Raw genomic sequence first — 72,089 nt, 5'->3', positions numbered from 1 at the left:
CAAATTTTATAATTAAGTCACGAGGTTAAAACACTGGGCAGAAAGGAAACGTGACCCAGCTTTGGTAACTGCAATAACTGATAAACAGCAAGTAAGACAGAACATGGACCAGTGATAGCTTACAACTCAGTGAGAGAGAGCTTTTCAGACTCCCAAAGTAACACCTGGTAACAGTTATTAAAAAATTACAAAAGGAGATTTATTTCATTTGGTACCCATACCAAAAAATGTAATGCAATTTAGTCCAATTGTTTATTTTTTTTGGCTATAAGTAAATATCACACAGATAATGAACGTTTCACAAATAAATTGAAGGAGAAGACAAAGAAATTCTGTTAGGTCCCATCTACAAGAGCAGAAGGGAGATTATCCAGCATTACTATTTCACAAAAGTTATTCTGGAACTTTTAATCCACTTCTCAAGGCAGTTAACAAATCTAGACCCTGATCAGTTTTTATTGCAGAGCGGTGCCTCTGGATGGGAGAGCATCTTGCAAGAACTGCTTCACTGTTGCTTAGTCTGCAACAGGCTGGCCAGCCTGCTCTTCATGGAGGTAAAGCGCTGGACGGAAAAGAGAGATGTACGATTGGTATGAGTTAAATCATTTTAACATCACAGGCACCACTTCTAATTGCAAAATATCGCCTTCACAGGAGTACTTCAGTGCAGAAAGAAGTCTCACCAGCATCAATGCCCTGGTACTGTCAGGAAGCAAAAGCTCTACAGGACTTCCTTACACAACATGGCTATGGAGGGCAACACAACGTCATTTTTCAACTTTATAACAATACACACAAAATATGTTAGAGCTTATCTCCACTCCAGACCTCCAACAAAACTTATTCTATAGTAAGAAGAGATTTTGGAAGTTTTAGGAAAAAACCCCAACTCTTTGCTCCAGTTTAATTCACATTTTTCTCCACAATACTTGTCACCATGCAGACAGGCCATAGTTCTCCTGAATTAAAGCCCTTCACCGTCACCTACCTTCACTCTTACCTGCTGGCTGCTGGATAATACAGAGCTTAGACTAAATTAGATTCACAGTTGAGGAAATCAAAACTAGAGGTCTCTTTCCTCAAGAAAATGAGGAAAAAAATATTGGGATGCAGCCCGTGATCTTGCCAATATCAGTCTCCCCTTGTAAAATGTTTCATTAGCTTATTAAAAAAACCTTACAAAACATGATCTCATTACAGCTGAGTAATCTTAAATCTTCTTCAAATAGTTTTTCTGCATATACAGATGGCCATAATCCTTAAAAGCCCTCTATTAATTACCTCAATTAGATGTGCAAAACATAATAGATGATTGAGAAGTTCATGGAAGGAGAGAGTGGCTCACAGGCGCAGAAACAGTCAGTTTTTGATGTGCGGAACCCTTCACCTTTGTATCACCCGTTCAAAGCTGACCAGTATCAAAGGATAGAGAGGTACCACCATCTAACAGCAATTACATGAAATAGTATGAAATTACTGGGTGTTTCCATCCCGGACGGAAAGAGAGTGCCCTCCTCAAATCCAAAATCTCGCAGCTGTAAGGTGTAGTACAAGGTTTCTGTTCCCAGTAAGCAAAGAGCCTGCTACCCTCCCATTGTATTTGTGATTTTCACCATGTTAAAGGACTTGCTGCTCGTTTCACCATCCTGCTTAGGCGGTGAGCTCTGCTGTAGGCACAGGTCTGCCTCCTGCAACCAGGCATCCCAGGACCACCCCGCAGCCACAGGCTCCCATGATGGTTTTGCTGGGATCGACACCACCAAAATGGCTTAGCTGCACAGACATCTCCAGGGGGTTTTATGAATGAAAAACTTCCAAATTAGAAAAAGTAAATAAAATAACTGTTATGATAATCCCATCATTCCAGCAGCAGCAGAAAAAGAGCTTTATGACTGATTTTTCAGCAGCAGTTTTACCTGGTATAACCTGAAGAGACGAAACCAAAAGCAGTTACCCGTGCACAACCCTGGCATTAGAGTGCTGTTAATGGCTGTTTCCAGTTCCAAAGTTAACTGAAGAATCAAAATCTCCTTTCCCTCTAAAGAAGTATCAGTTAAATTTTGAGAACTTGGATCCATTTTGAATACATCACCAACACAGCTAACAGGCTTCATCATTTTATTACTTTGCTATAAAGTCCAAGCAATATTGGTATTATTGAGACCTACCCTGCTAGAGTATGAGAGAAACAGAGCTACTTTACTGAGGGTACAAGCAGGAGCCTCAAAGCCTAAATTCTGTTTTTTTCCTAATGTTTCATAATAAAGGAAAAAGTGTAGCATAATTAAATACATTAAAAATGAGCTTTCTATCAAGGGTAAACAAAATGAACCTAAAATATTATCATAATTACAGCTGATCTGCATTCATTTCAGATGTGGAATCTGCAGGGTTACTAAGTAGCAGCATTAAAAAGCTGCAAAACTAAAAAGTTATTACAGAATTCAGTCACTTACAGAGGCAGCACAATTTTCACATATAAATATGAATCATGTCCTCTCAACCACAGCCTACTTTTTAATACAGAAAGCACAGCTGAAAGCCTATTTTTTTCAGAAAATATAACAGATTTTTCTTATGAATGAGGACATTTCAAAGGCTATTAGAGTTTTCAAAAGGACTTAATGCCATCAGCCTGTGGATTTAAAATGTTTACCTGCAAGGGGAATGTGCTAGAAAGTGCTGTTTCACTTTCTTATTAAATATGATTTCTGGGTAAATAAAAAAGTGAGCTGGATAGCCACAGACACCTCCTAAATGCTCCTCTGACCAGCAATGCTAGGTCCTCATCCGCTGGATGTGATAAACCCAGGTAAGCTGAAAGACAAGCTTCCTCCTCTCCTGTTTGATACATGCCTGTACTTGGCTGTAAAATGAGAGCATGACATTAGAAATAAGTGTAATAAACACAAGCAGCTTTATAGGAGTACCATAGTCTGATTCCACAGTGTCCTGACAGTTCTCCAGCAGTCTTCAGTATTATAGTGATGGGAGGTTTCTGCCTCTCTTACAGCCCTCTTGTCTTCCAGATATCGTCAGTAATAGCATCTTGGTATTTTCTACTCTGGAAAAATCTTCCCTTTGCAATCTGATTTGACAAGGCATAAGCAAGAGATAAAAGCCTTCCGCTGGGGCAGTACGAGCTGTGGAGCTGCACAGGGTGCACATTTCCTGGCGTGAAAAAGCAAACTAACATGGTGTGGTTTGATTTTTAGCTAGAAGCCACCTCCATATCAGGGGGCATCATCAGCACCCACAGCAACGCTGATATGGTGATGCTGGAGTAGCCATGACATTTAAAAAGGACAAATGTAGAATTAAAAGGTCATGAGATGAAAATTTAAAGTCACTAATGTCTCTCTTAATTTCTTGACTGCTGCCAGTAAGTAAGCAAGAAGCTCCTCTAAAAGGCCTGGCCTACAGCAGAGAAGGTTAACGAACCCTCACAGGACAGATACAGCTTACACAGCAAGACTGTGCTGACACAGCTTATTACTACTGCCACAAATGAAATAACCTATATTGACTTGTTTGTCAAAATGAGTTGCATTTGCACTAGGTATTTGCTCTGCTGGTATAAAAATGCTGATTGTTTAATTTTTTACCCCACAACCCTCACAGACATCACTAGACTTGAAAAAGCTCTTTGCACCGATCTGTCCCAATGCCTTTTCCTCTCCTTTCTCTATTGTCTGCATTTCAAAAACTATTGTTCGTAAGGTTGATGGGTAGCCATATTTCTGTATAAGTCCTTAAGCATTTGTTGTTTACTGCCCTTAACAATGCTTTCTTAGGAAGCATTTTTTAGGGGCAGAGGTGAGGGAGGAGCGTTATTTTTTATTTTTAATTAATGAGACCTCAGAAATTAATTTTGGAGTGTAATTCTCAGGAACAGGCTCCCAGTGCAAAATTTTGGTGGTACAATTTGGCACATGCACAATTCCCAAAAGACATGTAGGAATATTTAGACAGGTTGCCGTGGACTTGGGAGAATATTTCTTCCCCCCCGCTGCCTGTCTAGTCCAAAATCTAGTGCTCATAGATTAAAACTTCTGATAACCAGCATGATCAAGGATGACTATCCAGAAGCTTCTTCTATTATTTCATTGCCTCCAGTGTTTTTCTGCTCCCTCTTAATCTATATTAAGGATATTGCAAAGACAAATAACTTTGCAGATGTAGGAATGGTAACCAGTCTAAGGAAAACTGTATTTGCTGGAAAAGGAGAAGCAAGCTATGGAGAAGCACATGTCAAAGGACAGATAAGACTGAATTCATTTATTTTAGCACACAGTTGCTCTGCATTCCCTTGCAAGCTTCATAGCACAGGCTGCAAGCAGCAACTGCCAGAGAAAAAAGAATTGAGCATGTCTTTTCCGTTCCTTTTTAATACATAGGCAAAGACCAAGACTTGTGCTATACTTTGGAAATGCAAATTCTACCCATCTGATCAAAATTTTGGGGGACAACTGGAAATGCAGTAACTGGGATAAAATTGAAGGGTTTTTAACAACTATTGAAAATTAAGCTTAATAAGCATTATGAACAGATGGTTCTTCTGAAAGTCCAAGTCCCCTGCACATTATTCCCTCTGATACAAAAAACAACTATCTTCTTATTTAAGGGAAAAGACCATTCTGGTTTTGAAGAACACTTTTGTGTCTCCTTAGAGATCAGGGAAGCATTAGACAGTGCAAATACATTTATCAAAACAGAAACTTAGCATAACCATATGTCAAGCTCAGCACTTTCTTTACTCCCTTCTGTAAACTGGCTCCAAGCATATTTTTAAACACTAGCTTTGAAAATGCAATATCTGATGTCACCAACCTTCCCAAGGTCTTCACAGCTATAGTGCTAACTGCCTGATGATGGAAGATGTAATTGTTCACATACACTCTCTCCTCACCCCCAGTTAAATTAAGTTCCATAACAAATCATTTGTCAGATTGAATTAAATCGACCAGCAAGAGGTTTTTTCCAAACTTGCAGTTTCTTATGACAATTTAAAGACAAAGCTACAATAATTAAAGAATAGTAATCTCTATGTTCTATGGTCTTCTTCGTCCTTTATTCATGAATCTGTACTTCCCACATTTTAAGCTTTTCTTGACGGAACATCACCACCTAGTGACTGTGAGTGCTTGTAGGAGCTTTCAGAAACCAGATTAGCAGACCTTGAAAAGAGAAGGCTGATAGGAAGAAAAAAGAAAATGAGAGTGGTGAACAATCCTTTTTATTATTTACATTGGAAAAATTTCCTAAGCAAGCTGAAAGAAGACATTCTAATGAAATGCAGGAAGATTTTTACAGGTTGATTAAACGATTAACAGTTAATTAACAATTTATCATCTTAGATAAGAAAAGCTAGGCTTTTAGCTCACATTATCTCAGACCAGTTTAGCTTAGGAATAACAGATATAATTAGAATTAAACTAAAATGTAAAATATTAAGAAGGAGGCAATTCAGACAATGTCAGGAAAGCCTTCCCAGCAGCAAGACCTATTCACTGGAGATACAGTGTCTTGGTTCCGTGTCATATTTTAAAACTAGGCTCTACGTACTGTGGAATTCAAGCTCATATTTACCACCACTGCATAGAGTCCAATGGATATTTTCTTTCTCAGATTTTCTTTGGCTCTGAGATATCTAAGAATCAAGATAGAGATCTCATTTGTGGGTAAGGTTCTCACAGATAAATTGCATATTATTGCAACCATTATTAACACGTTCCTTTCTGCGAGACCATACCACCAGTCCAGTTATACTCTGTTCACCTTCAGAGTAATTTTACAAGACAGAAATATGAAATAAAGGCTAACTCAATAAGTATTTTACCTTTTCCAAATATTAAAAAAAAACCAAAAAAAAAAAACAAAGAAACAAACTAGGTTTTTGAAGATGTGTACATAGGCCTGCAAAATTAAATGTCATTGTAACCTTATGCTGAACATAAGCAGAAGATAACACACATTTAAAAGCAGGTCAAATTATGTTGTTCCCAAAATCATTTCCCCAAAGTGGACATAACTGGAGTTTATAGCTTGATCAGACACTGAACACAGCTATACCTAACGCTGAGCAGTCTCACGAGTCTCTGCCAAAAGTAAGGGAGTAGTCAGACAATTAAATTACCGCACAATCAGTTTAACTTGGGAATAATGACCTCGACAGCAAGGGCTCTTTCAGGGAAGTTCACTCCAGCATATTGGTAAAGTGCTTTGGCTCTTAAAATGCTTGCTAAAGCATTTTCTCCCCAATTCTTTCATTGCTTAGAAGTACATTGAAAGGATCATATTTATGTCTTTCTTGCCAATAAAGTTCAGTTCCTGGCCCTGTTCCGAAGCTTTGTGAATGATTTTTCCCACAGCTGCCAGGGGGAATCCTTTAAGGGAGAATTGCACATGTCTCACTGTGATTAAAAATAATGGCAGCAGAAGTTAACAAGAAACAAAGCAGGGTAAGAAATAAAGGTGCCATTTGAATGCTCTATGAAGAAAGTTGAATTAAAAAACCTGAGTACAGGCCCATTGAACCAACAATTGTTTTGCTATAGATGTCAGTTAAAACAGGGTCAAATCTAAGTTACGATACCTGGCTTTATGCTTGTCTTTCTTAACTTCTTAAAGATGATATTCATTCAAATAAATCTCTGTTTTCTTATTGTTTGCAAGAGTACAATCTTTCCACCATGAATTTGACCTAGACCAGTAACTCAATTTTGTATATTTGAGAGGCATCACTAATAATAATTAAGTTGCTGTCAAGCAATATTAGCTACAAAGTAAAACAAACCAAAACGAAAGTAAAATGTACACATATCATACTGTACTTTTTAAAGAAAGCAGGTAAGACAACTTAGCATGCATCATTGCCAGGCTCCATCAAAAATATTCTTGAAGCTATTGAGTACACCCTGGTTCTAAGCCTACAAATAAATACACTCCTACTAAAAATTATTTTCCTCAAAAAGCAGTAGCTGGAAATTGCGAAGAGGTGGTCCAGTAACAGGCTACAGGCTAGTTTTATTTTAACACTAAGATAAGGTGTCACAGTCTTACCCTGCAATGATATTGTATTTTTCAGTGGTCAAGCAAAATATGGACCTTATTCACTAAAACTAAATTGCCCAGTGATGTTCTAATTCACTTACTACAGTGAATTATTTCTTTTGGCTTCCCCTGCCCTGAGCATCAGCTTTCAAGTCAGACTTCTGGAGTTAATGATCATAAATGAATCCAAAAGTAATCTGAACTGCCTTTTCCAGAACAAATCCTATTCAACAGCCTTATTAATTTGAAATTAGCCTCCAATGTTTATTATTTTTGTTTATCATCATAACTTTTACAGTTTCTCTTGTGCAAAAGAAATGCTACTTCTCACACCTCCAAAGCAGAGACTGTTACTCTTCTAAGCTTTACAGGAAATTATTTAAGGCTGAATTAGGCAGTAAGAGGGAATTTTTTCCCATCTAAAAAAAAAACCAAAACTTCCTAAGTTATCTATTATTTTTAGAAATTGGTTCATGTTACGGAAGTTAATAGAAAACTTTTGCTTACTCATCTTCCAAACAGGGCCACTGTAGCAAATTCAAACATTGCTCCTCTCCCTGACTAAGGCTGGCTACTCCCTTTCTCCAGCCCACAGACTGCCCATTGAGGAAGCATTACTCAATCACACCAAACATTTCAAAACCCAATAACATGTTATCTTGAAACATACAGTATTTTGTGCCTGGTGTAGCATATATCTGGATATTTAACACATTAAAAAGAAATCAGCTATTAAGCCTCCATTTTATCATTATCCTGGCTCTCTAAATGTATCACAAACCTCATTACATTTCTAGAGGTCATGTCATCCTGTACATCTGTTAGCATCTGGGAATCTACAAGAAAGGAAGCACAAAGTCCTCGAGTCTCTTTCATTTGATTATAGACTAACAGACTGACGTCAAGGTTAGTAACTGCAGGGACCCTGGTAACATTCATTCTTCCTCTTTACAAATGGCAGCAGAGCCCCAGAGCAAAATAACCACAGCCAAGCTTTAAAAAGAAATGCAACCAGCTATGCATTTTGGAGTGAACATACACCCAAAAAAAGGGGGGACAAATCCTGCTTCTGGACAGAAGCATAACATGTCATTCATTCCCTTTGAAGTTTAAAAAGTTTTCATGCAGTGCCAAACGGCCAGGAATTTCTTCAAGAGGCAGGTCTCCATCCTGGTGTTCTTAAAGCAGCCCTTGAGAAAAACAGTATCAACCTGTTCTGGAGACACATGACAAGAGAAATGCTTCTATTTTAAAGCACGCTGCATTCCTGGTTGTTTCCCAGACGATTTGCTGAGTTCTTGATGTATGTCATGGCATACGCAAGCAGAAATCTAGTTGCAAAAGACTGAGGTTGCGGACACAATTATTACTACTACATCACACTGCAGGCCAAAACATTGATAACAGTCACAGCTCTTTGTGCTAGGCATTGTATTTCAATATGCATGTACTACTAGGAGTTTGTGATTTAAAGGAAAACAGGCTGCAGTAAGTGAGAAGAGCAAGACAGCTATAGGAGATTAAATAAGAAGCATACTAATTAAGAACAGAGCACAGTTACATAGGCTGGGTTTATAAGTTATCAGTTTCAGTTCAGGTGTTTCCAGAACAGAAGAATAAATACACAAGAAATTAATCCGAGGTGAAGATGGGCCTTTTTGGCTTCCTGACCACAATACCATTGGAAACATTCTCTATTACACCTCTTCACAATAGCCCATTACACCTCTGCTGTGGCTTCATATCACTTTCATAGTACAAATTTAATTCTAGTCCAATGTCTATGGCCAATGTGAATTATAAAATTACCACTATTACATTATACTTACAAAGACTTAAAATTGTGATCTAGCCTGGGCATATTGGGTCTTGTATGGTGGTAGATAAACTTGGAGTGTGAGTACAGGAAAATATGGAAAACTAGAAACTAGATTGGATTAAACAAGTCATATTTGGTAGGGAAAGAGAAAGGAAGAAGAAAAGTTTCATTTCAAATCAACCTAAAATACAATGATTTCTCTAGGGTCTTCTTAAGTTTCTTGTTTGTTCTCTGGGATCAACTTCCAAACAAAGCCACCATTTTCAACTAAAAGAATAAAGCTTTAGTTTTCAAAATTTCTGACCCAAAACTTCTGTTGGCTAAATACAAACCGACTCTGCCATACTTCTTGGTCCAGAACTACTAAGTTTACTCTTAGACATTAGCATATTGCTTACCTATAGTTAAAATAAACCGTTAGAACAAACGTAGCTATTTTCTTCTCAATAATGATACAGTCGTTTTAATATATAGTGAGAAAGTTCAGCAGCCCCTTTATGAGTGTTCTTAGATGTCTGTAAACCATAAACCAGGAGGACAGTGAAGGGACAGAGGCAAGGAACTGATTGTCTACCACAAGAGACACCCTGTAGTAACCAGGTCCCCTTTTGCCACTGCAAGCCTGGTTCAGAGCTGTCTGAGCAATTACTGCATCTGCAGAAAGACAGCCCTGCCTCCCATAGTGCCCAGTGCTGCCCGCTGCATACCACAGGCTGAAGGGGCAGGGGGAAGGGGCATTTTTCTCTATCATCTTTTGCCTGAAACTAAAAAAATCCGAAAATTTACTCCAACTTCCAAACCACAGTCCTTATGGAAAGAAGCCTATTACTGGAGTCTGGAGGAAACACAACTACTATCTCTACCAGCATGATAAGCCTTCAGGTACAAGGTAGGTTTATGCACATCTTCTATGCTAGGTCAGACTTAATGGTCTATGTTGTACAGGAGGTGAAACTATACAATTTAATGGCTTTTTCTGTCTTTAAAGATTGCATAAAGTCTGGGAACATCCTGAGCAGAATAAACTGGCAGTCTCCCACAGGAAATAGCAGAGAGAAAGCAGCCCTGTGAAGAACCAGGAGTTATTTAAGCCTCAGCTGAAATCCAGAGAAAGGAGGAGGGTCAGGTAGAGGCAGTAATGCATGACTTCCTCTCCTTTCCCTACCTCAACACTTTTTTCACTAGGCTTAAAAATTCTGCCCACTCACCTTGCTCAAGATGTGCATGATCAGACATTATTTAATTGGGTTTTGAAGTCTTTGGATTATGGTAAGAGCATGCGATATTTCTCACTAGCAGAACAAACAAAACAGAAGCTAGAAGCTTCTGGCAATGAGGAAAAAAAATCACTTCTTTGCAATACAGAAAAAACAAAGTACAAGATTTATAACCAAACATTCAAGTAAAATATGTGGAAAACAAAACAATCCTGGCAAGCAACAACCAGGACCTAACTATTTGGACTAACTTCTAGATGTCATTCCCCAACTGTATCTTGGCATCTGCACCCTTTTCTTCCCCTGGCACAAGCCCAGGGAACTTCAACCAGTTATTCTCTAAGCTTTCACTACACTTCTCTAGGAAGGTCTATTTGTTATTCCTGTCACAATAGACTTTTTCCCACATTACACTTCAATTAGGTCTAGGATCACCACCAAAGGAGCCAGGTTAGGCAGCCGCTTTTTTCCTCTGATTTTGGCACCTTCAGAGGCAGTGCATCAGCCTGATTCATCCCTGCCTGTATTTGGTACTAACTATTTGCAATCCAGCCAAACAGGATTCCCCTGCAAAGTACGAAAGAAGCCCAGCTGCAGCACGATTCACAGTCTATGCGTAAGTAAAGGAAAGACAGAGGGATCTATTTTAATGAACACAGCAAAGCAGAAAGCACTATGAAACTCCCCACCTCTCCAGCATGGAGTTGGAGCTTAGCTCCATGCTGTACTTGTCTTCACCTTTCCTTAAAGCAAGTGTAGGTGATGGGGAGCCTTCTGGTGTTGCCTCCAAATTCAGAGATACTATTTTGTTCTACCTCTGCTACTCAGCACCTTCTCTCCATCAGTAAATGCAAACCAAACCCAAACTTTTATGGTTCCCTTAAACAGTAAATAGGTACATCCTAGTTGCCCCACAAACCACTGAGACAATGCTCCAGGACACTGCAGAACAATTCACTGCAGAGCCGCTTCAGGTCAGATCAATACAAAAGCTTTTATCTATTGTTTCATTACACAATGCTTCATACAGCTTCCACTTTGACAGCACAAAGACAAAAAAAAAAAAAAAAAAAAAAAAGGCTGGAGGCTAGAGAAAGACACCGGTCCACAAAATCTGCAGTTTATGCCAGGTACAGAGTACACTGTGCAATGGGAACACTCAGAGGCTGAAAACTTAGTACAAATTTTCTCTCTCCCTTCAATATGTCAGCCAGTTTCAGACCTAGGAAGAAAAGGCACATTCCACCTTCTACTCTTACAAAGCAAGAAATTTATTTCTTAGGGCATAGGGGTCATTGTAAGTAGACTTCCTCTAAATGCCATGTTAATGAACAGGAATGACCACTTTGATCACACGGAGGGAAAGGGTTGCAGTCAGACGGAACATGACTAGCACCTTAATTTTTCACAACCAAAATTACATGTCCAGCATAAACTCAAGTCTCCTGGCTTACAGTGTATAAAGCGCACGTTTGTAAGAAAGATACCAATTCTTTCCTCCTATTTCAATATGAGAGCTGATGTATTTCAGCAAAATCGTAGGAAAAAGTTACCACCCTTAGTCCCCACTTCAGGGGGAAGATCCCCCTCACCACATTCCTGCAGTCAGATCCAGATAAAATCACAAGTTACCCAAGATAACGAAGTGATGGAGACAAATCACGTATTAGCACAAATGACAGTAACAGCACAGCCTTTTTCAAAATAAATGCCACAAAACATTCTCTGTATAATGAGCTGCTGTTTCTCTCCCAATCCCAACTGAGGGAATCAGAAGGCTTTTGAAATGCCAGTCAGAAACAGTTCCAGTGCCTCCCCTCCATTCCAATACCTAGTATGGTTTTTCTTAATTACTGTTCTGCAGATGTCATTTTGTGGTATTCCCTGATGATAGGGATCATTATTCAACTTTCCTTTAAAAAAAGAGAGGAGGAAATCTTTGGAGGGTCAAACTGCTTCTGCCCTCAGAGATGACAGGGTGACAGATGGTATCACTTTGAATATTCATCAAAAGCCAAAAGTGATTGCATTTCCAGTGAAGTGGCAAAAAGAGTGATGGAGGTCAAAGCTTCTGAGGCTTCAGAAGCAGCTGGGGAAGAGGGCAAATCAGGAGTCCTCAACGGAGACGTTCAGTTGTCATTTCCCTTCATCGTGTAGTAGCTGTTTTCTTCACCTGCAGAGAAAGACTTGAATACTAGAAACTGTGTGCTTTGTGAACACATCCACACCCCAAGTGCAGCAACAGAGAAAGGCTGAGCTTTCACAACTCATGGCAACATTCTACACTTGGAAAACAAAACTTCTAATAATTCCATAAAATACACACTGTCAGGTGTCCTCTATGGCTCACATTAAACACAGTTCCAGCGTGAGTCAAAATAATGAGGAGGTTATGAGCAGTCCTGGCAAGACTACAGCAGTGGAGAACCCATATGTCTTCATTTGTGCACGAAGTTCAGAAATATTTCATATAAATAGGTTCAGTTGATTTCCTGTAATTTTTTTTAATAAATTAATCACAAAGTTTCTTTTGCACTCTCACTTATGCTAAAAACTAATAAAAAGTTTTATATACTTAGCACTTACTGCAAAATTTGAGGGCAGAATAGCAGGTCAGGTACCTAACTTGGCTAATTTGTTTTTATTTTTCTTACATTGTGTACATATCCAATTAAAACTTTTTTTTTTTAGCCTGCTGTGTTGGAGTTTTCTACTAAGTAAATGCATTCTTTTTCCCTTCTTGATCTGGGGGCTCTTTTGTTCATTTCTCATTCACATTAGATATTCCCCATTTTTTACTTCCAGCATTCTCAACAACTAACTCGCATAAAACCCTCTGTTAAATAAAACTGACAAAAGATACTCCCACTGAAAGAGCCAGTTTTCCTATGGTTGATTTTGAGAGAGAACAGTTGCAGTGCAGCTAAAAACTGCCTTTGACTTTCCAGCTGTCTGCTGCCTCAACCAGACAGTGGATTCAAGCAGAACCTGCAGGGCACGGCTTCTTCTTGGGAAGGCCTGCTCCTGGAAGGATTGCACCTTGATTGGCAGAGAGAAGTAGTAACATGCCAAGCATTTGATTGTTGTCCAAGTAGAGGGTTCTTGTAGGCCATCTTCACCGTTTTTATATAAATTAAATAGAGTGCTACAGCAGTAATAAATCTATCCCAAGGAAAAAAAAAATAGGAGACAAGGACTGATTTTAAACTACTTGGTGCAAATGAGTATCCAGTTCTGGATTCAAGATTAAAATATGTACAATTTTTTTAAAAACTTTTTTTTTTTCTTTAAAGCTTAAAGCTTCCTTTTCTTTTAAATCTTTAGATATCTTTTTCCTCTCCTTCTTTCTGATCCAGTGAGCCATTCATATCCCTGGTAACCTTTTTAGTGGCTGCACCAGGTCCTGCAGTAGCCTGTTTTAGGTCTAACCTAACTTTCTAATCACACTGTGCCAGAGTTAAGGCCCAAAAAGTTAAGGCCCTAAACATCCAGTGGCATCGGTCTGGAGCCTTTAGAGTTGTGCACTTTACTTTTTTTGTTGTTCTTGTTTTAACATTACTGCAAATAGCACAAGTGCATATTATAGCAACGTCTCAAGCAAGTACAAGACTGCTGAACCTTCTCATCTCTCTTCTGCGTGTTCACAGCAGTCACTGAGAGCAGAAATGCAGATACCTTTCCAACGTACATGGAATTGATCTTACCTCTTCTTGAAAATCTTACAGAAGTAGCACAAAAAAAGGAAGAGAGAAAACCACAGAATAACAGAATATCGCAAGTTCGAAGGAACCCATAAGGATCATCGAGTACAGCTCCCTGCTCCTCACAGGACTGCCTAAAACTGAACCATATGACTAAAGGCACCATTCAGACGCTCCTTGAACTCTGACAGGCTTGGTGCTGTGACCACTTCCCTAAGGAGCCTGTTCCAGGGACCAACCACCTTCTCAGCGAAGAACCTTTTCCTAATGTCCAATCTGAACTTCCCCTGACACAGCTTCATTCCATTTCCTCGTGTCCTGTCGCTGGTCACCAGAGAGAGGAGATCAGCACCTCCCTGTCCGCTGCCCCCCTTAAGGCACGTGTAGACTGCCATGAGGGCACTCCTCAGCCTTCTCTTCTCCAAGCTGAACAACCCAAGTGACCTCAGCCGCTCCTCCTAAGTCTTGCCCTTGAGGTCTTTCACCATCTTGGTCGCCCTCCTCTGGACACACTCCAATAGTTTGATGTCCTTCTGATATTTAGGCGCCCAAAACTGCACACAGGACTCGAGGTGGGGCCGCACCAGTGCAGTGTAGAGTGGGACAATCACCTCCCTTGACCGGCTAGCTCTGCTGTGCTTGATGCAGCCCAGGATGCAGTTGGCCCTTTTGGCTGCCAGGGCACACTGTTGACTCATGTTCAACTCGCCATCAACCCAAACCCCCAGATGTCTTCCCATGCTGCTGCTCTCCAGCCTCTCATCCCCCAATTTGTACATATAACCAGGATTACCCCATCCCAGGTGGAGAATCTGGCACTTGCTCCTGTTAACTTTCATACGGTTGGTGATTGCCCAGCTCTCTAGTCTACCCACATCTCTCTGCAGGGCTTCTCTACCCTCGATGGAGTCTACAGCTCCTCCTAGTTTAGTATCGTCAGCAACCTTACTTAATGTACATTCGATTCCTGCATCCAGATCATTTATAAAGACATTAAAGAGCACTGGCCCTAAAATTGAGCCCTGCGGAACCCCACTGGTGACTGGCCGCCAGCCTGATGTCACCCCATCTACTGTAACACTTTGAGCCTGACCCATCAGCCAATTGCTCACCCATCGTATAATGGACTTGTCTAGCTACGTGCTGGACGTTTTGTCCAGAAGGATACTGTAAGGGACAGTGTCATAAGCTTTGCTAAAACAAAAAAATCTACTGGCTTCCCTTGGTCATCTAGATTGGTGACCTTGTCATAAAAGGAAATTAAGCTGGTTAAGCAGGACTTTTCCACTCGTGAACTTGTGCTGGCTATGACCCATAGCTGTGCTGTCTCTCAAGTGTTTTTCAGTACCTCCCAGAATAACCTTCTCCATAATTTTACCAGGCACTGCAGTGAGACTGATAGGCCTGTAATTACCAAGGTCTTCCTTCTTACCCTTCTTGAAAATTTGGACAACATTTGCCAGCTTCCATTCAACTGGGACCTCTGCAGACTCCCAAGACTGTTGAAAAATAATTGAGAGAGGTCCCATGATAGCATTGGCCAGCTCTTTCAGTACCCTGGGATGAATCCCATTGGGCCGCATAGATTTATGCACATCCAGCTGGAGCAGCAAGTCTCAAATAAATTCAGGGTTGGCTGGGAGTTTATCATTCCTCCAGCTGTGGTCTTCCAACACAATGCTCCAGGAGTCCCAGGGCCCATCATCGGTGTTACAGATAGAGGTGAAGAAGGCATTAAATGTCTCTGCTTTGTCTACGTCCCTACCTGTGAGGTGACCCACCTCCTCAAGCAACAGACCAACGTTACCTCTGATCCTCCTTTTGCTGCTAACATATTTTAAAAATTCCTTTTTGCTGTCTTTCACAGTGCTGGCCAGCTTGAACTCTAATCAAGCTTTGGCCACAGGAATTTTCTTCTTACAGTGACAAACAGCATCTCTGTAGTCCTCCCACGCTGCCTGGCCTTGCTTCCAACATTCATACACTTTCCTTTTCCGACGAAGTTCCAGAAGATCCCTGCTCAGCCCAGCTGGCCTTCTGCCCCGTTTGCTTGACTTCTGACACTTTGGAATTGCCTGCTCCTGCACTCTGAAGAGATGGCTCTTAAGCTTACAGCTCAAGCAGAGTAAAACAAAATCGTTCTAGAAAAATTCTGTTGCTAGCCATCTAGGACAACAGAAACAGCAAGGAGCAGAGCTCAGACTGTTACAGAGAAGCCTAATGATGTCTGCACTTCAGCTGGGCGAGGAGCCACATTTTCCATGTGCTGAGGGACCAAGAGCTAATAAACAATCTGTAAATCATTTTTATACACAGTATGTCAGTAAGAGGCACTTCACAAGCATTGCCTAGAAAGCTCCTGACAAGCAATGCAGACAAACACCTCACTAAGAGGCTGGGAAGTTATAAGCAAGTTAAACACTTTATCAAGTTATAAAAGATCATGGAGAGAAGGCACACCAGGGCTGGGAGCTGGATCCTGAACCCTGTCCTGACCTGACCTTTTTACTGAGAAAAACCATCCTCATGTCCATCATTTCTTGCAGGTAAGTAGTGTTCCACAGAAGTAATGTTTACACAAGAAAAGTATTATTTAAAGCCTCTAATAACTAACATATCCTTATTGCCCTGGTCTCATACTGTCTGCTTTCCACAGCAGGGGGAAATGAACCTTAAAAAACAACTTTTAAGACATATCTTTTAATATCTACCTGAAGCCTAGTACCTCTTGTCCTTCTCCTCTTTAGAGAAGCAAAAACTCATGGATGAGAATGTCAGATATAAAGCAACAGGCTACCATAGAAATTCCTCTCCACAATTCACTGCTGTTCCTGGGGAGAGGCCATTTCATTTGCACCTGGTAATAAATCTAGGTTTTGTTTTCAAACAGTCCCCAGCAGACAAGAGCTCATATGCTAGCCAACGGCACCACCTAGCTTTGCTCTGAAGGATCTTCAGAGTCCTATTTTTCAAGACACCAGTGTTTATGTTCCTTCAAGGTGAATGCTTCTTCCAGTATCACCCCTACTCATCTGGTGTCTCACCACTGATATTGCAAACAATTCAACAGCTTTGGCATATTCAGAGCTCAAGAATCTTCTCACCTAAAAAAAAAAAAAAAATAGTACTGGTGTTCATAGGAGTGTTACATAGCTACTTTATTTACCCTTCCATTCTTCTACCGTCTGCAAACTGGTGTGACCTTTCAGCCCACAGATACTTCCTGTAACTCTTGTGTCCACATTTACCAAAGCCTGACAGCATCTGTTGTTGGTTTGATTCGTTACTGAGTGGAGCACCATCGATTAAAACAAACCTCAGTACCTATGAACTCCAGCACTTAACTGATTCTGTGTCTGGGAAATTAAAGGCTCCCTTGGTCCCATTTCCAGCAATATTTCCTTTTCTAGGAGTGTTAAAACAGGGTGCCTGTGATCTCTGACTCCAATCAAAATTGTCCTGAATGAAAAACGGTACATTCCCACTAAGTTTCAATTCTGACAAAAGCACGTTTTCTGCAGCTTTCAAACTTGAGTACTGGGAAACAAAATAGCAGATTCTGTATACCTCCCTCGGGTAAATGCACCATGGCACAGTTTTTAATTACTTTCTGACCTCATCCAGCTTCAATGCTCTGAAGAGGAATGAAGGCAGAACAAAGTAGCTAAGCTATACCTCAACATCAGATTAAAAAGCAATATAAATATGGCTACTGCAGTCTTCTAATCTCCAAGCTCAGCCACTGTCCTTTGTAACATATTGGCTCAGTGCCTCTGAAGACAGAAGACCCAGAGAAATTCACACGTGAAATCTACACCACATATACCTCACTTTAATCAGTTCAATTCAATCAACATAAAATAAGCTAGAGCATTAGTTCATGAGTCTCTTGGAAGCTTCACAGCCTGTTTGTAAGGTGTCCTGTGGCCCTTCTTTTCTCTTTTCTCTCCCTCCTAGATTGGTACTTCTTATCAAGTCCTGAGGCTTGTCCTAGAATAAAAGGTATTCGTATACTCTTTCGTATAAAAGCTGTGGACTGAGCACAGTGATTACACCTCATTTAATAAGGTTTTAGGGCATGTAAAAACCAAGTTGCAAGACAGATTTCTTCATTACTAACTGCATTTAAACTAATACAAAAAGCATGAATACAAAAGAGTTCCTTAATCTGAACAGAGCCATGAAAACAATCAAAAAAGGAAGGTTTCTGCTCTTATTTTGACAGGACACACTATAAGCTAAGTCACAGCAAGCTTGTCAGCCCACCAAAGGCTGGTACCCTTTTCTGCACAGCTTGCTTTTAAAAAAATTATTAAGATGTTTTACAAGGGCAGAAGATATTAAATCTATTTCACATGTGTCACACAATTTCACTGTCAGTTTCTGCCAGTGTCCAGAACATCCTCATACAGGAGCAATTTTGGCAATTGTGTTTTGTTCCTTAATCTTATTTGATTGCTGCTAGGCTTCACCAGATATTTGCTATAGATGGAACAAAGCAGTAAATAATTTAAGAGCCTCGGGCTACAACCTTTGCTCATACCTCAATAGTACTAAATGCAACATGCCCACTCACGCAGCCAAAGTTACAAGATCAGGCTGTGAATCTCAGAGCTGTGCATTATACAGCATAATGCAAAAAACAGTAATTTCACACCCACATGGTATGGAATTAGCTTTAAAACTCCTTCTGGGCTTGACACGAATAAAAACACACCCTCCTTTCTGAATTGCCTCATTCAATTATGTGCCATGCTTTTTAGTATTTTCAGGACTCTAACTTTTTGTTCTCTAATGGGATGCAAGGTATTCCCTCAGTCAGCTTTCCTGAGAACTGATTTGTCTTTAAACCCAGACTCATACTTTCGTTTTAGGTGACACCCTTTCAACATCTGCCAAAAGAATCAAAACAACAAGTAAAGCTTTTAATCCAGAGCAGCATCACTCACTTTCTGCGCTGTGGTACCTGTTAGAAGATGCAACAAAGATAGTGGCAAGATAGCAGCAATGATGGCTGAAAGTAACACAGCATAATCCACAGGGAAGGAAACTGTACAGCTAAGTGTGAGTAGAAAGATGTAGAGCAACAGGAGACAAACTGCTAATACTATTCAGAGAGTAAAAGCAGTGACTGAATACATCTAGAAATCGGTTGCTCTGGAACAATCACTTCAGCCCCATATGAAAAAAAAAAAAAGAAAAGAAAAGAAAAAGAAATTGAGTAGCTGCAGAAACGACTCTAATTCACTTTACAGACAAAGCACCTAGGGATAACTATGAACTGATCCAAGCACAACCCAGAGAAATTGGCCTGCCAGGTGTGAGCTATGATTTCATTTTGACAACAGCCAGTATCAGGCATTTAAAATGGAAGCTGCAAAAAATGCCACAGTAAAAATTTAACTCACAAGCACCAGAGGAAATGTCTTTGTAGATGTTGTGATGATGCAGCAGAAATTATACCAGTTCAATAGTGGCAAAAAAATGCAAAAAAGCAAATATTGAAACAGTTGCAACAGATAAGCAATTTTAGCCAACAAAATATTTAACAAACAAAATATTTAACAAAAAAAAATTTAAAAAACTTTCTATAGTTCCTCGAGAAAGGAACTAAATTCTGTATGTGGCAAAACAGCTTGCCACCTTTACCTTATTTTCAGACATATATTCCTGAGGAGGCAGCACACTTCTGCCTTTTCTCACATGAGCCACATGTGGCTCATGTCTTGAGGAACATGACTGGAGTTGTCCTGAATCAGTACTGCTCAGATAAGCTTTGCTCATGTATGAAGAAACTCTGCAAACCTGTGGCTGTCATCCATAACGCTATTTCTGTTCCCTTCCTCCTCACTCTAGTGTTTATGGACAACTGTCTAGCTTCAAGAACTTCACTTACTCTAAAGCAGAGTAAACCAATTCCTGGCTGACAGCCTCCAAGCTGGGATTTTTACTGTTGCACAGAAGATGGTGATGAGCCATTTGTCCCATTTGTCATCACAGATACAAGGATTCTCTGAATTGCATGCTGTTGCTGCCCTGGTATTTTTCAGATTCATCTCCTTGCTCTTCATGATGCTTTGTTTTCACTTCAGGTCTAATCACATTCAGTCATTATCAGGCAGAATCCTGGTACAGAGCTGCAGTGCTGGAGTTCTTCCACAGACTGATAATACTGCTGGTATCATCACACACATGGCTACCAAGATAACTCTGGAGACCAGGGTGATACAAAGAGCAGAGTGAAAACAAAGAATGTCAATACGCAGGGTCAGGAAACCGGAATGTGCTTGATGGCTCAAAAGAGCGCTTTTCCAAAACAGTCAACGTGGTGGTTTTACAGACGTAACATGAAACCAAAGCAGAGGATTCTGCAGAAAGAACTATCCGACAATTCACTGCTGCACAGTGAAGTAACTGTAGAGACATTTTGCATGGATTCAGCTGAAGTAATGTCTGGCCATAAAGACACCATTATTTCCACTGGATGAAACCTAGCAAAATTTGTATGGATGACAATGCAGAAAATAAAAGGAATTTACCTGAGAAAACAAGGTCACTTTCCTCTGAGTTTCAAGAGTGGAATATTTTACTGTAGACATTCAGCCAGACTCACTCAAAAATAATTTATGCTGATTTATTGAAAGTTACAATTCAGAAACGTGTATTACTACGGTATTACCAAGAAACAGTTGTTCATTTCAGATTAAAAAGGGAATGTCAGCACATTGAAAAAGGGATGACAGCACATATATTTTTATTTAGAAATAAAATATTTCTGCAAATGAATTTGCACAGCAAAACAAGATTGCTATGCATCACATTGTTCGGTGTTCATTCATTCAAAATAACCTCTTCTAGTAATTTAGTTCAATTATGAAAACACTTATATCTACTTTAGATATAAAATATACCATATGACGCTCCCTGCAGACTGTGGCATAGACCACTTGCAGTATTGCTGTTTACGGAAAAAGCATTTACCTTCAGTTTTACAGACCATCTGTTACTGTTGCTGAATGACCGAAGTCCACAGGAGGAGCAGCTGCAACTACTGGTTGACTCTGTCTTGTAAAGGTGGTCCCAGAAGTCACTAGGAAGCGCTGATACACTGTGGCACTGAGCGTACAATTACAGAAGAGAAGAGTCCCCTAGATCTGTTCTCTAGATACTACTCATCTCTGATACGGTCTTTCCTGAGTTCAGATGCTAACAGCAATCCTGAATGCATATCCATGAAGTTATGTGCAACTTCATGGGAAAAGGAGAGAAAGCAGAAAATACGAACAGGAAAGCAAGACAGAGTACAACTGAACAATGAATTTTCAGCTTATTAGAACCAAAAAGATCACATTAACTGTCCACACCATCAGCATGGATTTACCCTAGTTTTGTCAGCATTAAAATCAAAGACACGTGAAACGAGCAACATCACGTGAACCTTGTTTTACAATACTTGCTAAAATGAAACCAACTGTATGAAGTCTGATTGCCATGAAAACGTTTACAAATCCTGGAAGAAGAGGAAAGTAGTTTCAAGTATACTTTAAAGCGTCTCAATACATAATTAGCTCCTGTGCACTCCTCTTCTTTGCAGATGCTTAGGGGCATTTTTAACTACCTGCATATGAGGGATACGAATGGGCATGGCAGAAACTACCTTTTGTAAGAGCTGGGCCCCCACGGGGCTGGGTGCTGTGCCTGTAAGACCAGTGCCTATTGACTTTAAATGGGCTCTGAGTAGACCAGGACCCATTTTGATTAGTGGGCGCCAGTGGGACACATGGGACAATGCCCATATAGGTCTTCCTCTGTCACAGGGGCTGCTTCTGAAGTGTGACTGATAACCAGCCTAGCGATGCTCAATTCCCAATCTGTGGGCTTGGCCCAGGGAATAGCCAGGGGTCTTCAGTCATCTCAGTGTACTTCTCTGAGTATATGCTAGTGCTGCCTGGAAGACAGTGTCTACACTTCTTGCAGGAAGCTGTAGTTGGATCCTAGACCCCAAAGTCAGTCTCCAGGCTTTCCAGTCTGAAATTCAGATTGTGTCCCCCCCTGCCACGTAACATACTTGCAAGACAGGTTAAATAATCCACAGGAACAGATTTGTGGTAGCACTCGCCTAGTTTGGCTAGGTCTGTGTTCATGAAAGAGCATGTAGAGGCACCTGTCATACCTCCAGTAGCATCATACTCTGTTTTAACAACTGGTCGGATTAGTAAGTCTTCAGGAAGGGAGGGATTTGACACAGCATTGTCTGAAGCTGAATCAGATTAAGTATCATCCCTGTCTTCCAGGTCTCCACATAAAGGAACTCGCTTTTCCACAGCTTCCAGATGATGGGCAAGTTTTTCCCTGACCGGTACTGCTACATGGAGGACCATGTGTTGCTCTAGTTTCTCCACATTAGCCTGACAGCTTTTAACACAGGCAGGAGCTAGGGTCTTCTCCTCTACTGCAGCCCCAGTGTCCTGCTGGGTGTGGGCCAGTTCTTTTCGTAGGTAGCCAACTTGGGCTTGGGCTGCTTTCAAACGCTACTCGGTATCTCTACAGCAATGAGCTAACAGATATAAGCAGGGGAACTCTCCCTTTGTGTTTCTGTCTTTCTGACTTTCTCTAATCAAAGTAGAACCTGACATCCACGGGCAGGGCAAGGTCCCAAAATAATCGACTAAGGCACCCACTACAAGGTCAGGGCTAGTCATGACGCAGTGTATCGTATCCCACTTCTGACACCAGAGGGCTTAAGGCAGTTCTGCCAAGTTATAGGTTCAGGATATGGTAAGAGACACCAGACCCGACAGCTTCAGGGATAAAACAGTTTATCTCTAAATAATAGTACATGAAAAAATACAGATCAGTAGTACAATTACCTGGGTCATAACAACAGCAAGTCAAGTAATTCACCACGACTGGACTAGACCTAACATCCGGGCATGCAAAGACTTACATGACCATGGCTGTCAGGCAGGCAGCAGGGCACCACCTCTTCTCCAGAGAAGTGACCCGGACCAGCCAACAGCCTTGGGGAATGCAAATTCCTTGGCTGGACTGTCCTTTTTATCACTGAGCCACAGAAGCACTATTTGGGCTTGTTAACCAAACGTTACACCCCACTTCTGCTCCCGCTTTGTGCCAGCTCTGTCCCTGGTGTGCATGGGGCCCGGGAATCCCGTACACGGCAATACCGCCCCACATTCCTTTGTGGGCACGGGCCTGGAAGTATCGTGTAAGGCAACGCGAGCCTCACAGCTCCCTTGCATGCACTGTCTCCAGAAATACCGTATGAGGCACTACTAGCCTTATAAGGATCCAGTTAGTCTTGCAAAGGCAAAACCAACTGTTTACGTATGGAAGTCACCACACAGATTGCAAGAATGAACACACAGGGTACTCTGAACTGTGCAAATATTCTTAGCAGACATGAAAAACTTCAGCACAGGCTCAGAAAGCAGAAAAAGCTCTTGGTTTAATCTAAGAATGACCACAAACGTAGTACTGACAGTGAGCAGACTGAATTTATACCAGCCTTATAGAACAGTTTCTTAATGACCAAGAAGAAGTCCAATAAAACAAAACAACAGTAGTATAGAAGAAGAAAGAAATTGAAAGAAGAGGTGTAGAAAGCAAGCATGAAGACTACATTGAAAGATGAAGGAAGCTGTACTGGTAATTTTTTTTGTTTTTTTGAAAGAAATAAAAATCTTCTAATAATGCCCAAGTTGGTGAACTATTAGAGTACCATTTGGCAGCAGGCCTCTGAAAGACTGTTTCAGTTTGCCGAAGTCTGAGTACTTTCTAAAGGTGAAAAATAACTGAAACTGGAAACACTGCTGGACCAATCCACTCTCAAAAGTCTCATGTTCCTTTCACTTATGTATTTAAATTAAAATTTTACATTCTCCAGCTGCCCAGTTGTTCATGTGAATGTATCCTGCTCTCCCACACCGTGCTTATAGAAGTTCAACAAATACTTACGGAATCTTCCAACACATTTGGAGACATCTATTTTCAATTTATTTATTTTATGCAAACTGCAAGACTGATTAATTACTATTACACTGGTTTCTCTCATACATTTTACTGTGTTGAGAAAGCTTTAAATGTAAACTGTATATTTAAACTGTCTGCTGTGCTATTTTAAACCCACAAACAACTTATATGTGGTCCACTGTTTCAAACTTAGTTTTGAACTTAACCATGTTTTTAAATATCAACTGCACACTACTGTAAAAAAATAATTCAGTCAAAAACAGGCTGGTGAATAATGTTATGACATTTCTTAAGACAAGGACATACTGAAACCAACATAATTCCCTCTTATTTTTCCACTGCTAGCTGCACAGCATGACTACCAACTGCAGGAGCTGCTTGTGCTGCCTTCTTCCACATCTTTATATTGTAGGCACGCTGCTGGTTCTAGTGGTTATAGCTGATGTTTCAACAACCACAGCTAAAAAAAAAAAAAAAAAATCAAAAGGAAAAGAATATTTAGTACTACGTGTACCTGTTCTTCCACAAACTACAAAGGAAAGACAGTACTGTAATGATACATTGCATATAGATAGCTTTTCCTCTATCATAAAAACAGCAAGTAATGCATGAAATAACTACCTCTATCACATTACTTGACACGCTCAGTCACTTGAGTTTTTTCCCGCCGAAGGAATACGGTCCCAAAGCTGTAGCAACTGCTCTCCTACTTGTGGTTCCAGCTCCTAGAAATGAGCAGGAAATTAGAGAAGTTATTTGTACTGCTACTATTGAACATATAGAAACTATTTAAAACAAAATTGTTAGATGAAGTTACTGGTGATTGCTTTCAGTCTTTCTGAAAGAACTTTTCCTTTTGCTATTGGGACATATATGAGAACTCCCTGCACAGGAATTTTTTTTCACCAGGGCTCAAGAGAAGGTAAAAACTTTCATAAGCAACCCTGGCCTACGCGTTGTTGGGGGCTTCCTTCCTTCACAGTTAAGACGTCAGTTCTTAAGAGGAGAATTCTGAGCAAACACACCACTACCATATACAAGAACATATGCACCGTATACTTTGTACCTTCCACAGGTCACTTACTTATTAACTAAAGATCATTATTCTCCACATTTTTAATTTTAATTCCATCAAGTGTGGTGGACAATGTGGAAAGGCAGGTCACAGGTAATACAGTGGCTCTTGGTGGAATCATAGACATTAATATAATGTTGTTTTTAAGATCATTAAAGACTCTTTAGGTCTTAAGAGCCACTTACAACAGAAGCACTGTTAACTCCATCACATGTTACGTTCCTTTCCTCGTTCTTACAGTATGTTCCTCTTCTCACTCTTACAACCGGAGAGGTTTTGGGGAAGTAGTGAGAAGATGATACAAAAAGTTTAGCTCTAGAATCTCCTATCAAGGAGATATTTTGGGAGGGGACTAGGGAGAGTGCAGAAACTGCCACAGAGAACTCTTATGCCAATTCTCTTCCACCTTTTAGTAGTTGCATTTAGCTTTAACAGATCAGAGATCTGTCCTAAGCTTTATTCTACCTCCAATCTCAAGATTCTTTTCAGTCTTTACATGAAACTCAAAGCTATAATTATGAATAGTTATTTGGGCGGGACAGACTAGCTCAGGAAACAAATTTGAACGACACAGAGAACAAATCTCCAGAACCAAAATTACAAATTCCGAAAAGCTTTTATTTTTGGAAGCATCCAGCTTTAAATCTTTTTTTAAATGGATACTAAGCAAGAAACTGCTTTGATTTTATCAAAAAGCCTCCATCACTTCAACAGTAATGCATTAGCAGAATGTACAATGTGCATCAATGAACTGTGATTCAGATTAACAGATATATGAGGACAGTTGAGATAAATTTCAAGGCTAAACAAGGTAATAAACAATACACAGTTCTATTAAATAAAGAAAACTTTAGAAGAGAATAACATTACCTGGCCATCTCTGCTTATTTGTACTTTCTTATTGTCATTCCAAGGGTTGAGCAAATGGTGTGCAAACTGAAAAGGAATGCTTTCTTTTTGGATCCACTCCACCTTAAATACACCTCCGAAACCAGCAGATCCCCAGTCTTGACTCTTCTCAGACCCTATCTCTGAAGCCATTCTAGCAAAACCCTGGAGCAAAAATTGAAATATGAAAGGAAAGACATAATTAGAGTGTATCTGCTTACGTTGGAATTAAATAAATGACTGGACTTAATACAAAACCTTCAAATTAGTTTCCAAGTGATTCATACGCTCTCCCCCATGAAGCTGGATCTTTTAAAATGTTTACATCTAGAAAGATAAAAGACGTATCATTTGTTTTTCCACTTCAAATATGCCTTCTAGAGTTCGACCACAGAGTACGTCTCTCAATTAATCTCTCACAATTACCATTAAAAGTTTTTTTAAGATTTGTAACAGAGGTTGAAAACCTGCAAAACCATTTGAAGCATAAGGAAACAAGATGAATGTTCTACTATATAATAGTCCATTAGCTATTCCTTGTTAGTTGTAGATATTTTTTGCAGAAATCCATTCCTCCCTTGCCATGTTCCCCCTACGTTAACAACTTTCACACAGAATTAAGAGAGTGTAGCTGTTCTTCAAAGAAAGAAGTCAAAGTTGCTTTTATTTCCTTCCTCAATGAAGCAGGAAGAAATTCCAACAAGGTAAGCATTCAGACAGAAAATGAAAGAAACCCCAAATGCAAGATTGCTTCGAACTTATTTAAGGACACCCCTACTTTGCCACACACCAAACAAAACAAAACCAAACCTACCGCACACCCAACTTATCAACTATTCAGGAAAATTTATGCCAGTTATGACTTAGGAGTCCAAGAGATGCAGTGCACTGCATAAGTCAGCACTACACAGTACTGTTTTAAGACATGCGGTCCCAGATAGCTCAAGCCAGATTTAAATGGAAATTAATAAAAGGAACAGAGGAAAAATAAAGGTGGAAAGTAAAGAGATACTTGGTACAAGAGAATACTAATAGGAATGTTAATCTCACATTCCCATGAATGTCCAGTGCATTGTTAAAACTGGAAGGGCAAGGCAACATCAACCACCTACGCTCTGGACTGCAGCACGTCTTCCCCTCCTAGCTTCCTCGTCTAAGACCACCAATACAACAGCCCATTTTCAGTATCAACTGGCATGCTGGAAATTACTTTCTAATATTACATCTCATTTGCCAAATCATCATATGTATATCTCACTGTAATCCCTCAGTGGTATCACCAAGACAGTTGTATTTGGACTAGTTCATTAGATTTTAAGCTTAGCTGACTTTTATGAATACTTTATATATAAAGAGGTAAGTTGTACCCTCTTTACCTGGAACAACTTTGTTCAGCCCTCTCTACAACACAGCTAACATGCAACTTTGCACTACCAGGTCAAGTCTAACTTCAAATTGGCTACAAATTTGTCACCAAATTGTTGACAAATACCTTGCTAAACCTGAAGTCAAGACACAGCTCTGGAAGAATCATGGCCATGACTTTCCATCTTCCTAACTTTTAGAAACTACAGTTCAGGCAAAACAGATTTTATTAAAATTTGCTATAAAGACAGCTACGAGTTTCCTGGCTTTAGAAAGCTGTGACTTGATTATAACTGCTTGTTCACTTACAATATTTATTTTGGCATGCAGAGAGAAAAGTAGCAATCCCTTGCTTTGTTTGGATTTGTTTGTTTGTTTGTTTTGTTGTTGTTGTTGTTTTAAAGGATTAATGTAGGGTATAAACATTATTCTGACTCAAGATGTTTGGAGGCCTTCGAGTGACAAACTGAGTTAGCTAAAAGGGCATATTTCAGAGAAGAATGAAGTACTCTTTCCTCAGCAACCAGACATATTTGCTTGCTACTCTACTTATTAGAATGTCAAAAGTCATAAACAAAACCCTCCATACTACACATAGTCATTTGCTGCACTCTCCTAAACCATCAACCAAAGCTAATATTTAGTATTAACTAAGGACTCACCTGAAAGTGTCCAGACCCTTGAACAGAAAAGATTAAGTAAACCGTACTGCTCTCCCAAAAGGCTCTATTTAATTTTCGTTCATTACTTGGTGTAGTAGACCATATACCCTTCTGCTGAGAAGTATCAATGTTTTGCAAGTTGCTACTTTTCATTATAAAGTACCGAACTGGCATATTTGTTCTTGGTGAAGGAGATTTGGAACCCTGGAAAAATTAAATTAAATTAAGCTGCAATAAAATAAACCAGGCTTTAGTTCTAAAGTTTTACACACATGAAGACAGAAATCCCGTGTCTGTGCTCCGACCCTCCTCCCCCAGATTCTACCAGTTGATACTGTCTGAATTGGTTTTAAAATGCATTTCACATCTATTTTACATTTTTTAAGCACCTTCCAAAATAATAATTCATTCATGAGAAGCAGCAAACAAGTATAGCAGAACAGGCCTAAATAATGTAGTAATTAATTACAATTCTTTGAAGTCTGACATACCTTCAGATGACACAAAATTAATCATTCTAGACTGTAGCCTGAAGCATACTACTCACATTTCCACCTTCAGGAAACATAAGTTTTCTCCCTTTTACATTAGCTGAATTTAAAAACTGAAAGACTTAAGAGGAATTATTAAATCCTGCAATGAGTCCATGCCTAGAGGAACAATGGATCTTCCTCTCAGTGATCTGTTTAATATTACTGCAGTTTACTATTCAAGTACACAGGGAGAATTATGCCAGTAACCTCATTAAAAATGTGTGCTTTGTTAAAATAACCATCATAAAAAAGCAAGCACTCATAATAAGGCAGATAACACAAAACTTAAAGAGAATCAGTATCAATGTATGCTATTACAGAAACAGAGGAAAGAAGAATCCAAAGAATTCCGAAGTGCGTGTACTGTATACTAATTTAGAACAAAAACTAATACACCTTCACTAGTTATTATATCAAGTTTAAAAAAAAATTCTGATTTTTTTTCTACTTTGAATAGCTTTACCTCATCAGTCTGCAAAGAATAATATTTTTACTGTATTAAACTAACGTAACAAGGATATTTAGTCTAGATTTTAAGTTCCAGAAAGAAGTAAGTATTATGCTATGCAGTTGTTAAAAATGAAAATCTAAGTTAGGTTCTTAATTTAGCAACATAATACATGATAGTTGCTGAAAGAGATCAGCAAATTTATTTCTGAAATTCTATTAATTTTGAAGAGTGGGGTAATTTGTTTACGAGAACTCTACCTTTCCAGATATTGGAGAAGAAGGACTAGCACAGGGGCTAGGATAGCTACTGCTGTCTGTAGACTTCACTGATGATTGATCTGACCTGTCATCTGAAGTTCGTTTGGAGTGCAGAATGTTTTTTTCTTTGTACTTCTTTGGCTGGTGAAGTGCAGGAGGCGTAGATTTCATTAAAACTCTAAAAAGTAAAGGTAGATAGAGGACACACCAGAGTTTCATAAGCAGTCACAGAACAATTTATATCTTCATATCAGTCTATTGCATGACTAAATATATTACAGTAATTCCAAAACATACTAGACACTAACTAAAAAAATGCTGATCATGCATTGTTTTTGAGTGCTTAGGGTTAAACTACTTCTGCCACTTCTTCCTAGAGACCACAATTCATGGACAATATTCCTGACTGCTCTCTCAAACAGCAGGCACCCATATGAAATATTTCTCAATGAAATCACAACTACAACGGAGCATAGGACAGTATCAATTCTTTCAACTGTATTTCTATTGTTTCTTCTTTCCTTTTTATTACTAGCAGAAATACAAGTGATGCTTTCATAGCCAAATAAATTACAACCTACAGTCTTTAGAAGATCTCAAAAGCTTACTTTTCAGCATTAGAGGAGTCATCAGAGAATTCAGTTTCTGCTGAGCTTTTTCTACTGTTGGTTGACCTCCACGTAGATGCTAAAGGAAGTTCTTCAGAAGTCATTGGTCTTGGTCTCTGACCAATTCCTGAAGGCTGCTGTAAACCTGCAGACTGTTCTTCAGTACTTAAAACAGCTACAATTGCTCTTACAGTTGTTTCATCCACTTGAGACCACGGTTTAGAAGGAGCTCGCATACGACGCAGAAATAAGCTGTGCCATTTCTGTCTGAGTTGCAACAGCAAACCAGCAGCCTGTAATGAATTTCAATTCTGTTAAAGACTGATAAAAATTAGATCAGATAGGTAAGGGTACCCTACATCTTTCCTGCCAGGCAGTATCTGGCATTCTAAAATGAACAGGACCAAACTGACAGGCAAGACTAAAGTGCTGGGGAGGGGGAGAAAACCCCACATTTAAACTAAGCTGTTAAGTTATCTTTTCTTTCCTCAGGTGTAAGATCATTTTTAAAACATTTTATTTCATTTAGCTCTGCGCCATAATTAAAATTATATTGTAAACCCACAGGATTTTTTATTTTTCACTCTAAATTTTTATCTTTAAAAAACCCCCATCTTTTCATGCTTTATGCCCTTCTTCTCAATTCAGTCTGTATTTATGCACTCTTCATTCATACCTGAGGGAAAAGACCTCAAAGTGACATATTTTTCTTATGCAGGCTTCTGCTCAAATGAGATGACTGAATTTAGAAGACTATAGTCTAATCCCCACATTATCAGAAATGTTTTCATTTTTAAAAAAAATCACACCTTTGAACATCTCTAGAAGAGACCGTGTTATTATTAGATCTGGTAAGTCCAAGTGTTTCATAACCCATAAACTACTCTACCACAGCCAGAGCTTCTCAATGACCTGAAGACTTCTATCTTCAAAAGGGTTTTTTTTTCCCCTTTTTCTAAAATTGGACAGCAACTTTCTTTCAGCAACTCCAACTTCAAATGCTTCATTTTGATCCAACTTTAGTCATCCTTTCAGAGAAGGAAATACATAATATGCCATTGTGACTGCTCACTTAACTCCTGCTCAGGTTTTGGCTAACCCAGCTCATGCTAAGGCTTGATGTGTGCTGGGAGCAGTGTCATTAGGTCAGAGCAAGAGCAACACACAGGCAGGAGAGGGGAAGAGAAAGAGCTGAAGGGCCATTATGCAGCCACTATCACCTGCAGTTTGCTGTCTCCTGCAGCCATTATCTTTTGTCTGGTAGTTTCGTCACAATCTGCTAACTTACGGAAATGGACCAAACCTCCAAGCTGGAAGGTATAAAACACAGCTTACCCAAAAAGCTTTTGAAGCAGATCCAACAGCAGCTGGACTGCTGAGGCTTTCCTGCTTCCTGGTGTAATACAGGGGACACCTGCACCGTGACGGAGGAAGAAACATGAGCACTCTCACCGTCGGCTAGGGAACTAATTCTTTTTCTCTTTTTGCTCATAGGTGCATGACTCGAGAGTTACAGGTTGTAACTTATGAAACGTCTTACGACTTGAATGGTGAATAAGTGAATTCACATGAGAGACTAGCCTGGGCAAAAGCGGACTGAGCCCGTTTGTCTGTTGTATTTCTTAATGAGCTCATGAAATAAAGGTTAAATCAGACCACATTGTCCTGTAAATTTGAGAGAGCCAAACGGACCACAACAGCCATTCTTACAGAAAATTCTTTGTTACTCAAATGTTTCAGAAATCTTTTTAGGAAGATAAAACATAAATATCCCACAAGAAACAAGCACTGAAGTGATACATTACTTACTTCAGGGTCCAGTTTGAGATGGAGCCATTCATCTAGCTTCAGTAATGCCAAATTAGCAGTTGTTTTGTCCTCCATCTCACTATCACTGTTATCGTTAGATACCCCATCCCCTGAATTAAATATAAAAGGTGCATTAACATTTCTATATAATTTCCACTTACATACAAAAAAATGAACACTACTGTATTACCAGCAATAAACTCATTTTCCTTCTAAATTTTATTTTAAAATGTAAACATTTGTAAAACCACTTTTTGTTTTCTGCAAATACATCTCAGTGAACAGTCTTTGCTTCAGTTAGCAGAACTCAACTATCCGGACCTGCTGAGGACCCTGCTATATAAGCACCTGTATTGATGTGATCTGACTCACTCATGTACCTTCATCAATATTAACAAGCCATTACCAAACTTTTGCCGGACACTATCTGCAAAACCACACCTTGCTCTACGCTTTATTTCCTAGTAAAACAGCAGATTACAAGACCCATTAAGAAAAAAATAAATAATATATATATATATATGGCTACTAAGTAAGATTCTATTTTTTTTTTTTAAAGTGCAATGCAGTCAGTATAAACACTATTTTAAAGGTAACAGTTTAAGAGCAAGACAGGAAAGCTTCAAAAATAACTTGGACTCTTACTTTGATTCAAACTAATATTTCTAGAGAACTGGGAGCAGAATGGACTATTTTTGCTTCTATTCCTACAGCACTCCATTTAAATAAAAAAAAAAGAAAATTTCTATATATTCTCTGTTACTTCTAATTAATAGTATAGCTAATTGTCATTAAAAGTTATCAGTAGAAAATAATCTTTAAAACGCATCTTTCAGCTGGAAGCAATATGTGTATTTGCCATATTGACAGTTTCTAAATTATTATTCAGTTTGAATAATCTAGTTCAACGTATCAAATAAACTAGTCTGTAGAAAAAACATACATACTACACTTTCCAGCATTAGTATTGTCATTAGACTTTTTTTTTGCATTTTTTATTTCATCACAAGCTACACTGTAATTTCTGAGACTTCAGAACTACGTAAGTGTAATTTATGGATATGAATCTATAAGGATTCACAAAACCGAGACATTTATTACAGAGCCTATAAACTATTCTTGAACAGCTACAGGAACTATAGCTCTGTCATTTTAAGAATTAGCCAATATAAGTATTAAATATTCTTGAAAAATAAGCCTCCCGTATCACATACTAGTATATACCAATGGAAACATTCCAAATCCAAACCCCACTATACCTCGAAAGGACGAAGGTTCCTGCAAAGCATTACTCGGTAACCTAGCTGGTCCACAGAAGAGTGACACAGTGACAGGTGTTACAACAGAACAGCATCTGATATTTGCTATCCTGTGAGCTCTTGTCATTTCATCATATATAAGCCAGTCTGTAGGGAGTGCCTGAATGGCTGCAGCTTGCCCATTTGCTGGGGGAATCTGTGCAAGAGCAAATAAGACTGGCTATTTTACCCTGTTATTTGTAATTAAAATAATTTTAACATGTTCCTTATTTTATATATGTAGAAATAAATACATGAACTTATACACACAAATAAAAAAGCAAGAGATAATTCAACGAGACTCACAAATTATCTTACCACCTTGAAACAAAATATTTCGCTTTAAAAAAGCATCTAAAAAAAAAAAATCAGTTTCAGAGCAGAACTCCTTCCTGCTATTATGAGCAGGGATTGTTACATCTTTAAAACAGTTTCATAACTATTTTTTTTTTTTTTTACCATTTTGTCTCATTCCATCTAGAAGAAGCACTAACTGAACTAAGTTTTGATGAAATAATATTGGAAAAACAAACTTCGATTCTTTATTTTTATCAACTCCCAGGAAAAATACTTTCTAAAAATGTAGTGTTCAATGCACATGCTGCTTTTAAAGTACTGAGAGCTATGAAGAGACATTTCTGATAGAGTATAGTGCTCTTTTTTGTGAACTATAAATTCAAAGTGATTTTACCTTTTTATACTGAGGTTGACTAAGAACAGAGGTAGGATGAAATCGCACTTTCTTCTCCTTTGGTCCAGTCAAAACCAGGCCTTCTCTGTCTACATGCACTAGATTGGGATACATCCCAGCCACTAAGGCCGCTTTAACTACAGCCCAGTTTTCAGAGTTAGTATTAACATCTCTAATATCGGCTCCTCCTCTGGCTCTAACAAAACCTGAAGAAAGAAGAGGACAAAAACGTGTTATATTCGCTTGTATTTAAGATCTACTTTTTTGCTTCTCAAAAGGAATTTGAAGGAAAAAAAAAAAAGTGAAATAAACTACAAATTTATTGCATTTTTCACCACTGCCAACCTTAACAGCACCAAGAAAAAAACATTATACTGAAAACCTTCCTGATAAGGGGTTTTATACTAACATAGAATAGAATTACTTTTTACAACACAAAGACATTTCCTATGGAAATAATTTATTAGAACGTAAAAATCCAAGGAAACGTATCTCACACTGAAAGCCAGTGGCATGTGGAACAATCAGGGCACTTTCAGTTAGATCAGCTGTTCCCCAGCCACACTTCCTCACTCTAGCATCTGCACCATGCCCAGCATGAACGCATACTGGTCTTTTTCAAATTAAGGAAGGAAAATTACACCAGTGAGCGCTATTCTTGTTACAATTTGTATACACTTGTACTAGGTATACACTTGACTCCAAAACTATGTCAAAAATTTTTCTAAGCTATTTACCCGAGGCTCTAAGCTGGCCAAGCAACTGTGTTCTCATTCCTACAATGATTTCCATCGTGGCTTGAGACAGGAAGTTCCTTTCACAGAAGGGTCTCTCCCAGCCATCACTGCGCGCCTTCTGCCATGCCTGTAAAGAATATTTTTCACATTTGCCTATTAATTTGATTAGCTAAAATTAAAAAATGCACTTTTTTAAAAAAATTACATTTACATCAATAAAACAAAGGCAAAAACCATTCTGAAAGAAAGGAAATGTATCAAACCAGATTTTTTTTTTCTGGCTAAGTACTAGATTCTCTTTACCCATTCCCTAAATTAATATAATGACCATTATGTTATTATAAGATCATTGTATTAAGTTATTATAAAGATCATTATGTTAAGATAATTATTTTAAGTTATCAGTGTATCTTTATAAAGTGGCACCTTGTTGGACCATTCAGAATTTAACCAGGTTTGAAAATATAAACAAAAAATCTGACAAGAAGTGTTCCCTCAGAAATTTATGAGTCCAATATACAGGAAAGCCCCTAGGCAAAAATAAAGTTTCTTCTCTAAGGACTTAATCATAGTCCATCATTCTACATCCAACTTGATTGGTACATCATTTACTTTGATATGTGATCTGTTGCAATTAGTACTCTTTCTGAAGATGAAATAATACCTGGAAAGCCCTGAGAAGCGCCATATGGTCACTAAATGTTCCTGCAGTAAAACGTTTTCTGCACAGCATGGCTGCACGCTTTTGAGAGGCCAGTGTAGGTAGGACAAAAGGGTCTCGATACGCAAGAGTGCAAGCAATAGTAAGAATAGGATCCAGGCACTTCAAAACAACAGCACACAACACCATTTTACCAAGGTGTGGCTCTACTGGTAATTCAGTGAGATGATAACCAAGTTCAGTGAGATCTTCCCAAGGGTCCATGGCATCTATTGTCTGTTTTAAAAAAAAAAAAAAAAAAAAAAAAAGGAAAAAAAGTGATGGGAGAAATAGGCAAAATTCATTTACAATAGAAGCAGAAAGGATGTGAATACTGGGCATTAACTAGACTTGTTCCCAAACACTAAGAAAGCAAGTCAAATTCTTAACAGTTTGAGATGAGATTTTTAAGCACTCTTTTCCCTTAACATCGAAAAATACATCCACACACACAAAATGAAAATAGACAACACACAAAAACTCAAAGCATCCTTAAGTAACCAAACAGTCTCAGTACAGACAACACTCAGTAAGATACGTTGCCACGCCACAAGTATAGAATCAAATACAATTCCCATCTAAATGTATTCGTCTGCTGACCTTAAGCATTTGCACAGCATTTCTCACAATTAAAGCTGGTGGAGGATCAGGAGCTTTCATCAGAAAGTCAACAATGGAACAATTAATTGGAGCAAGAAGTTTTGTGTGTAAACAAAGCTCCTGCAAGTTAAAAAAGCAGAAAAAGATTGTTAAGATTGCAAAAAAACCCAATCACCCACCACCAAACACTTTTTGGAGTTCATAGTACGGTTTGACGGTAATACATTTTTTAAAACTTATAATTTGTAACTGAACATGCACCTGCAGTGGCATTCTTAGAAGTTCTGGAGTCTGAAATTCCAGCATATTCTGAAATCGGAGCCTGCTGAAGAGACGAAAACAGACTCCAGGCTGACAGCGCCCAGCCCTTGAAAATAAAATACAGGAAGTCATTGAAAATTAGAATTTCTTTTAAATAAATAAACAAACAAACAAACCAACACACACACACAAACTTAGAATGGAAATGTAGAAGCAGGTCTAAGAAAAGGGTAATTTTATCATTAAGTGTAAGTCCCATACATAAGGTGAGTTTTCCAGTACATGGATTATTTTTGATAGTATGGAAATGTGTTATTATAATTTTATGCCAACACTGAAAGATCTGGAAAAACAAAAATAAGGCCTATCTAAAAACAAAGTGATGTGGGTTTTCTGCTAACCCAAGATCAATCCAAATCTCAGCTGTCCTTTGCTGTAAGGAATATAAGTCATAAACTTCATTTCTTGCTTTTCACATCCCCCAAACAGCTGGAAGTTACTCTGGGAGTAAAAGGTAGAATGAAGAGCAAACAACTTGTGAGTGAGGGGACAGAGACAGCAAACGCTCACATTCACACTCAAATTCCTGCAAGTTAATGCCAATATCCTATCATCAAACATAGGCATTTTTTGTTACGTATCCTCGTAGCCCTCACTCAGTGTTGGGAAGAACATGATAAAGGTCTGCTAAGTCATGAATAGTTTGGAGAAGGTGAATAAGGAATCACTGCTCAACATCTCTTCTAATATAGGGATGAAGGGGCATCAATTAAAAACTAGCAATAGGCAGCCCTTTGCCCACAGGTAAGTTGTGAAACACCTTATTGGACACTGTGGCTCCTGGTGCTACGTGGGAGAAAGAGGAAGGAGAACAAGTTCATGGGGGGAAAACAACCTAGACCTAATGTAAGCTTTGGGACATTCCTCAGTGTCACTTTTCTACACCTCGGGAAATGACTCCAAGGAAATACATGCTGACCCTTACTCTTCTGTAGAGAATTAGCATTGGCTATTGTCCAACACGATACTGGACTAGGCTAGTAGCATTACCCAGTGTGGCTGCTATTACGTTGTGTACTTTATCCTTAACATACAGGACGGTGGATATCTGCAAAATAAAATTCAGTATGAAGCTTTTATTACCTGCCTTTTCTCTGGATAGCACTGGCTTTTGAAATCCACACCATTTTTAGCATTGTAACACAACTCAGTGCATCAAAAGACTTCTATAAAAGCAAAGCAAGGAACATAAAAACAAGATTGAATAAGGTACATGAAATAAAAGTTAGTAATAATTTAGATCATAAACAGAAGTTCTCTAAAAAAAAAAAAAAAAAAAAAAAGCACCAGCACCTTCTGGCACAAAGGTATGTTCTACAGTACTTAGTTGCAAGAGAATTTATGCTACCTCCTTCACAGTATCTTTGTGTTACACAGTTTTCTAAATTAAAGTTTTCTAGTCAATAGGTAATTGTTAAGTCAATAAAAGACATAGATTGTGTTTTGTGGTTTCACAAACCAAGCGAAAATATGTTACGATATCGAATAACGTTTTCCTCTTCGTCTCATTTGGAAATTACATCCTTATTTTCCTACATTTGATGCAAAATTACAAAAAAAATTGTATTACCATGACAACTTCAGAAATTTGGTGTGCCTATGAAATCCAATTTATTTTCTAAGCCATATACTAGGTCTTAAACTGCCTCATTATGGTATCTCACTTTTCTTGAGCAAGTAATTAGGGAATGGGCATTCAAGACATCAAACCCAATGCTTAAAAACTTCTGGATTAGACTTGGGCTAGATACAATAGTAGGACAAAGAGAACTCCCAGTGTTCTCTAAGTCTCAGGAAGATGGCAGTCTAAACTGATGGAATTGTTTTAAAAATCAAACAAAAATACTAAATTTAACAGAAAGAGATACAGATACATCAATGTATCAACCTGCAATAGCCTTTACAGGGCTTTTAAACAGCTAGCTATTTACAGTATTTGTCATAAAACAAATGGATGCCAAAACTTCTCAGTGAGTTTTGTTGCTTGACATGCACTAGCTCTCAGCCTACTATAAAAAAAAATAGTTCTCCAAAATTTACGTATTTTGTATTTTAAAATAACACTAGGAAGTTTACTTCCCAAAGAAAGTTTAAGCCAATCATACCTCTTTCATCTTGCCTGAGTCAATAACAAATACAACATCATTGACTGTTATGCTGGTTTCTGCAATGTTAGTAGAAAGAATCTGCAATTAAAACAAAAAAAAAAAACAAAACACCAAACTATAGTAGCTGCAAAAGCAAGGATAAAATAGATCAATATAATATCTGACAAAGTCCTCTGATACTTGCTATTTTGCGGACGCCAGAAGGTGGACTTTTAAGCACCTTCTTCTGATCCAAAGTCTGCATATTTGAATGAAGCATGAAAACTTGATATCTAATGCAAAATAAAGAGCACATTTCAGGGATCTTTAAAAGAAACAATAAAAACTCAAGACAACCATAGAAACGAGGGGTTTTACCTGTGAGCGTTATCAGCAAATCTCTTGTCATCAAAAAGAATACGGTCCCTCAGGCTAACTATCTCATCATAGCCAGGAAGAAATATTAAAATTGCTCCTAAAAAAGAAGTTGGTTTGCAGAGTTAAGCAGAAAGTTCACTTCGAATATATGTCAGTACTGCGTATACTAGCACTCGGAAGGTTGTACCTATTTGGTATTACTGAAAAAAGAGCACAATTAATCAGAAGCTGAATCCACAGCAATTTATTGGGAGCGTGTGTATATACCTACCAGCATCACAACTGTGACAGATGTTATAAAGTAAGTGCATAATCAGGTCCAGATCCACTTTTTCATCATCAAAACTGTGATGATAAGCTTTCAGCAGTTCTCTGTCCTCTGCACTAAGGTCACTACCACTTGTTTGGACCAGGGAACTTTCATCCAGATTTCCAAATTCCACTGAAGCACTAAAATATACAAATACACAGGCCAGAGTCAAGGTTGTTCACTTCAGGTTTGCATTCAGCCATCAATTCAAATTTAGATCATGACCAACAAGACTACTTGTCTCAAATTTTCTTTTTAAAATGTAGCAGAACAGCATCTCCACAATATTATTACTGTTCGCTGATTTAAGTGTTAATCCAGCAAAGCATGCAACTTCAATTTTTAGCATTAACTTTATTATACCTCATTGAAATACAGCCATAAGCAAATGTGACAGAACTCAAAGTGTAACGACATCATTTGTTTATCTGTTAAAGGAAAAATATTTAAACGAAATGTATTTTCCAAACACTTCCCTACCATAACAGTTAAGCAGGTACTACATTAACAGAGGCTACACTAAGAGAAATTATAATATAGCTGTCTACAAAACTGTAACTATGGTAAATGTAAGTTAATAATAAAACAGTTCTTGAATGGCCTAGTGTACATGTGACTCGTATACAGTTTCTTTAATACGGCTATCATGTACCAACAATATACAGATAAAAACACACAATAGATTTGTTTCCGAAATAAGCATCTGAAATTAAAGCGGTACATGGTATAGAATCGGCATGTCCTCTGCATATTTATTTAAGTTACTATAATCACATCCTGCCTAGATTTATAATCACGATAGCAATGTCCATATCAAGATGATAAACACTAGTAATATAAAAGAAGTCCTACACCACTATAGCTATATTTATCCTAGGAGTTGTGCAAACATAATCACTATGATACTGAATACAAACTTTTTTTAAAATAACTATGTTTTTGAAATATTCCTATTCTTAAATAAATCTTGCTATTTAGGCCAGATTTTAAAGCATAAAAAGCTAAAAACTGTTCTGACTAAAAGAAGACAAAACATGAATTTCCCTTCACCATGTTATACAACTGTTTCTGCAAAGTCGTTACAGCTTACCTGTAGGACTCCAACAAGTCAACAACCTCTGTCTGTCCAAAGCGTTTAGCCCAGTCCAAAGCCATCCTGAAAGAGTTGTATAAAAATCTTTATGAATTTCTCACTTCAAAAGAAACATACAAATAGCACATTACATGAGGAGACAACTGACACCACGCTTTTCTATCAATTTCTGCATTATTGTTTAATCGGTGCTGTTATTGTTGGATCTGCAACTTCCCATTCGAAAGTGCGTAAAGAGGTGTAATAGCTATATGATTGTCAGATAACTGCAATTCTTTCCCAAGCAAGAATCCCAGTTTTACACAGAAGTATATGCAAACATGCAGAAGGAAATGAAGAGGAAAAATGTGCCATTCCTTCAAAAACTACACACCAACGTGCAGAGATAAGCCATGCCTTTCTGCAGTACCCTTTACTAGCTTCTTTAAATTATGCTGAGAAGTCACACCCCAGACATTTTTCTCCAAAATGTGTGAAAATATTGGGTTTTTTGATGTCTTACGGAAGTTGTGCACCTTGCAACGCAGTTCACTATTTTCCTTTTAAACTGCATTCTTTCCCAAGTTTTTCAAGTGGTAGTACCAAATATCAGACCCCTGGAATCCTAATTCTTGTCTTTCCATATTGCAATTAATTACTATAGTTCCCTGCTTATACGAAGACACAATTCATGGCCACAAAAATCTTAATTTTTACACATTCACAAATATTTTTACATGATACAATATATTTACAGATTTAATACAGTAAATATCTTTGCACCTGTAATTCACTATTTTTAAATCTGCTATAGATTACTCTCTTAAAATAAGAATTGCCAAACATTTCGGGTCTAATTAAATCAACCCAGTGAAAAATATTCCTATTTTTCTTCTTACCAGTGTGTTAAATCAGACTCATTGAAACCAAGAATGTATATCCCATATTCGAGACTGTTTAATTAAGAATTCAATTTAGAATTTACAGAAAACAATGTGGTAACAGAAGTTAGAAATTGTTCAGACTGTCAAAACCTATTAGTGCTTACAGTAGTCTGATAAGTTAGCAAATTAGTTTAGATGTTACAGAAATTTCTTTCTCATTTATATATTGACAAATAAATCTATCTCTGTTTGTTTTTACCAGCCATTGGATGATTTGCAGTGGATACTTGCTCCCATACTGATCAGTTGTTCTACTTGACTCAGAAAGCCTCTCCCTGAAGCAATCATTAGTGCAGTCGCACTGGTTTCACTGTGCCTATAATCAACTGAGAAGTTCAAAAAAAGATCAGCAAAACCAACAGAAATGTTGTTATTTGTTTATCTATCTGTAGTATGAATATGACTTTCAAAACCCAGCCCAAAGAGAATTTGTTTCCTCACTTCATCCCACCAGTCTGTTCATGTGAATTTAACACTATTTTAGAAACATATTACAACATCTGTCAATACTTCAAAACAAGTACAACAACAAATAACTACAAAAGTCATTAATTCTGCTAGCCATATTCATTTTTTCAACAGGCATCAGAATTCAAAGGTAACAACATTTGAAACTGGAGATAAAGTAGCTACAGAAATTCAAGTCATTTTGTGGTTGTTCTTTTCCTCACGTAATACAATGAGACACTTACCACTGACATTTTCAGTTAAAATGAGATGGAACACCTGAGCAAAGGAATCAATATCTTTATGCAACCAGATGTCAGAAAGACAAGAATCCATTTCTTTTATTAGCCACGGTTCAAGGCAATTCGCATCTTTTTCAGTCTGAAGAGAAAAAACAGTATTGAAAGATTAATCTCTTCAAAGAGTTGTCTTTATTCTCGTATATTAGACACGAAGAATTTGAACAGTTTTCCAAGTAACAACCAGAAACAGAGCATTCAGATATCAGTTAAATACAACACAATAAATGTATTGTATCATATGCAAGTACTTCAAACAATAGCAGTCTAGCCATTTGAGCTAAACAAGTTATGTACAACCATCATAACTGAAAAGCACACTTTAGCTCGAGTAGTTCATGCTAATAAAAAAAAAAATCATGTTTTAAAATATGTTAATATCCTTCTAGAAACTCTACAGGAGCAATATCTTTAGAAAACAGGTTTTAAATGGGTAGACTAATATAACATAGATTTAAACATCTCTTCCAACAAAAGGAAAAACTTACCAGTTGATTAAATACTGTGTCACCACCATCATCCAACAGATTATACTCTTCAGTTGCACTTGGGACAGATCTTTGTCTCTGAGATTCCAGCTTGCTATTATTTTCTCGAGCAGAACACCACTCAGTAAGAGTGCTTTGCTGTTTTTCTTCTAGAAGGCATAAAGTATTTCCAAAAGAAGTTTTACAGTTATCTAAATTATCCATTGTTTTCAGTTACAAAAAATAGTTATATCAAGTCACAAAGTTTTACCTATTCAATCTCTTTTATTTAATCTAGAACACTGTTACCATTCCAATATAAATTCCACAATTATGGGCACCCAAAGTGCACCATTACAAACAACTGCTATAAGAACAAGGTAAAAATAAATACCATTTGAGTGCTTAACCCCCTAGTCTCCAGTATTCCAACTTACTGCATTCAAATGAGCTTCCTAAGTAAATATTTTCTACACAATTCTTAGTCCAGATCTTTCTCCAGAAGTGAAATACCAAGGAGAAGCGATATAGTTCCTGCATGTAACAACTAATTTTTGTGTACAGGTAGAAGAAACAGTAGAAAACACCAGTGCCTTAACTGAACTTTTCTATCCACAGTGATCAGAGCTGAGCACCACCATAAATGTACAGTTAGGATTTTATACTATAGCTTTGGGTTTTGCCTTTTTTTTTTTTTTTTTAAATACACACTAGGATCATTACTTTCAGCTGTCAGGAAAACTTCCCAAATAATATAACTACTTAATCAGTTGAAAAACAACTATATTAAGTTCAAGTGTGCTAATGCTTCTGAGGTATATATACTAAATACATCCATGTCTGAAAAATGCAGTGAAAAACTTGACTAATAGGAACCACTTCTGTGCAAGATGTACAAAATCCTGCCCTCTTTAATCGCTGCACTTTAATTTGCACCCAAAAGTCAGCACATAGTTTTCACAAGGGCAAAGCCCCCAGTTATATGCAATTCTACTCCATAATAATTAGGAAAAATACATTTATCAACTGAAAGCAAAAAGAATGCAACCATTGAAAGAAAGTGAAAATTTTTTTTTTAAAGTTACATAATCTAATTCAATAATGTAAACACTGAGAGATTAAAGAGAATTGCTGTCATCTAAACATGTCTCATTTAATATTCTGACTGGAATTTTAACAGAGAATCATCCTATTTAGTTGTTCAATCAATCAATGAGACTCACTGCCAACCCTAATAATTAAGAAGTCCACCAACCTCGCTGCTTCTCTTTTTTGTACTTTACCATCTCTTTGTTTGTATACCCAGTGCTTCGTAAAATGTCCTCCAAAAACATCTCTTTAACTTCAAAAGGTCTTCCTTGTACTGAAAGTATAAATAATTCATAAAATATTAGATATTCCCTAGCTTCACTCATAATCTTAGTTTAAGAAAAGCATTTTTGTAGACACAAAAAGTGAATTAAACATTATTAGGGCCTGATTTAAGGAACTATTACTTTCCTTGAAAAGTCTTGTAAGAGTATCTTCACTGGAGTTTATTTTCTTAAGATTACTGCGCCACAAAACAAAACATTTCAAAAGGGAAATGTCAGCTGGGTACCTTGTTTCTCATTAAGCCCTTCAATTCTATTAAGTGTTATAGCAAGAGACGTTCAGAAGATTGACAGTTATTAATTACAATTTTATCACAATAAGAGAAAGAAAATAGCGATTTTTGTTTAGGGTTACAAAAAAGAATTCACTGTGTAAGACTGCCACCTGGATTACAAAATATAACAGCAACTAACACAGCTTTAGTGCAAGATCCCACAAGGAGACAGCCACCTTTGTATTAAACTACTTTTTTCATGAGAAGTATATGAGATGAACTTCACTCAATTTCCTCAATCACTTCAGCCAAATTTGGCTTTCTTTACTGAATACCTCCTGATACATGAGACATTCGAATGGTCATTATCTCCTAATAATTTACCCTGATTTCTTTTTCAATTGTCACTGTTTTCTAGACCTTATTTATGGACATTAAAGGATTCTTTTTCACAGGAAGAATTAAAACCTCTAGATTTTAATTTCTGGTCCCTTAGCAGACATTTGCCATAGCTGAGGTTAAATCACCTAGGACTTCCCCCTTCTTCAGAAAGAACTAGCTACAATTCACATAGTTTTAGAAGCTGTCATGGAGGAAGTCTTCCAACACTGATCACAACCTCTGTGTATAACAGGAACCCACAAGTACAAAACGTTGGTTTCTGTGGTCAGGATTTTGTCAGCTATATTGCTGAAGAAGGATCAAATCTTTTTCATTATATTAACAGACGAAGTACTAAACCCTCTTCTTTTAATTCTTAAATTCTCAAAAATGGAAAGAGGAAAATGCCTTTTCAATTGTGATTAGCCTGTGAAGACTAGAATCATGTGATTAAAACAGGAAAACCCAATTTGCCTCGGACTGTATTTCTGAAGTGAACAGGTGCAGTTTTCTGTTTTACCCAGTAACCAGTAGCAATCTCTGTGAGGACTGAAGAACTAGAATCTACTGGAATGAATTAATATATACCACACTCCTGTAGAACCTAGGGTCTATATCACCATGGAGATCAGCACTTTAAGAACCTTTTCCTGCTTCTTGAATTGAACATGATGGGCGCCAGGACATCCCTGCACTTACAGAACTCCCTGTGATAAAAACACTTCACTCTGAAGTAGGTGCAGATAATTAAGAAACAACAAAAATGAACAAAGAACAAGCATTGCTGTAACTCTCAGTGTATTTACCACGTTCCCTTATTCAGAATGGTTTGCTACAGTTTAATAAGATCTGTAAGTCCTGGAGCAGGTACACTCAGATTTAAAAGTTCACATAAATACTTACTGTGTATTACTGGGCAACTTCCAAAATACCTGATGAAGAGATTTGCATCTAGAGCAGCACTAGAAATAATTAGTTTTAAATTAGCCTGGTTTTGCAATACATCTCTCAGTTTTATTAACAAGAAGTCACTGAACCTATCCCTCTCATGTACTTCATCCTATAACAAAAGGAAAAAATAAAACAAAACAGTTAAACACCACAGATCCAAGACTATAATTTTTCACAAACATGAACTTTTTTAAAAACTAAAATATATAATTTGCTGGTACAATACAAACACATTAAAATGTGTAAGTCTAGTTTAAGTTAGGATTTTTTAAAAAACTATCCAAAAGTCAAAAGATATTTCAAAAAGTTTTATAAAGATATCAGAGCAGACTGCACTGGTAATGTGCAAGCCACATATATCTCGATTTCAGAGGGTGAAGTGAACTTCTGAAACTTTTCTAATTCTTATATTTGAATCTCATTTTCAAGATAATGACATAAACCACAAATCTTACAAATGTTATTTTAAAAAATTCTCACTTCGTAATTGATGAACATTTAAACAAATGTATGATACCACATAACCAGAAAAAAGTTAGACTGCTTACATCCATTAATTCATGCACAAAGCTTATCATCAATTAAGGCACAGGATTGATTAATCATATTTGTTGGTGTGTGCTTCTGTTCTATGTTATGAACTTATGAAGCAGGGACCCGAATACAACATTTTTAGGCTGAAGTCAAGAATGTATGTCATTCTCACACTTTTGTCAATTTGGATAAACAAGCAGACACCTAAAATTATGAATTTTTCTGTCTTCAGCAGTGGAGAACTTAATCTTGCTGTAAACATTCTGGTTCCACTGACTTATCAAACTCCACAACAGGAATATTCACATAATCATAAACGAACACACTTAAATAATATGCTGAAAGTTAGACTAATCATCATCTTGAAAACATTTGGGCAAACAAATAGGCTGCAAACCTGTTATTGCTAAAACAAGTACCTGATAAAAGAAATTCTGACACACTCACATTGAATCATACCTACATAAGCCTCCTTAAGGCTTTTCTGCTTTCTGACAGAAGAAGCTTGGAAAAATTTAGAGCTGTCCTCCACAACTGCATCATGATTCCAAAACTAATTATTGGCATAAACCTAAAATAAGATACTTTCACAAAAAAACACCCAAACGTGTACATGCTACAACAGAGAGTCAGTAAGTCTTTAACATTAATTCAGATTCTAACCAAACAAAAACACCTTACATGCTCAGAAATTAATAAAGAAAACTAGGATCTCATATTCCAATTAACAAGTAATACATACTGCTCCACCTCACATGAAATACAACAGGATTCTTACCACAATAATATGTGTCACAGTTGATAGAGTGCTGTCTCCTGCCATTAGCGTGCGAAGTAGTATGCCATTAGTGCAAAATGTTAACAGTGTCTTTGGAGAAACCCTATTGAACAGTTCATAAAGATACTTCAGGTTTTTGCACCATTTAAATGTTGCTAGCTTTCCGCTACTTACTGAAAATTAAAGGATTGAAGAGCTGCTCACCAGAAGTGGAATTAGATCATAGTTCTCTCACCAAAGAATTCATGCATACTATTTGTTTTTAAACTATGCCTATTCCTAGAGAGTTCCTAAGAAATCTTAATGCTTATACTCCAAACCTTCAGACAACGGGTTAATTAACAAAGCAAGATTCAAATTTATGTAAATAAATAAGCAAATGAAACAGAGCCTTAAGACCCCCTCCTATGTTGTTTAATTTACTGGAAAATTCAGTGTGGACTGCTTTGGAAAAACACGTTCCAATTCTTCAGCATATGCTTGGATACAATACAGTCTTTGTATTTGCCCATACATGGTCGATTGACCCTGGCTGGATGACAGGTGCCCACCAAAGCCACTTTATCACTCCGCGCTGCAGCTGGACAGGAGTGAGAAAACATAATGAAAGGCTCATGGGTTGAGATAAGGACAGGAAGAGATCACTCACCAATTACCGTCATAGGCAAAATCGGCTTGACTTGGGGAAATTAGTTTAATTTATTACCAATCAAATCAGGTAGGATAATGAGAAATAAAACCAAATCTTAAAAAACACCTCCCCCCACCCCTTCCTTCTTCCCAGGCTCAAATTTACTCCCAAAGTCTCTACCCTCCCCCCCCAAAAGGCACAGGGGGACGGGGAATGGCGGTTGCGGTCAGTTCATCACATGTTGTCTCTGCCGCTCCTTCCTCCTCAGGGGGAGGACTCCTCACACTCTAACCCTGCTCCAGTGTGGGGTCCCTCCCATGGGAGACAGTCCTCCACAAACTTCTCCAACGTGAGTCCTTCCCACGGACTACAGTTCTCCATGAACTGCTCCAGCGTGGGTCCCTTCCACGGGGTGCAGTCCTTCAGGAACAGACTGCTCCAGCATGGGTGCCCCACGGGGTCATGACTCCTGCCAGCAAACCTGCTCCAGCCTGGGCTCCTCTCTCCATGAGTCCACAGGGCCTGCCAGGAGCCTGCTCCAGCGTGGGCTTCCCATGGGGTCACAGCCTCCTTCGGGCATCCACCTGCTCCGCTGTGGGGTCCTCCACAGGCTGCAGGTGGATATCTGCTCCACTGTGGACCTCCATGGGTTGCTAGGGGACAGCCTGCCTCACCATGGTCTTCATCATGGGCTGCAGGGGAATCTCTGCTCCGGCGCCTGGAGCACCTCCTCCTCCTCCTTCTTCACTGACCTTGGTGTCTGCAGATTTGTTCCTCTCACCTATTCGCACTCCTCTCTCCAGCTGCAATTGCGCAGGGTTTTTTTTTTTTTTCCCCCTTCTTAAATAGTTTATTATCAGGGGCACTACCGCCATCGCTGATGGGCTTAGCCTTGGGCAGTGGTGGGTCCGTCTTGGAGCCGGCTGGCATTGGCTCTGTCAGACATAGGGGAAGCTTCTGGCAGCTTCTCACAAAAGCCACCCCTGTAGCCCCCCTGCTACCAAAACCTTTCTACATAAATCCAATACACTTGAATTTAATATGTAGGAGGACTTTTGAAAGGAGGAATGAATTCCAGACTTTGAAAGAAATACGCATATGATAACTAGCAAGCTCATGTCTTCCAGAAAACAACTGCAGAGTACAATATAAAGGAACCTTTCAGTACTTAAGGTGGCAGTGCTGGAGAAGGTAGTGGTTTTACTTGCACAGCTAACTCTGCCACAAGTACTAGAATAGTAACTTTTAGAGATTTTGAAATTCTTGAAGAGAAAAATTAAAGCATTTGGAAAGGATCAGTTGATTTCTTTGTGATTCAGTCAAGTATGATGTACTGGGTTTGAGTGGCAACGTTTTGGTAGTGAGGGGGCTACAGGGGTGGCTTTTGTGAGAAGCTGCCAGAAGTTTCCCCTGTGTCTGACAGAGCCAATGCCAGCCGGCTCCAAGACGGACCCGCTGCTGGCCAAGGCTGAGCCCATCAGCAATGGTGGTAATGCCCCTGTAATAAAGTATTTAAGAACGGGGGGGGGGGGGGGGGGAACCCGCACAATTGCAGCTGGAGAGAGGAGTGAGAATGGGCGAGAGAAACAACCCAACAGACACTAATGGTCATGAAGAAGGAAGGGGAGGAGGTGCTCCAGGTGCCGGAGCAGAGATTCCCCTGCAGCCCATGATGAAGACCATGGTGAGGCAGGCTGTCCCCTAGCAACCCATGGAGGTCCACAGTGGAGCAGATATCCACCTGCAGCCTGTGGAGGACCCCACAGCGGAGCAGGTGGATGCCCGAAGGAGGCTGTGACCCCATGGGAAGCCCACGCTGGAGCAGGCTCCTGGCAGGCCCTGTGGACTCATGGAGAGAGGAGCCCAGGCTGGAGCAGGTTTGCTGGCAGGAGTCATGACCCCGTGGGGCACCCATGCTGGAGCAGTCCGTTCCTGAAGGACTGCACCCCGTGGAAGGGACCCACGCTGGAGCAGTTCATGGAGAACTGTAGTCCGTGGGAAGGACTCACGTTGGAGAAGTTTGTGGAGGACTGTCTCCCATGGGAGGGACCCCACACTGGAGCAGGGTTAGAGTGTGAGGAGTCCTCCCCCTGAGGAGGAAGGAGCGGCAGAGACAACATGTGATGAACTGACCGCAACCGCCATTCCCCGTCCCCCTGTGCCTTTTGGGGGGGGAGGGTAGAGAACTTGGGAGTAAATTTGAGCCTGGGAAGAAGGAAGGGGTGGGGGGAGGTGTTTTTTAAGATTTGGTTTTATTTCTCATTATCCTACCTGATTTGATTGGTAATAAATTAATTTCCCCAAGTCAAGCCGATTTTGCCTATGACGGTAATTGGTGAGTGATCTCTTCCTGTCCTTATCTCAACCCATGAGCCTTTTGTCGTATTGTCTCTCCCCTGTCCAGCTGAGGAGGGGAGTGATACAGCAGCTCTGGTGGGCACTTGGTGCCCAGCCAGGGTCAGCCCACCACATCAAGGAACACATCCAAGATGGAATTGCTTTACTTTACCCATCTCTACTCTTCTGTCTTCTTCAGTAGCCTTCTAGAAATCATCATTGCTGCCTAACAGTTAATAAAACTTAAAAAATTAGACTCCTGTGTTACTGTGAACACCTCCACTCAACGTCTTTTTTGCCCAGAGTTGGAAATATTGCCACCTCTCCCTTTTGCTCTCTATTGAGTGAATCTGTTGATTCTTTTTAAGCAGGACTTTTTGCACTGTTTCCAGTAATTCCTCCATTCAGACCTGACCTATACTTTGTTCTTCTTCAGCCAGCATAATACTTCCACACATTAATCATCACCTTATTTGCAATTCATCTTTACTAGCTCTTTTAATCCCTTAATAGCCTTGTGAGCTGTTGTCCACATATTCAAATTCTTCTTTAACTTGGCTTTGTTGTTCAAGTGCATTCATTTTCATTACCTATGTGATACCTTCATCCATATAAGCAACATAACCAGCTATACCTTTTGCCATCTTCTTCTCACCCATATCCCAACTGCTGCCCATTCCTGGAAATCCCACTATCTACACAGTTCAAAGAATCTAGAAACCACACACAATCTTCAGACTTTCATCCATTCCTGCTCTGCTTCAGGAGCAAATTCCTCAGGTGACCTAGAAATCTCTATTTTTTTTATCACTTCATGCTTTAAACATAAAATCTGAAACACAGTAAATTTAACCCAAACTAGATTGGTAAATAATGCTCAACTTCATCATTCATTTTCAAATTTTGCTTTTTTTCCTTTTATGTCCCCTATCAACTCTCACTATATAGCATTTGTTACAGCATGCTGGTCTTCCTACCTATCTTGGAAGCTTGCAGAACTTTTGGATCTATACATGTTAGAAGTAGGGAGGGGAAAAAAAAAAAAGAGAGGAAAGTGTAGACTTGATCTGAAAATAAGACAAGAAATTCCACACACACACAGCCAACAAGAAATCAAGAGAATGCACCTGCAATTCACTTATATAAGACAACTTACTACATGAAACTGCAAAAATACTGAAGGAAAACTGTCCTTTTCACTCTTAAATATTCCATTACCTGAAATAACATATCCTACCTATACTTTACACACTGAGCTTTTACTAGGCTGTATCCCAAATATACTGTAGTTTAAATGGACACAAGACTAAAGATACCAACACAAGATCAGCTGACTTTAAAAAAGATCATTAGTACCTGCTTTCTAATCGGATCTGATAACCAATTGTCTGGCCAATCTTTTCTCTTCTTTCTGCTGCCACTCTTTCAGCCACAGCAACAGCTGCCAAACGTCTTGGCTGAGTGCAAAATATACGACAGGGAGTTCCATTGTTGTAACAGTCATCAAGAAGGAACTGAGGGATCTGTAAAGAAGTGGTTTAAATTTACTTTTTAGTTTGATAAAGTCATAGCTTTTTTACCACAGTGAAACAATTTAACTGCGTCTCAATATTACACAGGTTGCAAAAGGATTCACAACAGAATTATCACTGCAAACGGACTTGAAGGGGCAGAAAGGCAGCAAAAAAAAAATTATTTTACGTTTAATCTGTTTCAAACAAACAAAAAAAAAAAGTTGAAGCTTCTCTCTCCTGCTTCAGAGAAACCTATAAAAAAGTACCTGTAGGTAATCTTTCATTTTAGCACAATAATATTCTACTGTAGATACTAGGAACAGAACTACCTTTAGAAGAAAAAGGGCTATAAAAAATCATAGCTATTTCCTCTTCAATATTTTATACTATTGTAATGAAAAAACAGCATCTGTCAGAAAATTGTGCAGAACGATTTCTGCTTTTAGTAAGTATCTGCTGGCTTAGTATTTCAAAAGCAAGAAAGTGAATTAAAACACAAGACTTTCAACTATATAGGAAAACAAAAGCCTTAAAACGAGCATAAAGAAATCCCTTATTACGTAAATATTACAAAATTCACAGTAGTTTTGTATAAATAGTTATCTTTTTTATTTCATTAAAGAAACATACTTGAGTAGTTTTTCCTGATCCAGTCTCTCCTACAATCAAAACAACTTTATTGTCCTTTATTATTTTGACAATTTCTTCCTGTTTTTCAAAAACTGGTAGTGATTGCCTAAAGGAATCAAACTCTGATTCCCCTCTTTTCACTGGAACCTGGGGGATACCGTTGTTAAGTCGTCCGCTTGTCTTGTTCACTTCTCTGCTTTCTGTGAAGAAAAGTTAACAATTTACTCAGATACAAAAGAAGGTCACTAAAACAGTGCTTAAAAATCGTACATAAAAATGAACATTCATGACTTTATATGCATCCCTATAGATAAAGTGACAAAACTATCACACATTTAAAAGCCACATTCATAGTAACACATCCTGTTACAGTGCTTGAAATAAATATTGTTCAAAGGAGTTATTACTTTCATAGACACTTTGAACAGACTACCCCAGTGCATTGCTCAAAGTCAAAAAAGGCCAGGAAGAGCAAAACAAGTAGAAACTAAACCCAAGAAAAGCAGCCTGACATACTTTCTTGGCCTTTGTATCATGTTTACACAGTCACACCTCCACAATTTGCCTAGAAACATTCACTGTATAGTTAAACCTTTAAGTTATTCCAAACTGACAAGCTGTCTTCTCAGGAAAAAAAGATAACTTTATTGTGACTCTCATGCCTCCTTTCATATCCTCCCTGGCCTTTTAGGACCTCCTTTCAGTCAATCTTACATAACCTAATGCTCTAGTCCATAAGATTTGTCTTAAATCATACAAATTGAGCCATGCTTTATCTAGACCCCTGGACCCACACAGCACAGTGTGACATATTAGAAAGCAACGCCTAAGCAGCCAAAGCACCTGCATGTCTTCAGAGGAGACTACTTCAAATCCAGTATTGTAAATGCTATTCTATAATTCCTTAATAATTATTTTCCAGAAGAATGAAAAGCTTGTTGTAAATTCAACTATACATATTTAATGTGATTTACAGATTAAGATATTAAATTACAAGCACTGTCTTGCCAAGACAGACACAGGCTGACAAATTAAAAGAGCCAAAAATCATTCTGGAGAAGTAAAGAAAGATAAACTTTACAGTATTCATTAGTTTATGCCTTACATTCCTAAGGAATTGCTTTTCAGTACTTTTATTACAGTTTCTCTCTGTTCATTAAACAATCCTATAAAACAACTGAAACAACTGAAAAAGAAAACTAGCAAAGCAAACACTTAAAGCATGAACCATCATAAATCAGAAATATCCAACGAAACAAGGCATACTGGTACAAGTGTTTTCTGTGCACTACGCCCAGCTTTGTGCACAGAAACGCAACATAACTCTTACGCTCGTAACTCTCAAAGCAATAATCTTGTTAAAAGCATTGTTTAAAAAAAAAAAAGAAACATAACACATCAGAAGTTTGTCTTCCAGTGAACTCTTTCATATTCTAGAAATCAAGAAGTCCAGATAGTAGTCTCTTAGGGACGAAATCTATTTTAGAAGACAACGAAACAAAAAATAAACTTATTTTATCAAGAACAGTAATTTCTACAAGCAGAACACCCAGTCTCATTTTCTCGTAAGGGTGCTCTTATATGACAGTCACGGTAACACTCCTCTCTTCAATCTCACCTTATGGGACTTGCAGGAACTCACATTTTAGAAATGTACTCCCAAATAAATTTGTTTGGAACTGGCTCAAAGATTCAAAAGTAACTTGCCATAAGGGAGACATTGGAATGTGGGTGACATGACTGCCTAAGCTCCTCATGACACCAGTTTTAAGAGACCCTATATTAACAATTAAAAGTCAAGAAAATTAATGGATTTGTTTGGAGGAGGGAGTTTCAGTTGGGACAGGAGTGGAGACAGAAAAGTTTTTGTTTTGTCATTGGGTTGTAGGTTGGTTTTTTGTTGTGGTTTTTTGTTGTTGTTTTTTTTAAGCGGTGTTGATTCACCAGTCCATATCAGAAGACACACTGAACGTACCAGATTCAACAGCACACACACTTCCTCGCTCTGTCTTTGGCAGAAGTTCTGTTCGTTCTTTATTTGTGACAGGAAATCTCTGAATTAAACTCCGAACAGCATGTTTCGTGCTGGGAGCCAAGCAACAAGTCATTACTGCACGTGTTAGCTCTGATCCATCCTTCTTCCTTACAGTCAGGTATCGATTTGCTCCTTTTCTGGGAGGAAAAAAAAAAAAAATTATTTTAGGAATAAGTAACCTATTTACCACTTTCATGATCTTTCACCATAATTCTTTCAAGATGGCTGTCAGATTACTTTCAAATATAATGTCATAACTAGAAACTTCCAAATAATGTCCTATGTAGCATAACGCACGTGAAAATAACAGAAGCATCCAGAATATCCACCACCAAAACCACCCGCTATTCACACGAGGTAGTGCAGCACAGACACTGCAGACTTCAGATGACTATGCCCAGCACAACCTTACAATCAGACCTCCGTAATGCAACGCTGTTCTGCTGCCTTTCTGTTAAAGGTCTATCACTGCATTTGCTTCCCAAAAGACAGCCAGTTCCATTAATCGCTCTATCAATCAATACTGAGAGGCATTACACGAAACTGATTTCGAGACTAATATAAGAGATTTAGAGGTTAAAGATCAACAAATAGACATAACAGACAAACAAGCAGCCCTCTAGTGATATTCCAAGCCTTAACGAAATCCAGTAAAACAAATTAGATTCCCAGGTTGTTTGTTATCAAAGATTGACAACATAGAATTAGAGCCAAAACACTTAATCATAACACCGCATTTGTTCTCAGACTGAACTCAGATACTGAAATGCAAAGAACTGCTGGAAATATGTTTGAAACTGAACTGTCTTGTGCCTGGGCTACAACGACGTATCAACACTTTGAAAATGTCTTCTCAGGATAAGAAAAGAAGCTCACAGTAAGAGCCCAGTGTCCCGTCCCTGGCAGGGGTGGCATAGTGGTGTGTGTGTACGGGGTGCAGGTACCCAGGTGCTGGCAGAGGCAGCCTCTGTGAGGAGAGGCCGGGTATCTGTATCTGTGCCGGATACAGCCGGCTCCAAGAGACCCACCACCGGGCACAGCTGAGCCCCTCAGCCACGACAGTGGTGACTCTAATAACATATTTAAGAAAGAGAAAAAACGCTGCACAGCAGCTGTGAGAAAAAGGAGTGAGAAAAATGTGGGAGAAACAGCCCTGCAGACACTAAGGTCAGTGAAAAAGGAGAGGGAGCAGGTGCTCCAGGTGCTGGAGGAGAGTTCCTCTGCAGCCCATGGAAGAGACCACAGTAGAGCAGGTTTGTCCTGAAGGAACTTCAGCCTGAGGGAGACACCCCATGCTATTTTCTCCCCACGTTTTGTTGAGGACGTTTTAAGCAGCTTAGAACCACAGAATCACAGGATTGTTGACACTGGAAGGGACCTCTGGAGGTACTCTGGTGGAAACCCCTGCTCAAGCAGGGTCAAGTTGCCCAGGACCATGTACAGACGGCTTCTGAATATCTCCAAGGAGGGAGACTCCACAACCTCTGTGGGCAAGCTGTGCCAGTGCTCCATCACCCTCACAGTCTGTGCCCATCGCCTCTGCTCCTGGCAGTGGGCACGACCAAAAAGAGCCAGGCTCCGTCCTCTTTTCACCCTCCCTTCAGGTATTTACATACATTGACAAGATCCCCCTGAGCCTTCTCTTCTCCAGGCTGAACAGTCCCAGCTCTCTCAGCCTCTCCTCATAGGAGAGATGCTCCAGTTCCTTCATCATCTTGTTGGCCCTTCACTGAACTCTCTCCAATGTGTCCATGTCTCTCTCCTACTGGTGATCCCAGCACTGGACCCAGCGCTCCAGGTGTAGCCTCGCTAGTGCTGAGTAAAGGGGAAGGATCACCTCCCCTGACCTGCTGGCAACACTCCTCCTAATTGGGGGGGATAGTGGGGAGCTGGAGAGACAGCCCTGACGCTATGTGAGCACTGCTCAGCAGCAGCCAAAACACTGCCGCGTTATCAACACTGTTCTAGCTACAAATACAAAACACAGTACTAGGAGGGCTGCTATGGGGAATGTTACCTCCATCCCAGCCAGACGCAATGTAGTACATGCTAACAATGTCTAGAGGAAAACATACTACCTATGAAGTGTTTATAGGAAGTTCTCTGTAAGTATTCAACATACGCTTGCTTAACTCAAAGGAAAAAACGAAGGACACAAAATACTGTCCTATGGTTCCCAAGCAATAGCTTCCCTTATTTATCCACTCAGTGCAACAAGTACAGCTACAGTAATGAATATTAACATTTAAATTATACTCTTATCTAGAAATTCAATGATGAAAGTCAATCATGATCAAGCTTTAAAAGACTGATCATGTCAAAAGTTATTGCAAGCATAAATACTGAGGAAATCCCAGGAGACTAAACACGAGTAGAACATTTGACTTCTTTTTAAAAGGAAATCTATGTTTCTTACATGTGCAATATATTATTATAGTAAAAAAAAAAAATATATAGTTTATGCTTCCTGGGTGAACATTCCCTTCTTCTCAGCTGTTTAAATTTCAGTTCCACTATTCTCCAAGCTTCACCCTGAACACTCCACAAGTAAAAAAAAAAAAAAAAAAGAAAAAAACCAAACAAACAAACCACAACCAAAAATGGGGGGGTGATTGCTGCACTCTGCACTGCACTGGTGCAGCCCCACCTCGAGTCCTGTGTGCAGTTTTGGGTGCCTCAGTATCAGAAGGACATCAGACTATTGGAGTGTGTCCAGAGGAGGGCAACCAAGATGGTGAAAGACCTCAAGGGCAAGACTTAGGAGGAGCGGCTGAGGTCACTTGGGTTGTTCAGCTTGGAGAAGAGAAGGCTGAGGAGTGCCCTCATGGCAGTCTACACGTGCCTTAAGGGGGGCAGCGGACAGGGAGGTGCTGATCTCCTCTCTCTGGTGACCAGCGACAGGACACGAGGAAATGGAATGAAGCTGTGTCAGGGGAAGTTCAGATTGGACATTAGGAAAAGGTTCTTCGCTGAGAAGGTGGTTGGTCCCTGGAACAGGCTCCTTAGGGAAGTGGTCACAGCACCAAGCCTGTCAGAGTTCAAGGAGCGTCTGAATGGTGCCTTTAGTCATATGGTTTAGTTTTAGGTAGCCCTGTGAGGAGCAGGGAGTTGTACTCGATGATCCTTATGGATCCCTTCCAACTTCAGATTTTCTACGATTCTATGAAAACAACCACCAAAAATGCCACAGAATCTACTAGGGAGCTGCTCAGAGACACTTACAAAGCTCTACAATGAATCAACAAGGATTCAAGCAGCGTTTACTAGTTACAGTTAAGCACAGGCACCATACAACTCAAGCATGTTCCTGCTAACCATTCACACATATCTGACAAGGCTTTCTAACACCCCATGTTCCCAAAATACGATGCAAAGACACGCAAGTTCAGCCAAATTTATTGTCTCAGGCATCTGTGGCAAAAATCAGCTATACCACTCCCAAGACTGGAACCACACTGGTAGCATAACTTCACTTGAACAGCACTACATTTGAATAAGATCTGAAACCAAGCTACACATTCAACACAATCAGTGCTATACAGCACTTACTCCCTAATTAAGTATAGATCAGAGAACTAGCATTTTATACTACCTTTGCAAGAATCATGAAGTACCACCAAAAATGAGGAACAGCGAATGCTGCTACCATTTTACAACAGTCCCCGCCCCCCCCCCCCCCCCCCCACATTATACATGACACTCCATCTATCTGGGGTTTTCCTGCAGCTTTTCCTTTCCTGTTGCTTTGCTACCTGAACTCCCAAGGGAACTGGATTCTCAGCTTTCACACAAGCTCATCAGGTCAATGAACACGGGTTTTCTCTTCAAAAGATCAGCGCAAAGTTAAGAGAAAGAAACATCATCATACCTGCATATGAACCCTCTTCTCCTGCACTTCTCAACAGAAGCGCTCTTTCGGACGTGCTACTCTAGCTTACATTTTATCTACCAAGGTATGAGATTCTATGCAAAACCCTTGGGCACACAATAGTGCATGGAAAACAGAACCGATCTTGGTGAGAAGTCTTTTTTATGGACCCATGAAATCCACAAAACAGCACAAGGGCAAGCTATCTCAAACTAAGCACATCACAAGTTTTTTTAAGCAGACATAAAGCAGAGCACAAAGATACTTATTTTTATCCTACTTTTAAAACTTTTTTCCCTTGTACTATTCCCCGCAACAGTGCAGGATATGCTAGAGAAACAGATCATTTTAGTGCTAGTCATGAAATTCCACACATTTGCACCAAAAAAAGAAATAATAAATAAAAATCAGGCTCCAACTTACCCTTTACTCTTAGATATCAGTCCAAGAGACTGACAGAGCCGGTGAACAAATGCTCTTTCAGTACTAGTGAAAGAAGAAGGAAATTCCATTTCTAGAAAGATAATTAAAAAAAGCAAACATAACAACACAACATGCAGTATTCTTGACATACTATCTCGATGTTACAAGTTTTTCAGTCCCCAAACCTATCTCGTTCGCCCGTGAACAACAGGACCGACGGCAGTGCTGTATCTTCATACCTGTAAGCGACGCGGGGTTCACGAGCAAGCCGTCTTATTCGGGCAGAAAGGAGCTGAGGAGCGGCTTCAGCCGCTGAACCGACCGAGAGCCTCGGGGCCTAGATGCCCGTCACCCCCACCCGGGGCCTCGCCTCCCCGCGCCGGCCCAGGCCCGCTGCCCGCGGCCGCCCCGGCTCCCCGCAGCCCCGCGCCCGCCTCGCTGCCGGCCCCGCCCGGGCGCACCTGGCAGGCGGCCGCCCCGCCGCCGGGCTGCCGCTACGCACCTTTCTCCTCTCCGTACCGGAACCGCTCCAGGGCGAGGTTCACCGCGATCTCCACCTCCTCGTCGACGCGGATATCCTTCAGCCCCTTCCCTCGGCCGCGGCCCGCCGCGGGGCCGGCGGAGGCGGCCGCGGCGGGGGTGGCCGAGCCCCCCGGGCCTCCGGCGGGCTGCCGCGGGGAGACGCTACTGGGCCGCGACATGGCTCCGCGACCGGCGGTGTCGCGGCGACGGCGGGGGGGGGACGGGCGGCGCGGGAACAGCGGGCGCAGCAGCGCCTGCCAGCAGCGGGCCCGCGGCGGCGCAGCGTCGTGACGCCAGGGCGCGGGGGGCGCGGCAAGAGGCGGATCCGGGGGCGGGGGCGGGGGCGCAGGCCGGCCGCCTGCCCCCTGGCCCCACCGGCCGCCTCCCCTCAACGGCGGGCTGCGGCAGCGGGGCGGTCGGGCCGTTCTTCTTCCTCGGGCGTCCGAGGCGCAGGTCCCCGCGGGGGGAGGCGCCGGCGTCCCGGCCCGGGGAGGGGGAGGGTTATTGTCAGTCAGGGCCGCCCTGGGAGCAGTCAGCAGGAGGAAGCGGCGCGGGCGGTGGGGCGCGCTGGCGGCGGTCCTCAGCGCTGTTAGGCCGGTGGAGGTGGCAGCTGAGCGGTGAGACCTGCCGTCCTCCGCCGGGAGGGGTGGCGAACGGGCTCTGCCGGTGGCCCAGGCACAATTAGGGTGGGGTGGTGCGTCCCCAAAATTGATGTCAGCTAGGTACAAAGTTGTATTAGAAATGGAAGGAAATTGGTTTGTGTTTTCATTAGGCTATTAAAGCGTGTGTCACTGAAATAGTGTACAATCTGCAGTGACTAAAAAAGTCGCATTGATACCTGCCTCGTTATAAGTTACGTAATTTAATTGAATGACATTAAATGTGGGTAGGTAAGATCATTGCAGTCCTCACACTGTAGAGTATTACCTGCCCTCAATTTCGTAAAATGCAAGTAATTTTTCAAGATGGCACTCCAAGGGGAAGTTGTTCAGCCATTTAACATTACAGGGGATTTGTTGGTGTCTTGAGTATTCTTTAGATCAGTAAGTAACCCTTTGGCTGAAACGATTGTCTTTTCCTGCTGTCCTTTGACTCCATGCTGAGGACATGAAAAAAAACCAAAACCCTCTTGGACATGACACAGGATTAGCTACTGAAGGTTGCTACCTTGGAAATGTCATTCAGTCAGAAGAAGAATACTTTGAAGAAGAGCAAATTATTCCTCAAGTGTGAACGTAAGTGGAGAACTAAATAAATAGCAAATAAACTGACTGTCTGATGTAGCTGCTGGAAAAATATCTCTTAAGACTCCTCTACCAAAGCTGTATACAGAGCTCACTTCAGCATAATTCTGCACTGAGAAGCGGCACTGGAGCTGAAGGTTTGCTCTATTGTAAGGTTGCTTTCAGAATTTTCTCAGTTTTTTTAATCCAGGTACCTTCCTATATATCTGTCATGCTTTAACCCCAGCAGCAACTGAGCACCACACAGCCACTCGCTCCCCCTCCCCCTCCTGCTGGGATGGGGGAGAGAATCAGAAGGGCAAAAGCAAGAAACTTCATGGGTTGAGATAAGAACAGTTTAATAATTGAAATAAAATAAATTATTATTGTTGTTGTTATTTGTAGTGAAAAGGAAAACAACAGTAACAAAGAGAGGAGCAAAATTCGGGAAAAACAAGTGATGCAACAGCTCACCACCCACCGACTGACGCCCAGCCAATCCCCCAGCAGCGATCGATGCCCCCCAGCCACCTCCCCCCAGCTTATATACTGAGCATGATATCATATGGTATGGAGTAGCTTCTTGTGCACCTGGCAGAGCATGGGAAGCTGAAAAGTCCGTGACTAGTGTAAGCACTACTTAGCAACTACTAAAACATCAGCGTGTTATCAACATTATTCTCATACTAAATCGAAAACACAGCACTATACCAGCTATTAGGAAGAAAATTAACTCTATCCCAGCTGAAACCAGGACAATTTCCATCCCTTATTCCATACCGTATACATCATGCCCAGGTCCTGTACTTTCCAATACATTCCAGTTCATCACCACCACTTTTCCTGTCTTTTGATATATACACACAGATATCATTCTCTAAGTCTATGGGCCATTCCTCTAAAACGTCCATTGAGTTCATTCAGTCCACGACTTTGGACTCCATCTGTCATAACAGTCTTTGAGGGCAGGAGAGATGGCGTGTGGTGCTGGATTGCTGCATGCTGAAGCCAGTTCTGGTTCCATCACCTCTGCACTTTGCTCGGTTTCCTCAAAGTTTGTTCTTCATTAATCTGGGTGATTCTTACTGTAATACCATTGATATGGCATATAGCTACCATACAAGTGATGATATATAGTATTATATAGCAATTACATCATACAATTCAGTTCATTGGCTATTTTCACTCAAAATCAAATCTCCTTGAGGTATACATTGGACTTCCCCATCCTTCCGCATCACGCACCAAGTGCACCCAGGCCCTTGAGCAAAAGCCATCCCACGGATGGGTTTGCCTTTCCCTGAGGCAGCATTAACCCAGACTGCCTTCTCCAGCGTATTTTTTATGTGCACTACAGGGACTTTATCCCCTTCTAGAGTACATACATGTTTTGACTGGGCAGGGCCAGCTCGATTGGCAGATGCCCTAGAGTTGACTAACCAGGTGGCTTTTGCTAAATGTGTATTCCGATGTTTGAATATCCCAGCACCTGTTGCTCTCAGTGTAGTCTTCTGCAATCCATTGTATTGTTCAATTTTCCCAGAGGCTGGTGCATGATAGGGGATGTGATATACCCACTCAATGCCATGCTCTTTGGCCCAGGTGTCCATGAGGTTGTTTTGGAAATGAGTCCCCTTGTCTGACTCAATTCTTTCTGGGGTGCCGTGTCACCATAAGACCCAGGATGTCACCGTAAGACCTTGGGTTCAAGGCCCAGGATAGCCTTCTGGGCAGTGGCATGGGGCATGGGATAAGTTTCCAGTCATCCAGTGGTTGCTTCCACCATTGTAAGCACATGGCGCTTGCCTTTTTGGGTTTGTGGGAGTGTGATATAATCAATCTGCCAGCCTTCCCCGTATTTATATTTCAGCTATCATCCTCCATACCAGAGAGGCTTTAACCACTTGGCTCGCTTGATTACAGCGCATGTTTTGCATTCATGGATGACTTGTGCAATAGCGCCCATGGTCAAGTCCACTCCTCGATCATGAGCCCGTCTATATGTTGCATCTCTTCCTTGGTGGCCTGAGGTGTCGTGGGCCCACCAAGCTAGAAATAGTTCACCCTTATGTTGCCAGTCCAGATCCACCTGAGCTGCTTCAATCTTAGCAGCCTGATCTGCCTGCTGATTGTTTTGATGTTCTTCAGTGGCCCGACTCTTGGGTACGTGAGCATCCACGTGACGTACTTTTACAACCAGGTTCTCTACCCGGCCAGCAATATCTTGCCACAATGTGGCAGCCCAGATGGGTTTTCCTCTGTGCTGCTGTGGTGGTGCATTCACACCCCTCCAACTCTTTTCTTCTTGTGCACCTGGCAGAGCATTGGACGTGAAGCTGCTTTACAATCTCAGTAACTCCCATCAAAACTTGGCCTTTGCGTAACAAGTTTGGCGGTTAAGTGTCCCTTGACCATATCAAAACTCTTACATGGCTGAAGGGGGAGCAGCACTGCCTGTCCCAGGGAGGCAGCCCTGACAACTTTGGAACACACTTCTTGTCTGTACTAGTCACCACCTGGCAGCCTTAAGGCCTGTCTTATCTAGGCTGTAACTCAGGAGGATCTGTACCAGCATCACTGGAATTTTTGAGAACTTTAGTAATCTTCAACACAGGCTGTGAAAGTAGAAGGGAAATTTACTGATGCCTAAAGTCAATCATCTCATGACCCTATAAACAGCGATGCCAAGTTGAGACCCTTTGAGCTCTCCTGGACCGCAGTGGGCTGCACCAGAATCTCCCGCTGAGCGGGACGCCTCTCAGAGCAGCGAACTCGAGCTGATCTCTGGTGCTCCTTGCTCCTCAAGGTTCGACCCTCGCCCGTTGAGACAGTCATTTAAAGTGAGCATTTCGCTAAACCCGGGAGAATTTTTATTGGTACCTTTAACTGCGCGTATAATGAGTACTTAGGCCTATTGTGCATGTGTGATATAAATATTGTAGTAAGCCTCATTTAATCACTTTGTAGATGCTAGATTAATTAATGATTAGTTATTGCTAAATTTTGTGATTCTCTCCTTGCTGCAAACAAACCTTAAACTGTTGCTAGACATGTATAATCCTCCTTTTCCTCCTTGTATTTTCTTCCAACTCAACTTTCTTTCTTTCTCTTTATATATATATATTCCATTCATTTAATAAGTAATAGAGTGAACCTTGCCATCGAACTCTGTTAAATCACACTTTTATAGATTTCTATTAAAATCACTATTTGCAAATATCTTTGATGGTGATTTTTTAAGTGGCTTAACCACTCATCCATGACAGCTGCCAGTTGCTCTGCTTCCATTGCTGTAACCACCCCCACAGGGCATTTGCTGCCATCCATGAGTCAGTATAGAGATAGACCCCTGGCCACTTTTCTGGTTCAGCAGTATCCAAAGCCAGCTGGATGGCTTTCACCTCTGAAGACTGACTCGGTTCACCTTTTCCTTCAGCAGTTTCTACAACCTCTCGTACAGAACTGCACACAGCAGCTTTCCACCTGCAGTGCTTCCCCACGAGATGGTAGGACCCATCAGTGAACAGGGTGTATTTCTTCTCATTTTCTGGCAGTTTATTATACGGTGGGGCCTACTCAGCATATGTCACCTCCTCCTCTGGCGATATTCCAAAGTCTTTGCCTTCTGGCCAGTCCATGATCACTTCCAAGATTCCTGGGCGACTAGGGTTTCCTATTCGGGCCTGTTGTGTGATCAGTGCGACCCACTGACTCCACGTAGCATCAGTTGCATGATGTGTACGGGAGACCCTCCCTTTGAACATCCAGCCCAGCACCGGCAGTTGGGGTGCCAGGAGAAACTGTCCTTCAGTACCAACCACTTCTGAAGCAGCTCAAACCCCTTCATATGCTGCCAATATCTCTTTCTCGGTTGGAGTATAGCCAGCCTCAGATCCTCTGTATCCCTGACTCCAAAACCCTAGGGGTCGACCTCAAGTCTCCCCTGGTGCTTTCTGCTAGAGGGTCCAGGTAGGGCCGTTCTCCCTGGCTGTAGTGTAGAGCAATGGGATGGTACGCCAAAGTTCAAGGAGGTGCATGCTACTGAGATTCCTCAGGCTGCTCCACGAGGCAACGGGCACAATGAACCACACTTGAAGTGTTTCTACACAAATGCACACAGCCTGAGGAACAAGCAAGAGGAGCTGGATGCCTTGGCCCACTCCCAGAGATGTGACATCATAGGCATAAGCGAAACCTGGTGGGATGAGTCCTGTGACTGGTGTGCCATGATGGATGGTTCCAGGCTCTTGAGGAGGAATAGGCAGGGCAGGCGAGGTGGCGGGGTGGCATTGTATGTAGTGGAGGGGCTGGAATGCGTGGAGGTACCAGTTGGTGATAGCACACTTGAGAGCCTCTGGGTAAGGATTAAGGGACAGACAAATAAAGTGGATGTCGTTGTGGGAGTCTGCTATAGGCCACCCAGCCAGGATGACGGCACGGATGAGTTATTCTTTAAGGAACTAAGGGATGCTTCCAAGTCATCTGCCCTTGTCCTTATGGGGGACTTCAACTTGCCAGACGTCAACTGGGAATACCACACAGCTGGTACAAACAGGTCCAGAAGATTCCTGAACCAGCTGGATGATAACTTCTTGGTACAGGTACTTAAGGAACCAACCAGGAAAGGTGCCTTCCTTGATTTGCTGCTTACTAACAGAGAGCATCTCATGGGTGAAGTGGCGACTGGTGGCTGCCTTGGCCACAGCAGCCATGAAGCAGTCAAGTTTAAAATCTGTGGTAACAGGAGGAAAACTGCCAGTAGGACCTCAACTCTGGATATGAGGAGAGCTGACTTCAGGCTGCTCAGGGAACTACTTAGCAAGGTCCCCCGGGAAAAAGCTTTTGAAGGTGCTGGGGTCCATCGGTGCTGGTCACTTTTTAAGTACCACCTCCTAAGAGCACAGGAGCAGGCAATTCCAAACTGTCGGAAGTCAAGCAGGCGAGGTAGAAGGCCGGCTTGGCTGAGTAGGGATCTTATGCTAGAACTAAGACAAAAAAAGAAAATGTATGAGCAGTGGAAGCAAGGTCAGGCGACGTGGGAGGACTACAGGGATGCTGTTCGCCACTGTAGGGAGGAAATACACGTGGCCAAAGCTCAACTGGAGCTGAAGCTGCCCAGTACTGTGAGGGACAATAAAAAGGGCTTTTTAAAATATATAAATAGCAAAAGGCAGGCCAGAAATAACATTGGCCTGTTTCTTGATGAGCACGGTCACCTCACAAACAGGGACATAGACAAAGCAGAGACGTTTAATGCTTTCTTCGCCTCAGTCTTCAACACTGATCCCGGGGTTTCAAGAGCCCTGGGCTAGAGAACCATGACTGCAAGAACGACAAACTCCCAACCAACCCCAAACCTGTGCAGGATTTGCGGGTCCATCTGGATCCCTATAAGTCAATGGGACCTGGTGGGAGTCATCCCAGGGTACTGAAAGAGCTGGCTGATGTCATAGCGAGACCTCTCTCAATGATTTTTCAATGCTCTTGGGAATCTGGAGAGGTCCCAGTTGACTGCAAGCTGGCCAATGTTGTCCCAGTCTTCAAGAAGGGCAACAGGGGTGACCCCAGTAACTACAGACCTGCTAGTCTCACCTCTGTGCCTGGCAAAATCATGGGGAAGATCATTCTGGGAGTTATTGAAAAGCACCTGAAAGACAATGCAGTCATTGGTACCAGCCAGCATGGATTCACGAGGGGAAAGTCCAGCTTGACTAACTTCATTTCCTTCTATGACAAGGTTACCCACCTAGCTGACCAAGGGAAGCCAGTCGATGTAATCTTTTTGGACTTCAGTAAAGCCTTCAATACTGTCTCTCACAGTATCCTCCTGGACAAAATGTCCAGCATACAGCTGGATAAACACATAAGGCAATGGGTGAGCCATTGGCTGATGGGTTGGGCTCAAAGGGTTATAGTAATGGGGTTACATCGGGCTGGCGACCAGTCACTAGCGGGGTTCCGCCAGGATCCATCTTAGGGACGGTGCTCTTTAATGTCTTCATAAATGACTTGGATGCAGGACTGGATGGTTTGTTATCAAAGTTTGCTGATGACACAAAATTGGGAGGAGGTGTTGACACTCTCGAGGTCAGAGAGGCCCTGCAGAGAGATCTGGACAAATCAGAGAGCTGGGCAATCACCAACCGTATGAAGTTTAACACGGGCAAGTGCTGGATTTTGCACCTGGGACATGGCAACCCTGGATGTACATACAGACTGGGGAACGAGAGGCTGGAGAGCAGCCCCGCGGAGAGGGATCTAGGGGTTCTGGTCAACGGCAAGTTGAATATGAGCCAACAGTGTGCCCTGGCAGCCAGGAGGACCAACCGTGTCCTGGGGTGCATCAAGCACTGTATTGCTAGCCGGTCGAGGGAGGCAATTGTCCCGCTCTACTCTGCACTGGTGTGGCCTCATCTTGAGTCCTGTGTGCAGTTTTGGGTGCCACAGTGCAAAAAGGATACAAAGCTACTCGAAAGTGTCCAGAGGAGAGCCACAAAGATGTAAAGGGTTTAGAGGGGAAGCTGCATGAGGAGCGGCTGAAGCCACTTGGTCTGTTCAGCCTGGAGAAGAGAAAACTGAGGGGAGACCTCATCGCGGTCTACAGCTTCCTCACAAGGGAAGGAGGAGGGGCAGGTGCTGATCTCTTCTCCCTGATGACCAATGGTAGAACCCGAGGGAACGGCAGGAAGATATGCCAGGGGAGGTTTAGGTTGGACATTAGGAAAAGGTTCTTCACCCAGAGGGTGGTGGAGCATTGGAACAAGCTTCCCCAGGAGGTAGTCACGGTGCCAAGCCTGACAATATTCAAGGAGCATTTGGACCCCACAGGGTGCCCCATGGTGTGTACTCTCTATATTTTCTCTCTTGAGCAAAAGAACACTGACTCCTAATAGCTGAGATACTGGTCCATACAGGTGGGGAGTAGGACATATCCTCTTTAAGTTGCTGGGCTTCCCAGGACAGTTTCTCCTCAACCGAAGATGAGGGAGGAAGAGAGACTTCCTTCGTATTGTGAGAGTTGGCCAGCCAATTCATCCACCGTTTGTCCCTCTTCATCTTTCCAGGTCATTACTGCCAACAAGTTGGTATACAATGCTGGTGTGCTCCGCACAAACTTCTGCTGAATAGGTCGTGTGCGCTTGACTTCACCTGGATCTTTGGATACCTGCTTGTTGTCCAGGTCACCATAAATCACCTCTAGCATGGCTAATTCCCTCAGTGACTGGATACCTCTCTCCATGGTGGTCCACTTGCCTGGGTGACATACAGCATCTTCCCTGAAGGGATACCTTTCCTTCATGCCTGACAGGAGTCGCCTCCAGAGGCTGAAGGCTTTTGCCCCTTTTCCAATCACTTTGTCAATGCCCCCTTCTCTAGAAAGGGATCCCAGCTGCTTGGCTTCCCCACCCTCCAGTTCCAGGCTACTGGCCCCATTATCCCAGCATTAGAGCAGCCAGGTGACGATGTGCTCGCCTGGATGACAGCTGAAATCTTCTCACATATCTTGCAGCTCACTCAGGGATAGAGATTGTTACCATCTCGTTTATGAGTTCTGCTTCTTACTCCTCCCATTCTCATGATGGCCCTGTTTTAGATAGTCTGCCTCCTCGCCATAGAGACAGTATGCTTCTTCTTCCTGCTCCCTCTTAGGAGGATCTTCCTCATCGCTTTCTAAATGAGCTGACTTTTGCTTCCAGTATTTCTTCTTGTGTATAGGAGCAACTGATACCAGCATGCGTTGGTTCCCTGGTTTAGCTGCAGTGCCTGTGGCCAGGGTTGGAGTAGCCGCAGTGCCAGTCGATTTGTTTTCCCTCTCTTCTCCCTGCGGATGCTGCACAATACCAAGCAGTGTTTGGTAGATACTAGCCACGGCCCAGCATAGTGCAATGAGTTGTGCCTCTTTGGAATAACCACGGCGTTTTTCTTTCAAGCATTCTATTACTTCATCAGGATCCTGCAGTTGTTCAGGATCGAAGTTCCAGATCACTGGAGGTGAGAATTTCTCTAAGTACCATGCCATGCCACCCTTGACTGTCCAGCCCTCAGGGCAGATCTCTGGATAGCTTTTTTAAATACTTATTTAAACCTAAACAAGAACTGAAACACATTCAGGAGACATAGCAATAGGTGCATGCTGGTTTGAACATCCCAAGAATATTCAAAATTCTTGAGAGCTGGTGTAACTAGCCTGAAGGAGAAAGGGAAGGTGAAAGAATGGGGGAAAGCATCCCCCCGTCTTCCCCATAGATTGGTTCTCCGGGGAGAAAAAGTGAAGCATGTCATTACTAATAATTTCAGAGAGATGGCGCCGGAGGTACGGAGATGACAGCACTACCAAATAACTAAACGCAAATGAGTTTTTTGACTAGTAATATCGTATAGTAAGTCGATGTTACACGGTACAGTAAAATGATAATCCTGATCCACCTCCCAGAGGTGATAAACAGCACCACAGGGAATGCAAACTGCAAGTGAGGAATCACATAATACAACCATGCGAACAAATAAAACAGCAGAGTGACCAGAAGCTATTAAACTAATATAATGAATGCTTATAGCAAATTTATTTTAACACGCTCTGGACAGATTTGTTGTTATCTCAACCCTTTGTGCCCCGTGTTGGGCGCCAAAAAGGACTGTCCTGGTTTAACCCCAGACAGCAACTGAGCACCACACAGCTGCTTGCTCAGGCTCCCCAGTGGGATGGGGGAAAGAATCAGAAGGGCAAAAGTAGGAAAACCCATGCGTTGATATAAGAACAGTTTAATAATTGAAATAAAATATTACTATTATTATTATTATTAATAATAATAATTATTATTTTTAAATAATCTATTTTAAATATATATTTTTAAATAAATAGTAAAATTTATTTTATTATTTGATAATAATTTATTATTATTTAATAATATTTTATTTTATTTATATTAATATAAATATTATATATTAAATATAATATTTAATAATAGTTTATTATTTTAAAATAATATATTTTTAAATATATATTTTTAAATAAATAATAAAATTTCTTCTTCTTCTTCTTCTTATTATTATTATTATTATTTATTTTAAAAAACTGTAGTGAAAAAGAAAACAACAACAACAGCAAAGAGAGGAACAAAACCCAGGAAAAACAAGTGATGCAGCCACTCACCACCCAGCCAGTCCCTGAGCAGCGATCGCTGCCCCCCCGGCCAACTCCCCCAGTTTATATACTGAGCATGACGCCATACGGTATGGCATAGCCCTTTGGCCAGTCTGGGTCAGCTGTCCTGGCTGTGCCCCCTCCCAGCTCCTTGTGCACTTGGCAGAGCACAAGAAGCTGAAAAGTCCGTGACTACTGTAAACTCTGCTCAGCAACCACTAAAATATCAGTGTGTTATCAACATTATTCTCATCCTAAATCCAAAACACAGCATTATACCAGCTACTAGGAAGAAAATCAACTCTATCCCAGCTGAAACTAGGACAACATCTTCAACCAAAGTACTTGATGCTATTTCTTCATAGCTGTTTCTGTGACATTCAGTACTGTCATGTTAGAGCACATCACATTTATTATGAAAAATTAAACTCTTTAGCTTAACCAAACAAGGATTCCTCTTATCTTCCTTGGTATCAACAGTAATAAATGAGAGATCGTAACTCGTTTGAAAGAGTCATATCAGAAATGTTTAGTTTTGAACCCAGATCTGTTACCAATTCCTGTGTCTTAACAGCATCATCTTGCCTTCCTATAAAAAAAATACGTGATTCTGCAAAATGATTCCTCAGGCCTCATTCCGATCTCAGTTTGCAACCTTGTGCATACAACAGCTCACAGAGATAATACCTAGCTGTTATGTTAGGTCTCATCTATATAGTTAAGGGTACGATGAAGCCTCGGTGAATCCTGCATAACAAATTTCTTAATACGTAGCTTGCTTCTTTCATTGCTGTGTTGGCTCTCCAATGCTATTAAGTGTGAAAAAACAGGAAAGTGTAGTCACTTAAATAAAAAGACATGACTCAAAGCACACAGTTAGGATACACATGGAGAAAGAAAGAATCATTTTTATATACTTCTGCTGGAAAATAAAGCTGCAGCCTGAATTCACAGCTGATGTAACTCTGTTGGTAGCATTACACTGAAAATTAATCTGTCTCCAGGAGTTTAAGACAGGAACTCATAAAATATTAGTGAAATAAAGGGAAGCCTGACTCAGTAAAGTAATAGTGTTTGAATTTAACACATTGTAAAGATGAGTGGAGTGCTGGCACACTGAGCATGATTTAAACTATCTGCTTGCTATGGATTTTCACTGTAAATGCACCTAAAAAAACCCTCAAACAGCCAATAAATCATTCTTCCCAAACTGCTGGTACAAATTGAGGGAGTAAGCATTTAGGTAACAAATTCTACTGAACACAGAGTAGTTCCATGCTACAGTGAAGCAAGAAGAAGATTTTCTTGTTAAGGAGTTGTCACCCATATACTGCATGCTGCAACGAGTGCTGTGCCTTGCTAACTAGTGCCCTACTAGTGTAATCTGCACTGAGTGTATGAAAAAAAAACCAAAAGGGGGCAAAGACAGAATCGTGCCTTAAGCCCACATCTTGGGGCAGCTGTGCAAACCAGTCTCCTGCTTTGGTGAATTTACTTCCAGATACACTAAGGGTGATTCTGGACCACCTTTAAGGTTGCCCTCCAGAGCCAACTGGCCTGTGTGCAGGCGACAGCCCTGGGAAGGAGGAGCAGCAACATGCTGTCTGGAGCACATGGGATCCAAACATGTCCATACTAGCATGGCATAGGGCATGCTTCATCATGGTGTAACACAGGTCCAGCTTCCCATTAGTTATGTCTTCTCTCAGGCTTTTGAGAAAAGACCTTTGCAGACATAAAGTTTCTACAAGCAAAGGAAGTGCTCGTCTGCATTCAGACAGATCTTCACCCAGTCTAGCATTCTAGCTCCAGCTCAGGTCCATATGAGAAGTAAAAGTACAACAGGAACATACAACTGATCTTACTGAAAAACATACATACAAACCAGTTTTTGTCTTTGTTTCTATCCAAGTTCTTAGACATGGTGTTTTTTATGTATTCTTTATACATTTTCTGGTAATAAAAATTACTGGCTGTAGATTTTCTTATTAGAATTAACAACTTGTAAGGCTTTTAAAATCCTTTTTCATGGTTGGCCTCAGAAATACCTTCTGGCTAAGGCTTACACAAAACAAATAACTCCTGCAGTAAGAATCATTTTCTTCTAGCACCATATGTCCAAATGCCCATATATTTTTTATGAGAAGCATTAAAAGGCAGCAGAGTTTTATGCTAAAATACATCTGCATGTTCAAATACAATTACGCATTCTTATTTTACCCTCCTCAGAGGCACTTTTATTATGCAGCAGTTTTTGCTGGCTTCTTTTTACTTTGCAGAATATTTTCTCTCTCGTGAATACTATAAAATTCCACAAAAGATGCCACTATTGAGAGAAAAAGAACTGCAAAGTAAGTTTGTGAAACAAAATTATCCATTATGTGCTATCTGTGTAAGTGTATTGTGTCAGATATGAATGCAACATAGTTAGTCTTTTTGTGATTTTTTTTTTTTAGATTTTAGTGTTGTAAGACTTGTCATCTCTTGAAATATCATGCAAGAATCACTGATGAGCTAATATTAGTCTGCAAGATCAGGTTAGTGAAAGAGCATAAGATTTTTTTTTTTTTTTTTCAGTTCCTTGATTTCAAAAAAGACATTGTGATATGTTTTTATTTTAGGCATCATAGTAAATTTGTAACCAGATAGGCATTGGCTGTTATGGTTATTAATGATCCCATAAAATGAGCTATGTATTTACACATATTTGGGGAAATATGGCTAATGTGAAATTATAATGGGAGATATTTGTTTAATAAATTATCTGTGGTGAAAATGGGCATCTGTTGCTTTCCTGCACACAACTGTATATACTGATAGTTCCCCAGAACTTTTGCTGCTGATGCAGGCTGTATGTGGATGATTGCTTCCTCCCCATTTATGTTAGCTCTTGTATCATGTACTGACACATAATTTCTTGTTCATCTGTCTCTTCTACTGCCCTTATTCACTTTAATTTTTATTTATTTTTGAGACATAAGGGGAAAAGTCTATTGATCAGTTTAACCAATGGTCTATCAGTGTGCGTGTAGAAAAATATTTATATGTGTTCTTCTACCTGTCTGCTCTCAGTCCTTCCTTAAATAATGTTTGAACCTTTTCAACAGTTTAAACCAAAAATGAAGGAGGGAGTAAAAGTCTCAGATGCCAAATTCCTCAAAGTTTAATGAAAATAGCCAGCAGAGTAGAAGATAGAAATCCTACTCCTATTTAACTGAATAGAAAGGCCGCAGTGTGAGCTCACAGTCCTTATTATGTAATGGGAAGACTTAAAAAATGCATCAAGTCCAGGATAAATGTTGGTCTAAGTTTGTATCTTTTTAAGTCTAGAAAATCCAACTAACCACACACCTCTGTTAGGGATTCATGGAACCAATTCTTTTATTCATTGCCACTCCTTTACGAGTTACACTAATTTTTTCTCTGCCCTCATTCACTGCCAAAACATGTCCTCACGAAGGGTTTCAGGACAAGGGTGGTAGGAGGCCTCAGAGGCAGGGCAGTATCATCTGGTAACATCCAAATTTGGTGGACATAAGGTAAAGAAGAAAGTGACAAGCTATAGTTTAAGTCTGCAGTCTTTGCCCTGGAAAAATACTGCCATGGTTACTTACATTTGAGTCTGTCTAAAGGCACAAAAGCTGTATCTATATGTACAAGCCACACTGTTGTTCTGAGTCAATTCCTGGGAGCCACAAGAATTCAAGGCACCATCCTTACACACTCCCAGCTAAGCTCATTTCTGAATCA

The 72,089-nt window shown here is 40.4% G+C and overlaps 1 protein-coding gene across 3 annotated transcripts; it reads right to left on the bottom strand.

Moving 5' to 3' along the window:
- Positions 1-16,440: 16,440 nt before the first annotated feature.
- YTHDC2 (YTH N6-methyladenosine RNA binding protein C2) lies at positions 16,441-58,150 on the bottom strand (the record flags this gene model as incomplete). 3 transcript variants are annotated; one of them, XR_014230680.1, is made up of 32 exons in its annotated part: positions 16,441-16,894; positions 19,687-20,000; positions 20,772-24,240; positions 24,402-24,505; positions 25,726-25,908; positions 27,771-27,974; positions 29,012-29,189; positions 29,620-29,912; positions 31,429-31,538; positions 32,688-32,883; positions 33,418-33,623; positions 34,155-34,281; positions 34,819-35,091; positions 35,455-35,574; positions 35,716-35,821; positions 36,859-36,941; positions 37,881-37,961; positions 38,068-38,155; positions 38,241-38,337; positions 38,512-38,690; positions 39,641-39,706; positions 40,766-40,892; positions 41,259-41,394; positions 41,801-41,949; positions 43,035-43,142; positions 44,652-44,808; positions 46,012-46,114; positions 50,336-50,502; positions 51,124-51,323; positions 53,099-53,295; positions 57,450-57,540; positions 57,952-58,150. XR_014230680.1 is itself a non-coding variant. In XM_082336171.1 (30 exons), 29 exons carry the CDS (start codon positions 58,148-58,150, stop codon positions 24,425-24,427), a joined length of 4,305 nt encoding a protein of 1,434 aa, XP_082192297.1. In that variant the 3' UTR covers positions 20,634-24,240; positions 24,402-24,424. The 3 variants fall into 3 exon arrangements, 1 of the variants encoding a protein (XP_082192297.1); XR_014230681.1 differs by having other exon boundaries at positions 57,450-57,512; positions 57,952-58,027; XM_082336171.1 differs by lacking the exons at positions 16,441-16,894; positions 19,687-20,000 and having other exon boundaries at positions 20,634-24,240.
- Between the last annotated feature and the right edge of the window lie 13,939 nt (positions 58,151-72,089).

This window comes from Platalea leucorodia (genome assembly GCF_965183815.1).
Source record: "Platalea leucorodia genome assembly, chromosome: Z".
NCBI classification, from domain to species: domain Eukaryota; kingdom Metazoa; phylum Chordata; class Aves; order Pelecaniformes; family Threskiornithidae; genus Platalea; species Platalea leucorodia.
Note: the sequence above shows the minus strand (reverse complement) of the source record. Positions and strands in the feature narration are given on the sequence as shown.